Source organism: Chiloscyllium punctatum, chromosome 40 (genome assembly GCF_047496795.1).
Source record: "Chiloscyllium punctatum isolate Juve2018m chromosome 40, sChiPun1.3, whole genome shotgun sequence".
Taxonomy (NCBI): domain Eukaryota; kingdom Metazoa; phylum Chordata; class Chondrichthyes; order Orectolobiformes; family Hemiscylliidae; genus Chiloscyllium; species Chiloscyllium punctatum.
In genome coordinates this window covers 49,844,337-49,903,588 of record NC_092778.1, presented here as the reverse complement: position 1 = coordinate 49,903,588, position 59,252 = coordinate 49,844,337, and the positions used below count along the sequence as shown (strand labels likewise).

General features: G+C 44.2%; 1 protein-coding gene across 1 annotated transcript; it reads right to left on the bottom strand.

Moving 5' to 3' along the window:
• Positions 1-4,019: 4,019 nt before the first annotated feature.
• Positions 4,020-52,630, bottom strand: LOC140464741 (uncharacterized). The gene is made up of 18 exons (XM_072560237.1): positions 52,270-52,630; positions 51,625-51,787; positions 39,465-39,614; positions 37,472-37,632; positions 36,385-36,558; positions 35,543-35,684; positions 35,199-35,386; positions 34,399-34,540; positions 30,226-30,392; positions 26,107-26,343; positions 24,803-24,965; positions 22,373-22,522; positions 19,342-19,502; positions 11,853-12,026; positions 11,007-11,148; positions 10,661-10,848; positions 9,868-10,009; positions 4,020-4,283 (listed from the first exon to the last, which is right to left on the bottom strand). The coding sequence occupies exons 1-18, from the start codon at positions 52,468-52,470 to the stop codon at positions 4,105-4,107; spliced, it is 3,024 nt and encodes a 1,007-aa protein (XP_072416338.1). The 5' UTR covers positions 52,471-52,630; the 3' UTR covers positions 4,020-4,104.
• Positions 52,631-59,252: the final 6,622 nt, after the last annotated feature.

Below are 59,252 nucleotides of genomic sequence, written 5' to 3'. Positions count from 1 at the left end.
CCACCGTAATTATGTGGTAAGTCCAGTTGAATTTCTGCTCAATGGTAATCCCCTTGGTGTTGATGATAGCACCATTCCCTGACTGGAGATTGTCATGGCCTAGCATTTGTGTGGCGCAAATGTAACTTACCGCTTGTAAGCTCAAGCCTGGATATTATCCAGATCTTGTTGCATTTGAACATGGGCTGCTTCAGTATCTGAGGAGTCACAAATGGTGCTGAACATGCAGTAATCAGCAGAGAACATAGTCTCCCTACAGTGTGGCAACAGGCCATTCAGCCCATCAAGTCCATGCCAACCCTCCAAACAGAATCCCACCCAGATCAAACCTCTATCTTATAACCCTGCATTCCCCATGGTTAATCCACTAAACCTACACATCCTTAAACACAACAGGCAATTCAGCCTGGCCAATATACTTCACCTGCAAATTTTTTGACTATGGGAGGAAGCATTCGGAGAAAACCTATACAAACATGGGGAAAATGTGCAAGTTCCACACACAGTTGCCTCAGGGTGGAATCAAACTTGGGTGCCTGGTGCAGTGAGGTAGCAATACTCACCACTGAGCCACCGTGACCACCCCAAATCATTGACAAATATTCCCACTCCTGACCTTTTGACGGAGGGAAGGTCACAGATGAAGAAGTTAAAGATTGGTTGCCCGAGGACACTACCTTGAGGAACTCCTCCAATAAAGACATCTCGGAGATGATGACCAGACTACTCTGGCCCCTGGGCATTATAATAACCCACAAATCTTTCAACACACTGAAAGAGCTCTTGATTATCCAAAGACTTACAGGTTAGGTGAATTAGCCATGCTAAACTGCACACAACATTAGTCAGGGGAAAATATAGGGTAGGGCAATTGGTCTTGGTGAGTTACTCTTTGGAGGGTCAGTGTGGACTTATTGGATCGATGGTCCTGTTTCCATACTGTAGAGAATCTAATCTAAACTAATCTAATCCTGCAAAAATATCCTGGAACTGAGATGACTGAACTTCAACAATTACAACCACCTTCATTTCTGCCAGATTTGATGCCAACCAGTGAAGAGTTTGCCTCTGATACCCATTGATTCCAGTTTTGCTCGGGCTCCTTGATGTCACACATATTGAAATCTGGCCTTGATATCATGGATTGTCACTCTCACCTCACCTCACCTCTGGACCATGTTTGGACCAAGGCTGGAATGAGGTCTGGAGCTGAGTGGCCCTGACGGAACCCAAACTGGGCGTCACTGAGCAGGTTATTGCTGAGCTGGTGCTGCTTGATGACAATGATGATGACACCTTCCATCACTTTACTGATAATCGACTGGACATAACTGGACAATTTACCACATTGTCGGGTAGATGCCAACATTGTAACGGGTTATGGAAGTTATTCTGGAGTCATAGAGGCATACAGCAAGGAAACAGGCCCTTTAACCCAACTTGCCCATCCCACCCAGTTTCATAATTTGAACTCATCCCATTTGCCTGTTTTTGGTCCATATCCCTCCATACCTATCCCATCCATGTACCTGTCTAAATGTTTCTTAAATGATGAAATTGTACTCACTTCCATCATTCCCTCTGACAGGCTGTTCTATATATTCTCCATCATCTGTGTGAAAAAATTGCCCCTCTGGACTCTTCTGTATCCCTTCCCTCTTACCTTAAACCTTTGCCCTCTATTTTTAGATTCCCCTACCATGGGGAAAAGCTGATGGCTATCTACCTTCTCTACAGCTGCAACAAAATAGCACAGATCCTATACTCAGTGCACTGACTGGTGACAGCAAACAAGCTGAAAGCATTCTTCACCAACCTGTCTGTGACTCCATTTTCAAGAAGCCCCTCAGATCCCTTTGTTCAATAACACTCCCCAGGGCTCAAGCATTGACTGTGTCAGTCCTGTCCTGGTTTGCCTGACCAAAATTTACTAAATTCAACACCATCTGCCATTGCTCAGCCCATTGGCCCAGTTAATCAGGATCTCTTTGCATTCCCAGATAACTGACTTCACTGTCTACTATACCATCAATCTTGGTGTCATCGACAAACATTCTAATCACATCTCCAAAACGCTCATCCAAATCATTTATATTGAAGGGAGTCAGAAACATGGTGACATTACAGTCATTTGGGAAACAGTATTGAACAAACTGAAACTCTGAGCTAACAAGTCCCTGGGCCTTGGTAGGCTTAACTTTAAGGTCTTAAAAGATGTGGCTAATGAGGTAGCAGATGTATTAGTGTTCATTTTCGAAAGTACCCTAGATTCTGGAAAGGTTCCATTAGGCTGGAAAAGATTAAATAAAACTCTTCAATTGAAGAAGAGAAGGAGGCTGGGAACAAGAAACTAGAGGCCAGTTAGCTGGAGGTCTGCCCTTCAGAAAACGTCAGAATTTGAGCACTGAGATAATAGCTGAGCATGAAGGAAAGATAAAGATTACAAGGGTCAGCGTGGATTAGTGAAAGGGAAATCATGCTTAACCAATTTATTGAAGTTCCTTAAGGGAGCATCATGTACTGTGGATAAGTTGGAGCCTGGGAAGTGCTGAGTTTGAAACTACAAGAGATTTTATTAAGCAGATTTTCACTCTACCAGACAGCAAGCAAGTCTGTATTGCATTCCTCCAAACTGGCTGGTAAAATAAATCTGCTTCCAATGGCATCAGGATCATCAATTTAATTAACAAAATGTCCAAGGCAATTTAAGAAAAAAATTACACAGCGAGTTGTTAAGACTTCGATTTTGCTGCCTTACTCAGAACTTCCAAAAGTATAAATACCCAATTGGGATGAATTCCCCGGGCTAATCGTGGAAAGAGTATGGAAAGCTACATCAAAGAGTCAGAAAAAAGCACAATAAGCCTCCTTCCATACATTATTATTATGATTTAAATGTGTCCCAAAGACAAAACTGAAAAGCAGACTAAAATATATATAGTTGTAGAAAATAGAACAGTGCAGCATGGAACAGACCCTTCAACTCATGATGTTGTGTTGAACATGACACCAACTTGAACTAATCCCTTCTGCCTGCCAATGGCCCAAAGTCCTGGAGGGATATATTTATTCATGTGCTTATCTAAAATCCCTTTAAACACTCCTATCGTATCTGCCTTCAGCACTAACCCTGGCAGCATGTTTCAGGCACCTACCATTCTCTGTGTTAAAAACTTGCCCCTTCCATCTCTTTTGAACTTTGCCCCTTTTACCTGAGCTACAAATCTGTTAAAAACTTGCTCACATGATTTTTCTTTGAGAAGTTACTATTTATGTAAAGAAAAGATAATGGGGGAATAAAAGGCTGATTGTGAAGAATGATCAAACTGTGTAAGAAAGAGGCTGTTCAATAATTGGCTGGGCAGGACACAGGATGGTCAACTGATGGAAGTGACATTAGGCAGAGACTTGAGGTTAAATAATTAAACCTCCAGGAATATGTCCAGAGTTGACAACCTTCATGTTTACTTACAGGGTAATTTATTGACTGTACAAATGTCTGCTCACCTTTATGCATTAAACAAATAGGCATATTGGTGGGGTAGGTGGTTAACTTCATCTAGAGGTGCTATTTAAGAATGATTGATGGTAAATGCTCGGTGTAATGTGTTTATAAAATGCAATGAAATTATTTAATGAATTTTCACTCAAACTTGGGAATGATACAACGGATTTCATACTCTCCTATTACTTAATGTCAAACACCCAGCTCTTTAACATAAATTACTACATAGGTTAGGGTGAGAGGGATATTTTACACAATATATTCTTTGGACAATTCTTCAGGGAATCTGACAAATTGTGAAAAATAACTCAAGAATAAGGATTTGATGTCATTTATGTGATGAAAATTGGGGCATAAATCACTGGGCAACTTCAGGAAATTCACAATCATGTTTCTTAATTCACCGATCCTTCCGACTCCTTTGTGTTTTGTGACAGCTCGTTTGTACAATGAACATCACATTGTTAAAGTAAATATAATGATGATGACTCAGCCCAATTTGACAGGCACTGTGTGAAGAAATAAGGGAACACTTTTATTCAGATGATTAAATGTTTGTGCGAATGAAAATCAACTAAATGATGAATGAGGTGGTGACATCAGCGACGCACAGCACACACAGTTTGGTACTTTGGGAACGAAGTAAAACCCACTCCAGACTCGAGTTCCAGTTCACTGACATTCGGTGGGACATGAAACTTAAATTTTTGTATCAGTGTAGTAAAGAAGAGGAACAGCTCCATTTTAGCCAGGGTCTCACCGGCACAAATCCTTCGACCTGCAAATACACATTTGCAAAAAAAATGTGAAAGCGATTGTAATGAGGTCTGGAACTGGGTGGCCCTGACGGAACCGAAACTGGTCATCACTGACCAGGCTACTGCTGAACTGGTGCTGCTTAAGGACAATGTTGATGACACCTTCCATCACTTTACTGATAATCGACAGTGGACTGATGGAGTGGTAATTAGCCAAGTTGGATCTGTCCTGCTCAGGACATAACTGGGCAATTTATTGCATTATCGGGTAGATGTGAACATTGTAACAGTTACGTAACAGTTACTACGGAGTCATAGGAATGGTTGGTGCAGATTCTAGGATTTAGATGTTTCAGTAAGAACAGAGATCATGGTAAAAGAGGGGGTGAGCATGGCATTGTTAATCAAGGGTAGTATTACAGCAGCTGAGAGAACACTTGAGGACACATCCACTGAGGTAGTTTGGGCTGAGGTTAGAAACAGGAAAGGAGAGGTCACCTTGTTGGGAGATTTCTATAGGCCTCCAAATTGTTTCAGGATGTATGGGAAAGGATTCTCGATAGGAGCAAGAGTAACAGGGTAGTTGTTATGGGGGCTTTAACTTCCCCAATATTGACTGGAAATACTATAATTCAAGTAGTTTAGATTAGATTAGATTACTTACAGTATGGAAACAGGCTCTTCGGCCAAACAAGTCCACACCGACCCGCCGAAGCACACCCACCCAGACCCATTCCCCTACATTTGCCCCTGCACCTAACACTACGGGCAGATGAGTCAGTATTTGTTCAACGTGTGCAGGAGGGTTTTCTGACACAGTATGTAGACAGGCCAACAAGGGGCAATGCCATATTGAATTTGGTACTGGAGAATGAAACGGGTTAGACGTTAGATTTGGAGGTATGTGAGCACTTTGGCAATACTAAGCATAATTTGGTTACATTTACAATAGCAATGGCAAGGGGCAGGTATATACTACAAAGAAAGAGATATAACTGGGGGGAAAAGGCAATTATGATGAGATTAGGCAAGATCCGGTTAGGGTGAAAGGAAAGACTGGTGGGTATAGGGAATGCTGGATGACTAAAGAAATTGAGGGTTTGATTAAGGAAAAAAAGGAAGCATATGTCAGGTATAGATAGGATAGATCAATTGAATCTTTAGAAGAGTATCAAGGCAGTACGAGTATACTTAAGAGAGAAGTCAGGAGGGCAAAAAGGGGACATATAAGATAGCTTTGGCAAATAGAGTTAAGGAGAATCCAAAGGATTTCACAAATAAATTAATGACAAAAGGGTAACTAGGGAGAGAAGACGGCCCATCAAAAATCAGCAAAGCGACATTTGTGTGGAGCTGCAGGAGATGGGGGAGACATCAGCATTTAATGTGGAAAAGGACATGGAAGATATAAAATGGAGGGAAATACAGACTGACATTTTGAAAAATGTCCATATTACAGAGAAGGAAGTGCCGTAGACCTCCGTGGGCCTCTTACTGAGATATTTGTATCATCGATAGTCACATGTGAGGTGCCGGAAGACTGGAGGTTGGCTAATGCGGTGCCACTGTTTAAGAAGGGTGGTATGAACAACCAGGGAACTATAGACCAGTGAACCTGACATCGGTGGTAGGGAAGTTGTTGGAGGGAATTCTGAGGGACAGGCTGTACATGTATTTGCAAAGACAAGGACTGAACAGGGATGGTCAACATGGCTTTGCACATGGGAAATCATGTGTCACAAACTTGATTGAGTTTTTTGAAGACGTATCAAAGAGGATTGATGAGGGCAGAGTGGTAGACATGATCTATATGGACTTCGGTAAGGCGTTCGACAAGGTTCCACATGGGAGACTGGTTAGCAATGTTGGATTTCATGGAATACAGGGAGAACTAGCCATTTGGATACAGAACCGGCTCAAAGGTAGAAGGATGGTGGTGGAGGGTTGATTTTCAGACTGGAGGTCTGTGACCTGTGGAGTGCCACAAGGATCGGTGCTGAGTCCTCTACTTTTCATCATTTATATAAATGATTTGGATGTCAGCATAAGAGGTACAGTTAGTAAGCTTGCAGATGACACCAAAATTGGAGGTGCAGTGGTCATCGAAGAAGGCTACCTCAGATTTCAACAGGATCTTGATCAGATGGGCCAATGGGCCAAGGGGTGGCAGATGGAGTTTAATTTAAATAAATGTGAGTTGCTGCATTTTGGGAAAGCAAATCTTAGCAGGACTTATACACTTAACGTTAAGGTCTTGGGGAGTGTTGCTGAACAAAGAGACCTTGAAGACAGGTTAATTGTTTCTTGAAAGTGGAGTTGCAGGTAGATAGGATAGTGAAGAAGGCATTTGGTATGCTTTCTTTTATTGGTCAGACTAATGAGTACAGGAGTTGGGAGGTCATGTTGCGGCTGTACAGGACATTGGTTAGGCCACTAGCAGAATACTGCATGCAGTTCTGGTCTCCTTCCTATCGGAAACATGTTGTGAAACTTGAAAGGGTTCAGAAAAAATTTACAAGGATGTTGCCAGGGTTGGAGGATTTGAGCTATAGGGAGAAGTTGAACAGGTTGGGGCTGTTTTCCCTGGAGCGTCGGAGGCTGAGGGGTAATCTTATAGAGGATTACAAAATCATGAGGAGCATGGAGAGGATAAATAGACACAGTCTCTTCCCTGGGGTAGAGGGAGTCCAAAACTAGAGGGCATAGGTTTAGGGTGAGAGGGGAAAGATATAGAAAAGACCTAAGTGGCAACCTTTTCATGCAAAGGGTGGTACATGTTTAGAATGAGCTGCCAGAGGAAGTGGTGGAGGCTGGTACAATTACAACATTTAAAAGGCATCTGGATGGGTATATGAATAGGAAGGGTTTGGAGGGATATGGGCCGGGTGCTGGCAGGTGGGACAAGATTAGGTTGTGATATTAGGTTAGTGTGGACAAGTTGGACTGAAGAGTCTGTTTCCATGCTGTATATCTCTATGACTTTAAGTTGAAGCTCTTGTCAAAAATAAGGCAGCGGCTTATGTGAGGATGAGGCGTGAAATCTCAGATAGGGGGCTCGAGTGTTGTAGGTTAGCCAGAAAAGATCTAAAGAGATGGCTAAAAAGAGCCAGGAAGGGACATGAAATGTTGTTGGTGGATCGGATCAAGGCAAACCCCAAGGCCTTCTATAGGTACATCCGGAAAAAAAGAATAACGAGAGTAAGATTAGAGCTAATCAAGGATAGGAGTGGAAAGTGGTCTGTGGAATCTGAGGACATGGGGAAACGCGTGATGAATACTTTTTGTCAGTATTCACATTGGAAATGGGCAATGTTAGTCAGAATGTGGAGATCCAGGCTGCAAGATTAGTTGGGATTGAGGTTGACAAAGAGGAGGTTTCAGCAATTTTGGAAGATCTGAAAATAGATAAGACCCCTGGGACGGATGGGATTTATCCTCGGATTCTCGGGGAAACCAGGGAGGAGAATGCAGAGCATTTGGCTTCAATCTTTATGTCATCATTGTCAACAGGAATAGTGCCAGAAGACTGGAGGGTAGCAAATGATGTTTCTTTGTTATAGGAGGAGAGTTGGAACAACCTTGGTAAGTACGAGCCAGTGAGCCTTACTTCGGTTGTGGGTGAAGTGTTGGAAAAAGGTTAGAAGAGAAGGATTTATCGTTTGTAAGGAATTATTTGATTCGGGATAGTCACAGTTTTGTGAAGGATAGGTTGCGTTTCACTAACCTTACTGAGTTCTTCAAGAAGGTGCCAAAGCAGGTGGATGAAGGTAAAGTGGTTGCTGTGGTGCATATGGACTTCAGTAAGGCATTTGATAAGGTTCCATGCGGTAGGCTATTACACAAATACTGTGTTTCAGGATTGAAGGTGATTTAACGGTTTGGATCAGAAATTGTTTAGCTGAAACAAGACAGAGGGTGGCGGTTGATGGGAAATATTCATGCTGCAGCTCAGTTACCAGTGTTGTGCTGCAAGGATCTGTTTAGGGGACACTGCTGTTTGTCAATTTTATAAATGATCTGGATGTGGGCGTAGAAGGATGGGTTAGTAAATTTGCAGATGACACTAAAGTAGGCAGAGTTGTGGATAGTGCTGAAGGATGCTGTACATTACAGAGGGACATAAATAAGATGCAGAGCTGGGCTGATAAGTGGCAAATGGAGCTTAATGCAGAAATGTTTGAAGTAGTTCACTTAAAAAGAAATAACAGGAATGCAGAGTACTGGGGTAATGGTAAAATTCTTGGCAGCGTAGATGAACAGAGAGATCTTGGTGTCCAGGTACACAAATCCCTGAAAGTTGCCGCCCAGGTTGATAGATTTGTTAAGAAGGCATATGTTAAGAAGGTGAGTTGGCGTTTATTGGTAGGGGGATGGAGTTTCAGAGCCATGAGGTCCTGCTTCAGCTGTACAAGACACTGGTAAGGCCGCACCTGGAGTATTATGGAATAACACGAGGGGACAAAGCTTTAAATTTAGGGGTGGTAGATTTAGGACAGATATTAGGAGTAGTTTCTTTACTCAGAGTAGTAGGGGCATGGAATGGTCTGTTTGCCACAGTAGTAGACTCACCAACGTTAAGGGCATTTAGATTAGATTAGATTTAAATGGGCATACATATGGATAATAATGAAATGGTGCAGATTAGATGGGCAGCAGATTATTTTCAAGGGTTGGTGTAACATTGAGGGCCAAAGGGGCTGTGATGCGCTGTAACGGTCTGTGTTATATGATAGCACAAATCTTGAAGGTTGGAAGTTGAAGCATCACTCTAGAACCTGAGGCAGGAAATCGAGGCTGATGCTCTCACTGTGGGATTAAACAAGAGCTGCATTGTCATAGGGACGGGTTTCCAGTGGATGCGTTAAATTGCAGCCGTGTCTGCCATTGTGTATTGGTCACTGAGATTGCCGACATTTCAACAATGATCATAATTCTAGAATAATGACGACAGGCACTTTAAAATGCCCTACTGTTGGGAAAGATACAGCTTTAATCAAGAACGCTTATTCATTTCTGATGTGTCAGCAATTAATCTGCACCTTTGTGATGATGAATAAGCTTTTGCAGTCTTAGGGAAAAGACACATAACTGCAGATTCCCATTACTGATTGCTACTCAATCCTTCAGTTAACAACTATTGGACTCTGCTGGGACAGTAGCACCCCCACCAATGCCTTTCTCCCCAGCACAGAATCATAGAATCCCAACAGTGTGTGGGAGCAGGCCATTCAGCCCATCGAGTCCACAGCTCTGAAGAGCATCCCACTGTACCCATACCCCTACCTTGTCCCTGTAATTCTGCATTTCCCATGGCTAACCCATCTAACCTGCACATCCCTGGACACATGGGCAATTTAGCATGGTCAATCCACCTAACCTGCACAGCTTTGGACTGTGGGGGGAAACCAGGCACCCGGAGGAAATCCACTCTCATATGAGGAGGGTCACTGATGCTGGGAGGCAGCAGTGCTAACCACTGAGCCATTGTGCTGCCCTAGCAGGACTGAAGTGCCTTCGCTGATGCATCTCCTTGATCTTATTAGCCCCAGCCAGGGATGGATTATTTTACTCACGTATCACTAAAAAGTTAATCAGTGATGTTACCTGCAGAGAAGGGCATGAAGGCATCTCTCTTCACAAACTTGCCCTCAGCATTCAGAAAGTGAGATGGGTTGAACTCATTTGGCTTTTCCCATTGGGTTTTATCATACAGCACAGAGGACAGCAATGGGATTACATGGGTTCCCTACAAATATTAAAATATCATTTCTGTATTATGTCATTATTATAAAAATGCAAAGGCATGGTTCAAAACAATTGTACAGTTGCTCATTGATAAATGTATGTGAAATTTAGAAATAGCATTTACATTCTAACTGTAGTCCCCTGAGTATCCTGATTTGAACTGCTCCAGGACTGATGGCTGTGCCTCCAGTGGTCTGGGTCCTAAACTCTGGGAACCCCTCTCTATTTCTTTCTCCTCTTTTAACAAGTTCTTAAAACCTGCCTTTCGACTAAGCTTTTGGCTGCATGTCTACGTCTATCATTTTATGGCTTTTGGTGTTAATTGTTCTTCGATAACTCTGAAGATTCTTGGGTTGATTTACTACATTAGGAAGGGGCTCTGCAAATACAAAGTTGTGATCAAGCTGTATTTTTCAATTTTGTTCTCCACTCCACTCTTTTTTTCCTCCATTATATGTATATATTGCAACATTAATAAAATATACAAATGCAGTCAGACATTGCCATATTATTCTAAACAGAATGACAAACATAAGATTGAATCATTCACATTCTAATGATGCACACTGCAACCAGGTTTCAATGTTCCCTTTCTTCCTCCCTATTGTCTGTCTATCAGGCCCTGAATGCAGCCACCCTTTCCTGATAGTACCTTTGGAATGAAGTTTCCTCTGAAGTTTACGTCCACTGTTGTTTCATGTGTTATGCCCAGTGGTACGATGTCCCCAAACCTCTGGATTTCATGGATCACTGCATCAGTGTACGGCATGTCTTTCCGATCTTCAACTCTGGGATGTCGTTCCGATCCAATAACTCTGATAATTTCCTCATGAACCTTTTCTGCAATCCGAGCACATTTTAAAGTCATTGGAAGCACTTAATTGAAAATATTTTTGAACAACATCAAAATCTCAATCACAGTAAACAGAGAATATGAGACACTGAAAACCATCCAACAAGGTCAGCTCCAGAGTGGAATCAATCAGAGTACTTCTTACTCTGGATCTCTGGATATTTCATCATCAGAAGCATTCCCCAACGAAGTGTGGTTGAGGTGGTCTCCATCCCTGCAGCAAACAGGTTATTCGTCGAGGTCAGTAAGTTGTCTTCATGAAAGTATGAATTAGGGTTGTCCGATTCCTGAAAGCAAGATTGACAATGCAATACCTCAGAATTGAATTGAGACCTGTACTGTAAGTCCTATGATGTATACTTAATCTGACACATTGATTATTGGGCATTGCAGCTCAGAATAGGGGCCAGGAAAACAAGGCTTCTGTATGTTTACTCCAGTGTAGTACTGAGGAAGGCCAAACTGTCAGAGGTGCAGTCTTTCAGATAAGATGTTATTCTGAGGTGCTGTCTCCTCTCAGGTCAATGTATCACAAAGAAATCTATTCCATTCTGCTTTTCAAGATCTTAAAATGCCCCAAAGCACCTTAAAGTCAATTACAAGTGCTTTTTGTAGTGCAGCCAACAGTATGTTATAGGAAGTGCATAAGCAAGTTTAGCAGAGCAAATTCCCGCAAAGAGCCATGAGGTTCTGACCACATTTTATTGATCTTGGACAAATCTATATCAGAAAGTGACTACACTTCAAATCTACTTCATCAGCTGTAACATGCTTTGGGGCATCCTGGGGGTTATGAAAGACATAATGTAAATGCCAATTTTTCTAAAAAGAACAACATTTTTCACACTCTTTACCTCGAATCATATACATTTGCATCAAAAAAGGAGTCTATTCAGACTATCATGCCAATGCTGAACTGAACAAAGTTGACTTTTTTTTCTGAAATATGTAAGTTTAACTTGGGAAGGCAGCAAAACAATGGGGTTTTTACCTTCTGTTGTCTGATCATGAACACATCGATAAAACTCCTCAGGTCATTGCCATCTAGTTTATGACGATTTTCTTTGAAGAAGCCTTTGAGGAAGTTAATAGTCTGTTCTGTATTGGTAAACACTTTATTGTGTCTTCCTGGAAGGAATCTCAGGAGTGGAAATGCATTGTACAGCTACAGAATCAAAATAACACCATGTTATTAAGGTAGATATTGAAATGAACTAATGACCTGCTCACGTTGAAGTAATCGTAATTTCAAAATAAGTGATAGACAAATCTTTTAAACATTATGATGAATCTTCGATAAATACAGTGGTTTTTGAACATTTTGGATAATTATAACTTTTTCCTGTCTTTATCATCATACAATGCCTGAAACAGTTGTGCAAACAAATTCAATATTTTTCAAAAGGGAATTAGAATCATAGAGTCATAGAGATGTACAGCATGGAAACAGACCCTTCGGTCCAACCCGTCCATGCCGACCAGATATCCCAACCCAATCTAGTCTCACCTGCCAGCACCCAGCCCATATCTCTCCAAACCCTTCCTATTCATGTACCCATCCAAATGCCTCTTAAATGTTGCAATTGTACCAGCCTCCACCACATCCTCTGGCAGCTCATTCCATACACGTACCACCCTCTGCGTGAAAACATTGCCTCTTAGGTCTCTTTTATATCTTCCCCTCTCACCCTAAACCTATGCCCTCTAGTTCTGGACTCCCCGACCCAAGGAAAAAGACATTGCCTATTTATCCTATCCATGCCCCTCAATTTTGTAAACCTCTATAAGGTCACCCCTCAGCCTCCGACACTCCAGGGAAAACAGCCCCAGCCTGTTCAGCCTCTCCCTGTAGCTCAGATCCTCCAACCCTGGCAACATCTTTGTAAATCTTTTCTGAATCCTTTCATGTTTCACAACATCTTTCCGATAGGAAGGAGACCAGAACTGAATGCAATATTCCAACAGTGGCCTAACCAATGTCCTGTACAGCCGCAACATGACCTCCCAACTCCTGTACTCAATACTCTGACCAATAAAGGAAAGCATACCAAATGCCTTCTTCACTATCCTATCTACCTGCAACTCCACTTTCAAGGAGCTATGAACTTGCACTCCAAGGTCTCTTTGTTCAGCAACACTCCCTAGGACCTTACCATCAATTATATAAGTCCTGCTAAGATTTGCTTTCCCAAAATGCAGCCCCTCGTATTTATCTGAATTAAACTCCATCTGCCATTTCTCAGCCCGTTGGCCCATCTGGTCCAGATTCCATTGTAATCTGAGGTAACCCTCTGCGCTGTCCACTACACCTCCAATTTTGGTGTCATCTGCAAACATACTAACTGTACCTCTTATGCTCGCATCCAAATTATTTATGTAAATGACAAAAAGTAGAGGGCCCAGCACCGATCCTTTTGGCATTCCACTGGTCACAGGCCTCCAGTCTGAAAAACAACCCTCCACCACCACCCTCTGTCTTCTACCTTTGAGCCAGTTCTGTGTCCAAATGGCTAGTTCTCCCTGTATTCCATGAGATCTAACCTTGCTAATCAGTCTCCCATGGGAAACCTTGTCGAACACCTTACTGACATCCATATAGATCACATCTACTGCTCTGCCCTTATCAATCTGCTTTGTTACTTCTTCAAAAAACTCAATCAAGTTTGTGACATGATTTCCCATGCACAAAGCCATGTTGACTATCCCGAATCAGTCCTTGCCCTTCCAAATACATGTACATCCTGTCCCTCAGGATTCCCTCCAACAACTTGCCCACCACCGAGGTCAGGCTCACTGGTCTATAGTTCCCTGGCTTGTCCTTACCATCCTTCTTAAACAGTGGCACCATGTTTGATGAGGCCAACCAAACCGCCCCGTGGCCCAACATTTCAACTCCCCCTCCCACTCTGCCGAGGACATGGAGGTCCTGGGCCTCCTTCACCGCCGCTCCCTCACCACCAGATGCCTGGAGGAAGAACACCTCATCTTCCGCCTCGGAACACTTCAACCCCAGGACATCAATGTGAACTTCAACAGCTTCCTCATTTCCCCTTCCCCCACCTCATCCTAGTTTCAAACTTCCAGCTCAGCACCGTCTCCTTGACTTGTCCGGACTTGTCGAACCTGCCTATCTCCTTTTCCACCTATCCACTCCACCCTCTCCTCCTTGACCTATCACCTTCATCTCCTCCCCCACTCACCCATTGTACTCTATGCTACTTTCTCTCCACCCCCACCCTCCTCTAGCTTATCTCTCCATGCTTCAGGCTCACTGCCTTTATTCCTGATGAAGAGCTTTTGCCCGAAACGTCAATTTCGCTGCTTGTTGGATGCTGCCTGAACTGCTGTGCTCTTCCAGCACCACTAATACAGTTTTTGAATCTGTAGTCTGTACTGTTTGTCCTGTTCGGGTCCAAACTCTGCTGGTTTAAAGGTGGTCCGGAGTCCGTGTGGGATGAGTTGGTTATGGAGGCAGGCACTGAGGAAGCAAATGAGGCTGTGGTAGCGAGTTTGTTTCACGACATGGTTGAAGAGCTTCAGGGCAGAGGAAATGACCTGGGAGTTAGAGTGGGAGAGGGACTCCCTGAGATTCTTGTAGAGAGAGGAGGAAAACTTCTTCAAGGCAGGCATCCTTGCAAGAGGATTCGCAGTCGGGTTAAAATCAATGACTGCAGAGGCTGGAAAGCAAATACGGACTCCGGACCACCTTTAAACCAGCAGAGTTCGGACCCGAACAGGACAAACAGTACAGACTACAGATTCAAAAACACCAGCAACAGTTCTCCTTCAAGATCCTCCGCTCCACGCTTGCAGCAATGCGCCAGCACCTAACCTCTCTACAGTCAGCCCTGCCTCAGCTGAGGGCCACACTCTCTCAGAATTGCAAAGGACCCACTCTGTACTACATCCTCAGGAGAATTCATACTCTCATCATCCGACCCCACTCCCAGCTCCACACCCACACCAGATCCCAGCTCCCGGCCCTGCCGAGTTTTCACCATCCCTCCAGACCTCCCACTCACTGAGGACGAACGATCAGTCCTCAGCAAAGGACTCACCTTCATCCCCCTCCGTCCACGCATCAATGAATTTAATACACGCCGTGACATCGAACAATTCTTCCATCGCCTCCGCCTCCGAGCTTAGTTTCACAATCAGGACTCCCGCCCACCTTCCGAGGACCCCTTCACCCACCTCCAACACACTGCATCCACCTGGACACCCCGCGCTGGCCAATTACCTGCCCTCGACCTCTTCATTTCCAACTGCCGCCGGGACATTAACCGCCTCAACCTGTCGACCCCCCTCCCCCACTCCAACCTCTCACCCTCACAACGCGCAGCCCTCCAATCCCTCTGCTCCAAACCCAACCTCACCATTAAGCCAGCAGATAAAGGGGGCGCAGTGGTAGTCTGGTGCACTGACCTCTACACCGCTGAAGCCAAATGCCAACTCGAGGACACCTCTTCCTACTGCCCCCTCGACCATGACCGCACCCCCCATCACCAAACCATCATCTCCCAGACCATACAGAACCTCATCACCTCAGGAGATCTCCCACCCACAGCTTCCAACCTCATAGTCCGGGAACCCCGCACTGCCCGGTTCTACCTCCTTCCCAAGATCCACAAGCCTGACCACCCTGGCCGACCCATTGTCTCAGCATGCCTCTGCCCCACTGAACTCATCTCTACCTACCTCGACACTGTCCTATCCCCCTTAGTCCAGAAACTCCCCACATACGTTCGATACACCACCCACGCCCTCCACCTCCTCCAAGACTTCCGTTTCCCCGGCGCCCAATGCCTCATCTTCACCATGGATATCCAATCCCTCTACACCACCATCCGCCATGACCAGGGCCTCCAAGCCCTCCGTTTTTTTCCTCTCCAGACATCCCCAACAGTACCCTTCCACTGACACTCTCATTCGTTTGGCCGAACTGGTCCTCACCCTTAACAATTTCACCTTTGAATCCTCCCACTTCCTCCAGACCAAAGGCGTAGCCATGGGCACACGTATGGGCCCCAGCTATGCCTGTCTCTTTGTTGGCTATGTAGAACAGTTGATCTTCCGTAATTACACCGGCACCACTCCCCACCTCTTTCTCCGCTACATTGATGACTGCATTGGCGCCACCTCATGCTCCCGTGAGGAGGTTGAGCAATTCATCAACTTCACCAACACATTCCACCCTGACCTTAAAATTTACCTGGACCATCTCTGACACCTCGCTCCCCTTCCTGGACCTCTCCATCTCCATTAGTGACGACCGACTTGACACTGACATTTTTTACAAACCCACCAACTCCCATAGCTACCTGGATTACACTTCTTCCCACCCTACCTCTTGCAAAAATGCCAACCCGTATTCCCAATTTCTCCGCCTCCGCCGTATCTGTTCCCAGGAGGACCAGTTCCACCAGATGGCCTCCTTCTTTAGAGACCGCAATTTCCCTTCCCACGTGGTTAAAGATGCCCTCCAACACATCTCGTCCACATCCCGCACCTCTGCCCTCAAACCCCACCCCTCCAACTGTATAAAGGACAGAACGCCCCTGGTGCTCACCTTCCACCCTACAAACCTTTGCATAAACCAAATCATCCGCCGACATTTCTGCCACCTCCAAAAAGACCCCACCACCAGGGATATATTTCCCTCCCCACCCCTTTCCGCCTTCCGCAAAGACCGTTCCCTCCGCGACTACCTGGTCAGGTCCACACCCCCCTACGACCCACCCTCCCATTCTGGCACTTTCCCCTGCCACCACAGGAACTGTAAAACCTGCACCCACACCTCCTCCCTCACCTCTATCCAAGGCCCTAAAGGAGCCTTCCACATCCATCAAAGTTTTACCTGCACATCCACTAATATCATTTATTGTATCCGTTGCTCCCGGTGTGGTCTCCTCTACATTGGGGAGACTGGGCGCCTTCTAGCAGAGCGCTTTAGGGAACATCTCCGAGACACCCGCACCAATCAACCAAACCGCCCCGTGGCCCAACATTTCAACTCCCCCTCCCACTCTGCCGAGGACATGGGAGGTCCTGGGCCTCCTTCACCGCCGCTCCCTCACCACCAGACGCCTGGAGGAAGAACGCCTCATCTTCCGCCTCGGAACACTTCAACCCCAGGGCATCAATGTGGACTTCAACAGCTTCCTCGTTTCCCCTTCCCCCACCTCATCCTAGTTTCAAACTTCCAGCTCAGCACTGTCTCCTTGACTTGTCCGGACTTGTCCGACCTGCCTATCTCCTTTTCCACCTATCCACTCCACCCTCTCCTCCTTGACCTATCACCTTCATCTCCTCCCCCACCCACCCATTGTACTCTATGCTACTCTCTCCCCATCCCCACCCTCCTCTAGCTTATCTCTCCATGCTTCAGGCTCACTGCCTTTATTCCTGATGAAGGGCTTTTGCCCGAAACGTCGATTTCGCTGCTCCTTGGATGCTGCCTGAACTGCTGTGCTCTTCCAGCACCACTAATCCAGTATATGATCTTTGAGGGGCCCTATTCTCTCCCTAGTTACCCTTTTGTCCTTAATATATTTGTAAAACCCCTTTGGATACTCCTCAATTCTCTTTGCAAAGCTATCTCATGTTCCCGTTTTGCCCTCCTGATTTCCCTCTTAAATATACTCCTACTTTCTTTATACTCTTCTAAGGATTCATTCGATCTATCCTGTCTGTACCTGACGTATGCTTACTTCTTTTTCTTAACCAAACCCTCAATTTCTTTAGTCGTCCAGCATTCCCTATACCTACCAGCCTTCCCTTTCACCCTGACAGGAATATAATTTCTCTGGATTCTTGTTATCTCATTTCTGAAGGCATCCCATTTTCCAGCCGTCCCTTTATTTGCGAACATCTGCCTCCAATCAGCTTTCAAAAGTTCTTGCCTAATACCATCAAAAGTGGCCTTTCTCCAATTTAGAACTTCAACTTTTGGATCTGGTCTATCCTTTTCCATCACTATTTTAAAACAAATAGAATTATGGTTACTGGCCCCAAAGTGCTCCCCCACTGACACCTCAGTCACCTGCCCTGCTTTATTTCCCAAGAGTAGGTCAAGTTTTACACCTTCTCTAGTAGGTACATCCACATACTGAATCAGAAAATTATCTTGTACACACTTAAGAAATTCCTCTCCATCTAAACCTTTAACACTATGGCAGTCTTAGTTGATGTTTGGAAAGTTAAAATCCCCTACCATAACCACCTTACTATTCTTACAGATAGCTGAGATCTCCTTATAAATTAGTTACTCAATTTCCCTCTGACTATTGGGGGGGGTCTATAATACAATCCCAATAAGGTGATCATCCCTTTCTTATTTCTCAGTTCCACCTAAATAACTTCCCTGGACGTATTTCCGGGAATATCCTCCCTTAGCACAGCTATAATGCTATCCCTTCTCAAAAATGCCACTCCCCCTCCTCTCTTGCCTCCCTTTCTATCCTTCCTATAGCATTTGTATCCTGGAACATTCAGCTGCCAGTCCTGCCCATCCCTGAGCCATGTTTCTGTAATTGCTATGATATCCCCGTCCCATGTTCCTAATCATGCCCTGAGTTCATCTGCCTTCCTTGTTAGGCCCCTTGCATTGAAATAAATGCAGTTTAATTTATTAGTCCTACCTTGTCCCTGCCTGCCGTGACTGTTTGACTCACTTCTGTTCTCAGCTGTACCAGTGTCAGATCGATCTCTTTGCTCACTATCTCCCTGGGTCCCACATCCGCTACCCCCCCACCCCCCACCCCCACCATCTTACTAGTTTAAATTCTCCCAAGCAGTTCTAGCAAATTTGAATTGGATAAATACTTCAAAAAAATCAGATTGCTGAGTCATGGGATGAGAAAGGGACTTAGACCAATTGTGTGATTCTTTCAAAAGAGTTGGAGAAGGAATACTGGATCAAATAATCACCTTCTGTGTTGGACAGGCTGCTGTTTCAGTTTAAATGAATAAGAGGTATCTTCCAGAGACTCAAGATTTTGAGGCAGCTTGATGGGTATTGAGAGGATATTTTGACTTGTCAAAGTATTTAAAACAGAGACTATAAATTTGAAAGTAAGAAATTGTTTGAAAAACGCAGAGATGGGGACGGATTTGTTCTCTCAAAGTGTCATTTACCGTTGGAATCTACTCCCCAGGCCAGCATATATTGAAACTGTTCAAAGTGGAGTTGATGGGTATAGTTTCATGAGCAGGTTTATAGTCACAGGAGGCTGTAAACCTTTGTGGGTGACACTGGCACACACCTGCCCATCCCCAAACCCACCCACCATGTTATGTGTAGGAGGGGCAGGCCTAGTGCATCCTGCCTATCCTCACCAATTAAGGCCCTTAATTGGGCAATTAATGACCAGATATATTGCACCACAAATATACTGAGGCTCCACGTACAAACCCCTTCCATTTACTGCAAGTTGCAAATGATCTCTTCGAGAATATAATTCAAACGAAAGATGACTTACGTGGGCCACAGGTGAACCGACAAGTTGAATGTTCTCATTCACTCTCTTTATTAAACTGACAAACTTTTCATCCTCATAATCAAATCTGTCACCAAAAACTATAGAACAAATTATATTGGCCACAGCAGAGTTCAGTTGAATAGTTGGATTGAATGGTTGGCCTGCAAAAGAAATTTTAAAACATGACACCCAATCGAGTATTTATGGAGTGATTGTAATGAGGTTAGCCAGGTGGACCTCATAGAATATAAGTTCCCTGCCTGGGCTGTTAACTAGGTCCAAACAGGGAGTCCTGGTTGGCAGAAACAAACAGGTCCAGGCAGTGGGCCATGGAGGGGGTTGTTAGGGTCACTGCCTGCCCCTCTTCCGCGGTTATGTCAGAGCCTGGGTATCTCTGGAGAAGGAGCACACGGTGTTCACCGACACCCTGGAGTTGTTCAGGGAGAGGTGGATGCCGCAGGGAATGGAGTGTATTATTTCCCAGTTGAATTCTTTTTTGATTTAATCCCTTCCCTCCTCTTCACTGTTTGATCACACAGCATTGCCCTTTAACGTGAAGGGCACTGCTCGTCACCGGCCACTTGGGTGGCGTAAATTGAATAAAGTTTTGTGCACTTTGTGTCTTTCACTGTGTCTCACACCTGCACACACACAACATGGGTACTAGGGGAAAAATAAGCACTATCGCAGTCAGGAGGTAGTGTGGGGGTTATAAAAAAATTTTAAAAACAAAAAAAGGAAAAAAACAGGAACGTTTCCCAATGGAGGGCTCTCTACGCAGGAGTCCTCCCCCTTTCTCTCGGGGATCTGGGGTGGAGGGTGCTGCACGCAGTGGTCCCCTGCAACCGCAGATTGCGGTGGTTTATGGACTCCCAGCCCCACTGCTTGTTCTGTGGTGCTGTGGAGTCCATGGACCATGTACGTATGGGGTGTGGACGCTTGCACTCCCTTTTTGATTTCCTCAAAAACCTCCTTCTCTGTTATTGGTTGCACTTCAGTCCCACGCTCCTGATGTTCGGACACCCGCTGCGGAGGGGGGAGGGCAGGTCCGAGGACCTCCTCGTGGGTCTGCTCCTGGGCCTGGCCAAACTGGCCATAAACAGGTCCAGGCAGCGGGCCGTGGAGAGGGTCGTTAGGGCCGACTGCCTGCCCCTCTTCCACGGTTACGTTAGAGCCCGGGTGTCTCTGGAGAAGGAGCACACGGTCTCCACCAACACCCTGGAGCTGTTCAGGGAGAGGTGGGCACCGCAGGGAGTGGAGTGCATTATTTCCCCCTCCAACTCTATTTTGATTTAATCCCTACCCTCCCCTTCACTGTTTGATCACACAGCATTGCCCTTTGATGTGAGGGGCACTGCTTGTCACTGGCCACTTGGGTGTTTCCTTTCTTCCTGGTGGTGGAAAGTGAATAAAGATTTGTGCACCTTGTGTCTTTCACTGTGTCTCACACCTGCACACACACAACATGGGGGCTGGGGGAAAAATAAAAGCACTACCATAATTAGGCAGTAGTGCGGGTGTTTAAAAAAAAATTAACAGGAGTGTCAGAGGTTCTGTTCATGCAAAAAAAAACCCCAAAAATAAATAAACAGGAGTGTTTTAGGGCCAGAGAGTTGATGACCGGCCTTGAGGAAAGCAGACCAGGAGCAGCCTGTCAGTAGATGGGGCAGGTAGAGCCAGGCAACTGATAGTGTCCTCTCAGGAATCTACGATAGGGCAGACTGGTCAGTACGCAGGGAGACTGAGTCAGGCAACCAATGGCAGGCCATAGGAAGGCCAACCGGAGGAGGACCAGTTAGTACGCAAGGAGGCTGGGAGCCGGACAGTCATTGGCCGGTCTGTAGGAACGCTGGCCAGGAGAAAGACGGGGCAGTCAGGTGCTGGAAGGCCAACAGCAGGAAAGCAGGTCAGGGGGAGGTTTGATTAGTACGTGGGGTGACTGGGTGGCGATGTCCATCCCAGAGGAAAGTGGGCTGGGGAGGGTCAGTCAGTACACAATGCGGCCGGACGCCAGAAAGCCAACAACCAGCTCATTGGAAAGCGGCCTGGGGTAGGCCGGTTAGTACGTGGCGTGACTGGGAGCTGAGTGCACGATGACCAGCCTGGAGGAAAGTGGGCCTGGGGAGGGTCAGTCAGTACTCAGGGTGGTCAGAGACTGGAAGGCTGATGCTGTTCTGCAGTATGATCAGTATGTGGTACGGACACGTGTCAGGTGTCTTTTTTATTGCTATATTGGATCTGCGTTCTATGCACTGTTTCTGATTTGATTGCACTGTCTTGCCTGTGTTTGTTACTGTTATCTTTGTGAAGAACAGAAGTGGGATTTGAGGTTTGTCCTCATCTCCATGAAAACTGGTTGAACGGTGGGGTTTGGGGTTTTGCTTTACTACTCTTTCCTCTGTATATTGTGTCTTTTTTTGTGAACTGCTGCTTTCTGTTTATTGTTCACTGTATTTTGTACAGTTTAATAAACTATATATTAAAAAAAACAGGAGTGTCAGAGATTCTGTCTGTTCTGGTTAAGTACTATGCATGTGAAAATAAAGGGTGAATTTGTGATGGGATACCAACTTCTATGGTTGTTTTTTCAATTTACAAGAAATCACAATTACATTGCTCTTCAGGTAAGACCCTGAAGCTTGTTCCCTTGCCTATAGAAATAAGATAGATAGGAGATAGCTGACACTCTCACCAGAATCTTTAAGACTCCTTCAATGTCCAATTTGAGCTAGGGAATTGCAGAACAGATCATGAATTGAGGGATGGATGAACTGGAAATCTATGAACTTGTTCTTCTATTCAATCAGATGTGATCTGTTTGAATACACATCGGGGGGGGGAGCATACCGCAATAATTGCAACTAGTTTTGGATTATTCTTACATAGAGCTAGCAGAAACACAATGGCCTGAATGGTCCCTTTCTGTGGTATAGATTTCTGTGATTCTTTAATGTACATTGGCATTCATAAATAATGCATACAGAGAAAAGGAACTACGGTAATTCTATTCAGTAACCTTACACAAACTCACCTTGATAAGCATCAATCATTTTTACCAGAAAATCTGACTCCTCAATTATTTTGTCTTCGATGGTTTTCTTTCCCATTCCAAAATCTCGTAATGTGCTGAGGGCAAATCTTCGCATTTGTTTCCATGACTCCCCATGACCAAAAATAATACCTTAAATTAGATCCATCAAAAAGAAGCAAATACCGTGACTCTTGTAATCCTCACTTAAACTAACAACATTCCTCATAGAATCAAGGGCCAGACTAATGAGAGAAATAGAACACAATGAAGTGAGAAAGGTTTGCATTTTTGTTGTGAAATATTACAATGCAGAACATTTCTAGAGATAACATCCAGGCATCCCAAATGCTTCAGTCGCTGAGTTACTTTTCAGGTGTACTCACTGTTAGAATATAGTAAATACACTAACCAATTTACACACACTATGAGCTTCCACAAACTATTAATTTTGGAGATATTGATGGAGGGACAAATAGGAACATAGCAACATAGGAACAGGAGTAAGCCATTACACCCCTCAAGGCTATGTCATGATTCAATGAGCTCCTGGGTGACCTGTGACCAAACTCCATTGCTTAACAAATCACCAGCCTCAGATTTAAAATTAACAACTGATCCAGCATCCAATGTCATTTGTGGAAGAAAGTCCCAAACAACTGCAATCCTCTTGGTGTACAAGTGCTTCCTACCATTTTGCCTGCTTGGTCTGGCCCTGCTTCTCAGACTCTGCTGCCCCTCATACTAGAATTCCCAACCAATGAAAATAGTCTTTCTTTATCTATTGTTTTTCCTGTTTATACCCCTTTTCTTTTCCAGTTTATTTTCTTGTTTATAATTTTCCTGTTACTATCTCAAAGACTTCAATCAGATCATCCTTTAAGAGTAAATCAGCATAATTTGTATAATCTTTCCTCATAAATTCACGTAATAACTAGGACATCAGGAAAAACGTTCTCTGCTCTACTTTAAATAATATTATGAGGCATTTTATTCCCACTGGAGAGAGAAGATAGGAAGAATTCCAAGAAATGTACCTCTGAGAATCCAATATTCCTCCACTACCTGGGAATATTAACCTGGATTATATGTTCAAGTCTCTGATGTGGAACCTGAACCCACACTATCTGAGTCAGAGATAAGAATGCAACTGCCTGTGACATCGCTGAGCATAGATTGTATGCCAATGCAGTAGGCTCTCTCCACTACTTCAGGCTGTCTTACACTCAACATGGGATTGATGAATTAACAATTGAACAGGAGAATGTTTCATTTCACAGCATCATTATGTGTTCAAACGCTTTTAAAAGCATTTTTGTTTGAAAAGTCAAAAAACTGCCAAACAAAAATATCTGCAATTAACAGATCAAGTTAATGTTCCTCAGTTGATAAATAATTTGAAGAGAAGTGTTAGAAGCCTCAGAATTATTATCAGAGATATTAAGATTATATAAATAAGCATTAGATTGTCTACAACTAGAGGTCTATGTTGAATATACAGCACAGAAACATGTTATTTGAACCAAATAGTCTGTCAGCATTTGTGCTCTATACAAGCCTCCTCCTACCCATGCCGACCAGATATTCTAACCTAATCTAGTCCCATCTACCAGCACTTGGCCCATATCCATCTAAACCCTTCCTATTCATGCACCCATCCAGATGTCTTTTAAATGTTGTGATTGTACTTGCCTCCACCACTTCCTCTGGCAGCTCACTCCATACACGCACCATGTTCTGTGTGAAAAAGTTGCCCCTTTTGTCCCTTTCATATCTTTGCCCTCTCACCCGAAACCTATGCCCTCTAGTTCTGGACTCCCCCACCCCAGGTAAAAGAGTTTGCCTATATACCTTATCCATGCCCCTCATGATTTTATAAACCTCTATAAGGTCACCCCTCAGCCTCTGATGCTGTAGCCTGTTACAAAAATCTTAGTTGATGCTAGATCAACTATTAATTTAAGATTAGAGATCAATCAGCTTCTGTTAACCAAAGATATTCGGAAACTTAAGGTAAAAGTGAGCTACTTCACAGATGAGCTAAGGTCTTACTCAGTGTCAGAACAATTTATGTTCCCAACCCTCCAGTATAACCCTCGTGTATTGCTGAATATATTATCAATGTCATTTTGAAAATCAAGGAAAACATGGTGCTGAATGAAGTTACTAAACAGCCCCACACTAACATCACCAATTATCACATAACGGTTATAACTATTGGATATTGTGCAATTAAATATAACCAAGTTTTAGAAATTACAAGGAATTAGTTACTATCAGATACTTTTTTTTAATCTTTCTAAGTTCTTAAAAACATAATACTTTAAGAAATACTAACCTTTGTCAAACACTGAAAAATATTCATTATCTGAACAGGGACAGAATACAGTCTGATTTTAACTGATGTTTTACAACAGTGAAGATGCAAATTACCGTGTCCTTTTGAAACTGCTTCAAATATTGGGATGTGTGCTCTCTCTCCAAATTCATCTGCATTGTTGACGAGAGCATCCTTCACTGCTTCATAACCGGTCAGCACCACTGCAGTTGTGGGCCCCAGCTTGATGCTAAATACTTCGCCATATTTCTCAGATAGCTTCAAGAAAAGGTTTACATGACAAATTATTACAAGTTTTTCCGTGACACGTCCATTTGTTGTTCATTACACCAGTGACCTTTCAGTCTGTTCCATGATCCACACATCGATCTCTCACTCAGCAGCACTCCCCAGCTCTCAGGATCTACACTGGACATTCACATCAGCTCCTTGCTCACCCTCAGACAACTTTCAAAGGCATCAGCTTCAAATCCATTTCACACATCCTCAACATGTCTTTAGCTTTATGCAGCTCTGTCAGTACGTCACTCAAATACAATGTAAAACACTCACTGACATCCTGTTCACTCTCTCTACTATACCATCTCAAGGTATAATGATACAGCTAGACTCAATCATCATGAGATTGGCCAGTACATAAGCCAAATCCCTGATTACATCAGCCATGTGTTCCTGGTATTGGTTTCAGAAACTACTTGTACCTCTGTGATGGAATGGAAGGTTAGAGACTGAATCCCCAATAAATCTGTTACCTTGTCGTTTAACACATGAAGAATTAAGTGTGTGAGGGACAGGGCGCAAATTTAAAGGGTAAGGATGCAGGATGTTACAGTCCAGCGTATAATCTGGCTTCAATGCTGGAAGACATTTACTGGTCTAAAGTCAGTGAGTCTTTCTTAAGTTGATATCTCCTATTCACCACACCAGTGACCTTTCAGACTTTTCAATGGGCCACACACCCAGGCTGCACACCACTGTCCCTGGGGATGGAAAATGTCATGCTGACTGGTACCTGAGAGAATTCTGCACCTGGTGGACACTGGAGAGGCGGAAGAACACAGCCTCCCCTCGCCCCCCCCCCACCCCCACCCCACAGGATATTTTTATTAGAAATTCTTTCTTTCTTCATCTTTTCATCCCTGACTAACATTAAACACTCAGACACTCCCTCTGATGTCGGTGGTCAGGTTACAGGGGACGAATATACTCCGTTACCTGGCCAACATGATGTCAATTTCGGGGTAATATCAGCTGGATTCTGGTTGGTTTGCATTGGTGACAATAACTCACACTGAGATTACACCTTCAGAGCAGAAATTCACACCCCCAAGCGCTGAACACAAATGGGAAAGAGCAAACCAGGCCTCTGATTCACTCTCCGAGTCTAACTCCCTCTTACCTTCATCAAAGATTTGTTCAGCTTCTTCAGATCCAACATGTGCAGGTTCCCGATCACTGGGAGAGAAGGGGGTCCCGGGGGGAAGTTGATGACCCCAGGATTTTTCAAGCCGCTGTTGAAATACAGCAGGAGGATAATGGTCAGAGCCCCCAGCAACACCAGGGTGACGGCATCCACAGGGAAAACACTTACAATCGACATCCCGGGATCGAAACTGGCAACAGGAGGGGCCGCAGTTTATATTCGAGCTCAGCTCCTGCACTGAAAAGATTCAAAAGGGAAATCTCTCCCTGATCGATGTGGTTTTAAACTCTCGGATTATCTGAACTTTCCCTTGTCGAAGCCTTATTGTGTAATGAACTACAGTGGGTGGCAATGACCTTCAAACCAACTGGAAGGCAGGAAAGAAAACTCCGTCCCTCGCAAAAATCTAACACCGCAATTGCAAACAGTCACTAAAATTCCCCCTCACCTCTCACCTAGAGACACCCGTGAGCGATGCTGGTATTACTGAATCTGTTGGGAAAATGAGGCAAAGTCAGAAAAAAAGGAAATTTACAATGCAGAGAGAAACTAAAGTCCCATTCTCCAAACATGGTGTGAATAGCAAGGCAATTCTCGCTAGCCAGAAAGAAGAGGTTTGTTAATATCGATTTTCACGCTTTTTAAACAAAACAAAATCCCCCTGTGGGACGTGGGTGCTGCTGGCTGACCAGCATTGATTACCCCTTCCCATTTGCCCTTGAGAAGGTGGTGGTGAGCTGCCTTTTGGAACCACTGCAGTCCAGGTGCTGTAGATAGGCCCACAATGCCCTTAGGGAGGGTTTTGACCCAGCCTTGGTAGGCTTAACCTTAAGGTCTTAAAAGTGGTGGCTAATGAGGTAGCAGGTGCATTGGTATTCATTTTCCAAAGTTCCCTAGATTCTGGAAAGGTTCCATTAGATTGGAAAGGAGTAAATAAAACTCTTAAATTCAGGAAGGGAGGAAGGATACAAACAAGAAACTACAGGCTGGTTAGCTTGAGGTCTGCCCTTCAGGCAATGCCAGAATTCGAGCACAGAGGAGGTTATACCTGAGCGTAAAGGAAACACAAAGGTTACAAGGGTCAGCATGGATTAGTGAAAGGGAAATCATGCTTAACCAATTTATTGAAGTTCCTTGAAGGAGCATCATGTACTGTAGATAAGTTGGAGCCTGGAGACATGAATTTCCAGAAGATGTTTGACAGGAAGCCACATAAAGGGTTATTGTGCAGAGTAGGAGCTCATGATGCAGGAGGTAACAGAGGATGTGTATGACCAGAGGATGGGCTGGCTGACAGCATAGAGTTTCTTTTCTGTCTAACAGGATGTCATGAATGGAGACTGACAGAATACTCTCATGGACCTCTGTTTTTTACAACTTATATCAATGATTTATATAAGAGAAATAAAGACATGTTAGCTAAATTTGCAGATGACAGAAAGACAGCTAAGAACATAAATTCTGAAAATGTCACAGGGAGCTTACTAATTGGGAACTACAGACAGATATAAATAAGTTGAGTGAGTAGCCAAAAAATCTGGCAGAAAGAGTACAGTATGACAAAATGTGAAGGCACCTTAAACCTCAATCTATCTCTGACAGCATCACTTGTCTCTGAAATAGCAGGATTCTGCTGATGCCCTTAAAATTGCTATGAATTCCTTGTTGCAGGTTTCTTCCTGTTTTAGATTTCAAGAAGGACGAGGGAACTGTAGTATTTGAAACTACAAGAGATTTTATTAAGCAGATGTTCACTCTACCAGATAGCAAACAAGTCTGTATTGTATTCCTCCAAACTGGCTGGTAACATCATTATCACATTGTGTAAATCAGACTGTTAAAGTGGCAGTCCAACATTCTGATATAAGTACACATCAAGGACATTTTACTAGAACTGTCCGGGGCACTGGTTAGACCACATATGGAATATTCTGGTTTGAACTCTTGCTGAAGTAGAGATTCACTTACATCGGAAGCAGTTCAGTGAAGGCTCACTAGGCTGGTTCCTGAAAATAAAGGGATTGTCTTATTCAGAATGTTTGATTCTGAGGTCTCGATGGCACAACTTAATGAGTGAGGAAGAGATGTTCATACTGGGGCCAAATAGTTTGAGCTTCAACCTGCAAATCTTTCCAAATTGTGGACAGTTGGTCTCCCACTCAGAGATTTCTGGTCAAATATGTTGAGGAAAATATTTCAATCTTCTACCACCACTGTCCTTCGCTACAGTCTGCAAAATGGGGGTGAAGGTCCAAGGTGCCACTCTAACCCCTACTGCACGAGTGAACAGTATGACACCTCAACCTCAAAAAAACCTTATTTAAAATAGATCTCCAGCCAATGTTTCAGGGTAGTCCTGACCTACAATGCAGCATTTCCAGCTTCTCAGCATTTGCTGATTGTTAAAACCAACCAACCCCTGTGATCAAATGAAACTAAACAATAGACTTCAATGTTAACACCTGAACTTACTAAAAGGAGACAGTGATACAAGGATAAAATTGACATTCAAGGCTTGGATGATAAAGAAAGTAAATGATACACAATGAACATTGCAACATCTAATTTATTAAGAGCACAGCAACAAGAGTTCATCAACTACTGAACCATATTTTGGGACAACAAAGTTATTTAGCATGGAAACGATTTGATAGTTTACAAAATCATGAAATATTTAATCACAGATAAAGAAAATCTGCTTCCAATGGCATCAGGATCATCAATTTAATTAACAAAATGTCCAAGGCTTTCTGAGAAAAAAATTACACAGCAAGTTATTAGGAGTTGGATTTTGCTGCCTTAGTCAGAACCTCCACAAGTATAAATACCCAACTGGGATAAATTCCCCGGGCTAATCATGGAAAGAGTATGGATAGCTGCATCAAAGAGTCAGCAATAAACACAATAAGCCTCCTTCCATACATTATTATTATTATTATTATTATGATTTAAATGTGTCCCAAAGACAAAACTGAAAAGCAGACTAAAATAAATATAGTTGTAGAAAATAGAACAGTACAGCATGGAATACACTCTTCAGCCCACAGTGTTGTATCGTACATGACACCAAGTTAAACTAATCCCTTCTGCTGCCAATGGTCCATAATCCTAGAGGGATATATTTATTGACGTGCTTATCTATAAACCTTTTAAACACTCCTATTGTATCTGCCATCAGGACTATCCCCAGCAGTACGTTCCAGGCACCTACCTCTCTCTGTGTTAATACCTTGCCCCTCTTACCTGAGCTACAAGTCTTTTCAAAACTCGCTGGTGTGATGTTTTTTGAAAAGTTAGTATTTATGTAAAGAAAAGATAATGGGGGAATAAAAGGCTGACAGTACAGAATAATCAAACTGTGCAAGAAAGAGGCTGTTCAATACTTGGTTGGCCAGGACACAGGATGGTCAACTGATGGAAGTGACATAGGCAGGGCTAGAGGTTAGGGCACGCAGAGGTTAGAGGTCAAATAATTAAATCTCCAAAAATATGTCTAGAGTTGATAACCTTCATGTTTACTTACAGGGTAACTTATTGACTGTACAAATGTCTGTTCACCATTATACATTAAACAAATAGGCATTAGCGAGTTTTGAGAAGATTTGTAGCTCAAGTTGGGGTTTAGAATGTTTTGTTCACTGAGCTGGAAGGTTCATTTCCAGACATTTCATTACCCCACTAGGTAACATCTTCAGTGGGCCTCTGTCAAAACAATACTGAAAAATTCCTACTTTATATTTATATGTTTGGGTTTCTTTGGGTTGCTGATGTCATTTCCTGTGGTGATGTCACTTCCTGTTTATTATCTCAGGAGGTGGTGCTATCAATAAACACATCAAGTTAGACCCCATCTATCACCCCCTGAAAAAAGGAACAGGAAGTGACTGATCCTTCTAACTCCTTTGTGTTTTGTGACAAAGCTAGTTTGTACAGTGAATGTCACATCATAAAAGTAAACATAATGATGTTGACTCAGCCCAATTTGACAGGCACTGTGTGAAGAAACAAAGGAACACTTTTATTCAGATGATTAAATGTTTGTGCAAATGAAAATCACGTTAAATCATGAATGAGGTGGCTACATCAGCGACGCACAGCACACACAGTTTGGTACTTTGGGAACGAAGTAAAACCCACTCCAGACTCGAGTTCCAGTTCACTAACATTCGGTGGGACATGAAACTTAAATTTTTGTATCAGTGTAGTAAAGAAGAGGAACAGCTCCATTTTAGCCAGGGTCTCACCAGCACAAATCCTTCGACCTGCAAAAACACATTTGCAGAAACAGAAGTGTCAAAGCAACTCTTCATCACACAATGGTGTTCACAATTTTTTTATATAATAAACAGGATCTTGCTGTTTTATGCTGCCTTTCTGAAACAATATCTCTTAATCACTTAGATGCCAATGTTTTCAGGATTGTGAAATTTATCGATGAGGTACGTTGCTGACTATAGCTTGTTGCTCCAGCAGCAGGAAGTACAGGAGCATCGAGCAGGAGGCTGCTCACAAGGTTACACATTTGGGCGGTTGCTTTACCCAAAACACAAATCGGGTATTGTCTCCCACCCATCCTCCTCCTCTAACCCAAAAAAATAGTTCTGTACATCGGTTGGTAAGGTGGTATTTGTTTTCTTTTGTGTTTCATTTTTTCAGTGGTCTATTTGAGAAATTAGAATAGTGGGAATGGCAGTTAGGGAAGTTGAATGTTCCTCCTGCAGTATGTGGCAGGTAAGGATCACCTCCAGTGTCCCTGCTGACTTCATTTGTGGGAAGTGCACCCAATTCCAGCTCCGAGAACTGTGTTAGGGAACTGGAGTTGGATGAACTTCGGATCATTCAGCAGTCCAAGGAGGTTATTGAGTGGAGTTGCAGGGAGGTAGTTACTGCACAGCCACGTGAAGAAGATAGATCCATTACCATCAGGGATAGGAAAGGGAACTGGCAGGCAGTGTAGGGATCCCCTGTGGTGTTCCCTCAACAACAAGTGTATTGTTTTGCTTACTGTTAGGTGGGAGTTGGGGTGGGAATTACCTACTAGGGGTAAGCAATGGGGCACAGGTCTCTGGCACAGAGTCTGTCCCTGCTGCTCAGAAGGGAAGGGGGAAAGAGGAGCAGAGCTTTAGTCTCTGGGGCCTCTATAGTTTGGGGGACAGATAGGAGGTTTTGTGGGAACGAGTGAGACTCACTGTTGGTGTTTTGCCTCCCAAGTGCTAGGGTTTGTGATGTCTCTGATCATGTTTTCGGGATCCTTGAGGGGAGAGGAAGCAGCCCCAAGTTGTGGTCCACATAGGCACCGACAACACAGGCAAGGAGAAAGATGGGGATCTAAGGCAGAAAGTCAGGGAGCTTGGTTGGATGCTTAGAACTAGAACAGTTGTTATCTCTGGTTTGTCGCCCATGCCACGTACGACTGAAGCAAGGAACAGGGAGAAAGTGGAGTGAACACGTGGCTGCAGGGATGGTGCAGGAGGGAGGGTTTTGGATTCTTGGATATTTGGAGCTCTTTCTGGAGATGATGGGACCTCTACAAACAGGATGGTCTTCACCTGAATCAGAGGGGTACCAATATCCTGGGTGGGGAGGAATTTGCTAATGCTCTTCAGGGGGGTCTAAACTAATGTAACAGGGTTGTGGGAACCTGAATTGTAGTTCCTGTACACAGGAGGTTGAGGGTACTGTGGTTCGGGATAGGTTTACAAGGTCATGATGAGGAAGTTAAATGTCACAGAGGGATCAGTTCCATGCTTTACTTCTCTTCCAGGGCACATAGGGTTACAAATCCCACTACCAAACAAAAAACTTACTGCAACAGCAACTGATAGCCTGTACTCTTTCAATTCACACATGCAAATTTTCCCCATTCCATGCAGGTAAGCCTAGGCAAGACCTTTGTCCTTTCCAGACAGGACCAATAGCCCTGGCGTCAAAATAATTTTATGAATAAAGTATATTTTTGAAATTTAAAAAACTGTCTCCCTCTCCCATTGTGTTACTTCGACACCATATTAGCATAGGTATGTGAATCCCCATTCCTGAAGAAGGGCTCATACCCAAAACATTGATTCTCCTGCTCCTTGGATGCTGCCTGACCTGCTGCGCTTTTCCAGCAACACATTTTCAGCTCTGATCTCCAGGATCTGCAGTCCTCACTTTCTCCTTTGTGAAAGGTAGGTCATGCCTCATTAACAGTTTGAGTTCTCCAAGATGGTGACAAAACAGGTGGATGAAGGTAAGGCAGTTGATGTGGTAGATATGGACTTCAGTAAGGTGTTTGATAAGGTTCCATGTGGTAGGCTATTGCACAAAATACGGAGTTTCGGGATTAAGGTGATTTAGTGGTTTGGATCAGAAATTGGCTAGCTGAAAGAAGACAGAGAATGGTGGTTGATGGGAAATGTTCATCCTGGAACTCAATTACCAGTGTTGTGCCACAACGATCTGTTTAGGGGCCTCTGCTATTTGTCATTTTAATAAATGATCTGGATGTGGGCCTAGAAGGATGGGTTAGTAAATTTGCAGATGACACTAAGGTTGGCAGAGTTGTGGATAGTGCTGAAGGATGTTGTAGGTTACAGAGGGACATAGATAAGATGCAGAGCTGGGCTGAGAAGTGGCAAATGGAGTTTAATGCAGAAAAGTGTGAGGTCGTTCACTTTGGAAGAAATAACAGGAATGCAGAGTACTTGGCTAATGGTAAAATTCTTGGCAGTGTAGATGAATAGAGAGATCTCGATGCCCAGGTGCACAAATCCCTGAAAGTTGCCACCCAGATTGATAGGTTTGTTAAGAAGGCATATGATGTTTTGGTGTTTATTGGTAGGGGGATTGAGTTTCGGAGCCACGAGGTCATGCTTCAGCTGTACAAAAGACACTGATAAGGCCACACCTGGAGTATTGCATGCAGTTCTGGTCACATTATGGGAAATGGTTCTGAAGACGTTTACTAGGATGCTGCCTGATATGGAAGGGAGGTCTTACGAGAAAAGGCTAGGGGATCTGAGGCTGTTTTCATTGGAGAGAAGAAGGTTGAGAGGTGACTTATCAAGTCATATAAGATAATCACAGGTTTAGATAAGGTGGATAGTGAGAGCCTTTTTCCTCAGATGGTGAAGGCTAACACAAGGGGACACAGCTTTAAATTGAGAGGTGGTAGATTTACAACAGATATTAGGGGTAGTTTCTTTACTCAGTGTAGTAGGGGCGTAGAACAGTCTGCCTGCAACAATAGTAGACTCGCCGACGTTAAGAACATTTAAATGGGCATTAGACATACATGTGGATAATAATGGAATGGTGTAGGTTAGATGGGTATCGGGTCAGCACAACATTGAGGGCCAAAGAGCCTGTACTGCGCTGTAACATTCTGTGTTGTATGAGTAGTACTCTCATCTTGAAGGCTGGAAGTTGAAGCGCCACACCAGAACCTGAGGCACAAATTTGAGGCTGGTGCTCTCACTGTGGTACTAATCAAGAGCTGCATTGTCATAGGGGCTAGTTTCCAGTGGACATGTTAAATTGCAGTCATGTCTGCCATTGTGTATTGGCCGCAGAGATTCCCAACATTTCAACAGTGATCATAATTCTAGAATAATGATGACAGGCATTTTAAACAGCCCTACAGTTGGAAAAGGTACATGTTTAACCAAGAAAACTTGTTCATTTCCGGTGTGCCAGCAATTAATCTCACCTTTATAGAGACAAATAAGTTTTTGCAGTCTTAGGGAAAAGACAGATTACCCCAGATTCCCATTCCTGATTGCGACTCAATACTCCAGTTAAAAACTATGTGCACAGATATTGCATCGGACTCTGTTTGGACAGTGGCGCACTCAGCAATGTCTTTCTCCCCAAAACAGAATCATTACAGTGTGTGGGAGCAGGCCATTCAGCCCATCGAGTCCACAGCTCTAAAGAGCATCCCACCCTACTCATCGCCCTACCACTATCCTTGTAATTCTGCTTTTCCCATGGCTAACCCATCTAACCTGCACATCCCTGGACACTATGGGCAATTTAGCATGGCCAATCCACTTAACCTGCACACCTTTGGACTGTGGATGGAAACCAAGCACACGGAGGAAACCCACAAACACACACGGGGAGGGTCAGTGGCATTGGGAGATAGCAGTGCTAACCACTGAGCTATTGTGCCACCCTAACAGAACTAAAATTCACTCAATGATGCATCTCCTAGACCTAATTCTCCCCAGCCAGGGATGGATTATTTCACTCACATATCATTCAAAAATTAATAAGAGATGTTACCTGCAGAGAAGGGCATGAAGGCATCTCTCTTCACAAACTTGCCCTCAGCATTCAGAAAGTGAGATGGGTTGAACTCATTTGGTTTTTCCCATTGGGTTTTATCAAACAGCACAGAGGACAGCAATGGGATTACATGGGTTCCCTACAAATATTAAAATATCATTTCTGGATTATGTTTTTATTATTAAAATACAAAGGTACTGTTGAAAATAATCGCACAGTTGCTCATTGATAAATGTATTTGAAATTTAGAAATATCATTTCCATTCTAATTGTAGTCCCCTGAGTTTCCTGATTTGAATTGCTCCAGGATTGGTGGCTGTACCTGCAGCAGTCTGGGTCCTAATCTCTGGGATCCCCTATTTCTTTCTCCTCCTTTAACAAGTTCCTTAAAACCTGCCTTTCAACTAAGCTTTTGGCTGCATATCTATGTATATAGTTTTATAGCTTTTGGTGTTAATTATTCTTCAATAACTCCTGTAGATATGCTTGGGTTGCTTTACTACATTAAGAGGAGCTGTGCAAATAGCAAATTTTGTACTCAAGCCAATTCTTTTCAATTTAGTTCTCCACTCCTCCTCTTTTTCTCCACTACCTGCACATATTGCAACATTAATAAACTACCCAAATGCAGTCAGACATTGCCATATTATTCTAAATAACATGGTGCGTGTAAGTTGATGAGCTTGAATCATTCAGGTACTCATGGTGCACAGTGCACCAGGTTTCAATGTACCCTTTCTTCCTCCCTATTGTCTGTCTATCAGGCCCTGAATGCAGCCAGCCTTTCCTAAGGGTACCTTTGGAATGAAGTATCCTCTGAAATTTACATCCACTGTTGTTTCATGTGTTAAGCCCAGTGGTACGATGTCCCCAAACCTCTGGATTTCATGGATCACTGCATCAGTGTACGGCATGTCTTTCCGATCTTCAACTCTGGGATGTCGTTCCGATCCAATAACTCTGATAATTTCCTCATGAACCTTTTCTGCAATCCGAGCACATTTTAAAGTCATTGGAAATACTGCCACGATATTTTTGAACAACATCAAAATCTCAAATCACAATAAACAGAGAATAGGAGACACTGAAAACCATCTAACAAGGTCAGCTCCAGAGTGGAATCAATCAGAGTACTTCTTACTCTGGATCTCTGGATATTTCATCATCAGAAGCATTCCCCAACGAAGTGTGGTTGAGGTGGTCTCCATCCCTGCAGCAAACAGGTTATTCGTCGAGGTCAGTAAGTTGTCTTCATGAAAGTATGAATTATGGTTCACTGATCCCTGAAAGCAAGATTAACAATGCAACAGCTCAGAATTGAATTGAGACCTGTACTGTAAGTCCTATGATGCATACTTAATCTGACACATTGATTATTGGGCATTGCAGCTCAGAATAGGGGCCAGGAAAACAAGGCTTCTGTATGTTTACTCCAGTGTAGTACTGAGGAAGGCCAAACTGTCAGAGGTGCAGTCTTTCAGATAAGATGTTATTCTGAGGTGCTGTCTCCTCTCAGGTCAATGTATCACAAAGAAATCTATTCCACTGTGCTTTTCAAGACTTTAACATGCCCCAAAGCAACTTAAAGTCAATAACAAGTGCTTTTTGTAGTGCAGCCACTAGTATAATGTAGGAAGTGTATGAGCAATTTTAGCAGGGCAAACTCTCACAAACAGCCATGAGGTTCTGACCAGATTTATTGATCTTTGGTGACAACATTTCCAAACTGCTTCATCAGCTGTAACATGCTTTGGGGCATCCTGGTGTGATGAAAGACATAGTGTAGATGCCAATTCTCTTTCTAAAAAGAACAACATTTTTCACACCCTTTATCGAGAATCATATACATTTGCAAAAAAAAAGGAGTTCTATTCAGCCCACCAGGCCAATGCTGAACTGAATCAAGTTGACTTTTTTTTCCTGAAGTACATAAATATAACTTTAGGAAGGCGGCAAAACTCTGAAAAACAAAGGGGTGTTTACCTTCTGTTGTCTGATCATGAACACATCGATAAAACTCCTCAGGTCATTGTCATCTAGTTTCTGACGATTTTCTTTGAAGAAGCCTTTGAGGAAATTCATAGTCTGTTCTGTATTGGTAAACACTTTATTGTGTGATCCTGGAAGGAATCTCAGGAGTGGAAATGCATTGTACAGCTACAGAATCAAAATAGCATCATGTTATTAAGGTAGACATTGAAAACAACCAATTACTTGCTCACATCAAAGTAATCGCAATTTCAAAATAAGTAATAGATAAATCTTTTAAACATTATCAATCTTTGATAAATACAGTGGTTTGTGAACATTGAATAATTATAGCTTTTTACTATAGTTTTCATCATACAATGCCTGTAACAGTTGTGTAAACAAATTCAATAACTTTCAAAAGGGAATTGGATAAATATTTCAAAAAAATCAGTTTGTTGAATTATGGGAATGAGAAAGGGTCTTGGACCAATTGCATAATTCTTTCAAAGATATTGGAGAAGGATCACTGGTCCAAATGATCACATTCTATGTTGGTCAGGCCTCTGTTTCAGTTTCAATAAATAAGAGGTCACTTCCAAAGACTCAAGAGTTTGAGGCCGCTTGATGGGTAGTTGAGAGGATATTTTCACTTGTCAAAGTATTTAATACTGAGACTATAAATTTGAAAGTAAGACACTGTTTGAAAAACACAGAGATGGGGACGGATTTGTTCTCTCAAAGTGTCATTAACTGTTGGAATCTACTCCCCAGGCCAGCATATATTGAATCTATTCAAAGTGGAGTTGATGGGTATAGTTTCATGAGCAGGTTTACAGTCACAGGAGGCTGTAAACCTTTGTGGGTGACACTGGCACACACCTGCCCATCCCCAAACCCACCCACCCTGTTATGTGTAGGAGGGGCAGCCCTAGTGCATCCTGCCTATCTTCACGCCAGTTAAAGGCCTTAATTGGGCAATTAATGGCCAATTATATTGCACCACAAATTTAATGAGGCTCCACGTACAGACCCCTTCCATTTACTACAAGTTGCAAATGATCTCTTCTGGAATGTAATTCAAATGAAAGATGAAACTTACGTAGGCCACAGGTGAACCGACAAGTTGAATGTTCTCATTCACTCTCTTTACTAAACTGACAAACTTTTCGTCCTCATAATCAAATCTGTCACCAAAAACGATAGAACAAATTATATTGGCCACAGCAGAGTTCAGCTGGATAGTTGGATTAAACGGTTGGCCTGCAAAAGAAATTTTAAATATTACACCCAATCGAATATTGACCCTTTATATAGTGATTGTAATGAGGTTAGCCAGGTGGACCTCAGAATAGGAGCTCCCTGACTGGGCTGTTAATTAGGTCCTGATTGGCAGATGTAAACAGGAGTGTGCTGTGGAATCCCATCCAATTCTATTTTGATTGAATCCTTGCCCTCCCCTTCACTGTTTGATCACACAGCATAGCCCTTTGATGTCAAGGGCACTGCTTGTCACTGGCCACTTGGATGTTTCTTTTCTTCCTGATGGTGGAAAGTGAATAAAGATTCATGCACCTTGTGTCTTTCACCGTGTCTCACACCTGCACACACACAACATAGGTGCGGGGGAATAAATAAGCACTACTGCAGTTAGGCGGTAGTGTGTGGATAATATTAAAAAAAGAAAAATAAATAAACAGGAGTGTCACTGCAGGAGAGGAGTGTATTATTTCCCCCTCCAACTCTATTTTGATTTAATCCCTGCCCTCCCTTCACTGTTTGATCACGCAGCATTGCCTTTTGAGAAGGGCACTGCTTGTCACTGGCCAATTGAGTGTTTCCTTTCTTCCTGGTGGTGGAAATTGTCAAAACGATGAAAGAAATAAACAGGCGTGTCAGAGACTCTATCCGTTCTGGGAGCTGGCTGTGAGGAAGCTGGACAACAGTCAAGTACTATGCAAGTTTAAATAAAAGGTTCAAAGTTTGGGAGAAGATTTGTAGTTCGGGTGCTTGTTATTGTGGTTCTGTTCGCCAAGCTGGGAATTTGTGTTGCAGACGTTTCGTCCCCTGTCTAACAGCAGACAAACCAACAGCCACGCTCAGGCAACAACTCACCAGGATGAAGGACCCGACACCCAGCATGAGCAAAACCAATGTAGTGTACAAAATCCCATGCAAGGACTGCACAAAACACTACATAGGACAAACAGGAAGACAGCTAACGGTCCGCATCCATGAACACCAACTAGCCACGAAACGACACAACCAGCTATCCTTAGTAGCCACACACTCAGGTGACAAGCAACATGAGTTCGACTGGGACAACACTACTATTATAGGACAAGCCAAACAGAGAACAGCCAGGGAATTCCTAGAGGCATGGCAATCATCCACAGATACAATCATTAAGCACATTGACCTGGACCCAATATACCGGCCACTGCAGCAGACAGCTGGAACTGACAACCGGAAGCGGCAGAGACAAACCACTACAAATGCCGGAGGAAAGATCACAGAAGCTCTTCACAGGAGGCTCCCAAGCACTGAGGATGTCACCTAGACAGGGGACAAAGTCTGCAACACAAATTCCCAGCTCGGCGAACAGAACCACAACATTAAATAAAAGGTGAATTGGTGATGGGATACCGATTTCTATGGTCGTATTTCACTTTACAAGAAACCACAATTGCAGGTAAGACCCTGAAGCTTATTCCCTTGGCTATAGAATGAAGATAGATAGGAGATAGCTGACACTCACCAGAATTTTAAGAAACCTTCAACATCCAAATTGAGCTAGAGAATTGCAGAACAGTTCACAAATTGAGAGATGGATGAACTTGAAATTTATGAACTAGCTGTTCTATTCCATCAGATGTGATTTATATGCATACATTTGGAGTAGAGGGAGCATACCACAAGAATTGCAATTAGTTTTGGATTGCTCTTGCATAGAGCTAGCAGAAACAGTGGCCTGAATGGTCCCTTTCTGTGATATAGATTTCTGTGATTCTTTAATGTACATTGGCATTCATAAATAATGCATACAGAGAAAAAAAACAATGGTAATTCTGTTTGGTAACCTTACACAAACTCACCTTTATAAGCCTCAATGATTTTTACCAGAAAATCTAACTCCTCAATTATTTTGTCTTCAATGGTTTTCTTTCCCATTCCAAAATCTCGTAATGTGGTGAGGGCAAATCTTCGCATTTGCTTCCATGACTCCCCGTGACCAAAAGTAATACCTGAAATTAAATCCATCAGAAAGAAGCAAACACTGTGACTCTTGTGATCCTCACTTAAACTGACAATTTTCCTCATAGAATCAAGGGCCTGACTAATGAAAGAAATAGGACACAATGAAGTGAGAAAGGTTTGCATTTTTGTCGTAAATATTTCTATACAGAACTCTTCTAGAGATAACATCCAGGCATCCCAAATGTTTCAGTCACTGAGTTACTTTTCAGGTGTACTCACTGTTAGAATATAGTAAATGCGCTAACCAAGTTACACACAATGAGCTTCCACTAACTATTTATTTTAGAGGATATTGATGAAGGGACGAATAGGAACATAGGAAGAGGAGACCCCTCAAGACTATCTCACGATTCAATGAGATCCTGGGTGACCTGTGACCAAACTCCATTGCTTAACAAAAATCACCGACCTCAGATTTAAAATTAGCAACTGATCCAGCATCCACTGTCGTTTGTGGAAGAGAGTCCCAAACAACTGCAATCCTCTTGGTGTACAAGTGCTTCCTACCATTTTGCCTGCTTGGTCTGGCCCTGCTTCTCAGACTCTGCTGCCCCTTGTTCTAGAATCCCCAACCAATGGAAACAGTTTATCTGTACCTACTGTTTTTCCTGTTTATACCCCATTTCTTTTCCAGTTTCTTTTCTTGTTTATAATTTTCCTGTTAATATCACAAAGACTTCGATCAGATCATCCTTTAAGAGTAAACAGGCATAATTTGTATAAGCTTTCCTCATAACTTACCATAATAATAGCTAGGACATCAGGAAAAAAAGTATTCTACTGTACTTTAAGTAATACCATGAGACATTTTACTCCCACTGGAGAGAGAAGATGGGAAGAATTCCAAGAAGCGTACCTCTGACAATATAGCATTCCTACACTACCTGGGAGTATTAACCTGGATTATACGTTCAAGTCTGGAATGAAACTTTAGCCCACACTATCTGACTCAGAGACAAAAATGCAACTGATTATGACATCACTGAGTGTAGATTGTATGGCAATGCAATGGGCTCCCTCCACAACTTCAAAAGCTGTGTTACACTCAACACAGGATTGATGAATTGATGGTCGAACATGGGAATGTTTCATTCCACAGCACCATCATATGCTCATACACCTTTAAAAGCTTTTTTATTTAAACAGTCAAAAAACTGTCACAAAGTTAGTCTCTTTTTTCTATAGCTGTTCAGTGGCTCAAGGAGACTCTGTCCTTGATTTTTTTCAGAGGTGCAATAAAGCAGGCCAGGCTCCAATCAGTCTGGTTTCATAGAGATGAAAAGGATTTTGAGAGGCCTTTTGTTTATTTGTAAACAGATGAGACTTCAGGCCAAAGTGGTCAGGCTTTAGAAGTGACCTGTATAAAGAAAGAGGAGTGGTCAGCTTTCTGAGCTGAGCAGTTTAGTTCAGTCTGACCTGGTGAGAAGTTCAACAGGGAGCTGTGTAGGAACTCTCTCTCTCTTTCTGCCCTTCAACTTCAACCTGTAAGCATGTGTTCCATTTATACTGGGTTATAAAGGGAGTTTGCTTATTGGGACTGTTGTGTATATTTGGAATAGTATATTTAAATCTAGTTTGGATAGATTGCATTCTGTAGGCATTTTTTATTCTGTTCTTTGTGTTTCATTTTAATTGTGTGAGTAAAATTTTGTCTGTTTTAAAATCTAGTAGCTATCGAGCTATCTTACGCTGGGTAATTTTCACTGTACACTTCCAAAACAAACTGCAAAGTTATGGTCTGGGGCTGCCTGTTTAAGAATATTTTGAGTCATCTGGCCTTTTCCATAACAGTTTGGGGGCTCTTTGCGGGATTTAAAACAGCGAGTGTTCGGTGCTAGTGTCTTTATTTCGAGTGTTGGTTTTGTTGGGTAGACAAAACTTGGGTTAGTAATGGCTCTTTCAGATGCCAAAAGCTTTCTGGATGTGGATGCGCTGACTTTGGAAGTTTTGCAAAAAATGAATAAGACCAAGTTGCAAGAATTAGCAGATAAACTGGAATTGGAACTGCCTGCTTGTGTGAGGAGAAGAGAGATAATTACAGCAGCAGCTCAGCATTTAAACCCGCTGGAGAAACCATCAGAATCTGTAGAGATGGCAAGAATTCAATTGCAAATGAAGCAGCTAGAGTTAGAGGCAAGAGATAAGGAAAGGGCAGCAGAAATGAAACAGTTTGACTTACAATTAAAAGCAGAAGAGGGAAAAAGAGAGAGCACTAGAAGAGATAGAGAAAAGAGTGAGCTTTTGAACTTCAAAGACTAGCGCTTAAAAAGGAAAGTCAGCTTAAAAGGCTGGAGATAAAGGCTGAGGGTAGGCTTAGTGAGGATGAGCAAGCCCCTGGTAATCAGAAAGGTAAAAACAATAACTGCAGATGCTGGAAACCAAATTCTGGAGTAGTGGTGCTGGAAGAGCACAGCAGTTCAGGCAGCATCCAACGAGCAGCGGAATCAACGTTTCGGGCAAGAGCCCTTCATCAGGAATAAAAAGCTTTCCTGATGAAGGGCTCTTGCCTGAAACGTCAATTTCGCTGCTCGTTGGATGCTGCCTGAACTGCTGTGCTCTTCCAGCACCACTAATCCAGACCCTGGTAATCAGAAGCCTCGTGAGAAACTGTTTGTTTAAGTATGTTCAAGCATTGGCTGAATTTGACGAGAAGGATGCGGAAGCCTTTTTCGTCTCATTTGAAAAGGTGGCTTAACAAATGCAGTGGCCAATGGCAATGTGGGTTTTGTAGGTAGGGCTAGTGAGGTATTTGCATCCCTCTCAGAGGAGTTATCTGGAGAGTATGCAAAGGTGAAAAAAGCCATTTTACGTGCACATGAGCTTGTACCAGAAGCCTATAGACAACGTTTCAGGGCTCTAAGGAGGGACCCTGGTCAAACCTATATTGAGTTTGAAAGGGTCAAACAGTCATTTCAATAGATGGATAAGAGCTATAAAAATCAAGCAAACCTATGATGCCCTTAGAGAGGTAATTATTTTGGAGGAATTCAAAAATTCACTGCCTGAAGTAGTGCAAACTCATGTGGAAGAGCAGAGAGTTAATACAGCAAGGTTCGCAGCTGAAGGGGCTGATGATTATGAGCTGGTCCATAAAACTCGGTTTGGCTTCGAGGATCAATTTCAGTCCATGAGGGATAGAAACTGGGGCATAGAGAAATCCTCATGTGGAAAGGGAAGGGTAGATCTCAGTGAAGATCATGAGGATAATGTACCACAGAGTTAAAAAAGAGACTCTTGAGGGGGACAAAGAAATTAAAAAGATCTGGTGTCTTCATTGTAGTAAAGTGGGCACATGAAATCAGTGTTTAGATCCTCCTCTTCCTCACTCGCTCCACCCTGCAGGCACCCTGCCTCTACTCCTGATAAAGGGTTTTTGACAGAAACTTCGATTTTCCTGCTCCTTGGATGCTGCCTGACCTGCTGTGCTTTTCCAGCACCACTCTGATCTAAACTCTGGTTTCCAGCATCTGCAGTCCTCACGTTTGCCGACATAAAATCAGTGCTGGTGGGCTAGGAGAAAGCCAGATGTAGGAAAACCAGACAAGCCTGGAGGTTTTATTGGGCTAGTAACAAAAAGCACAAGGCAACTTAGACAACTGCCTCAGAGTGTACAAGATGAACAGAAGTTGATTAAGAAGTAAATGCCAGATCTGCTTAAAACATAAGCATGCAAGGGTAAAGTGTATTCACGTAGGCCAGGAGTAGTAGGTAAGGAGGTTACAATATTATTCAGTCTGTAATGCTGAAGGATGAGGCGATATGTACTCCTGAGGGTCTATTGCCAAAAAAGGTACTGGTAACATGAAGTCATGGTAAGACAAAAAGTGCCCAGTTATGTAAAGTGAGGCTAGAGAGTCCAGAGAAGAGTGGAGAATTTGTGGTAGGAGTAGTGGACAAGCTCTCAATTCCAGGAATACAATTTGTCCTTGCAAATGATATAGCTGATTCACCGGTAGGCGTGCTGCCTACTCCAGTTGAGAAGCCAGTGGAGATACAGGCAACTGAAGACATATAGAATGTTTATCCAGGAATTTTCCCTGATTGTGTGATCATAAGATCACTGAGGCATAAGCTGAAGCAGGAGAGATCAAAAGGCACCGATAAGAAAGCTGACATAGTGTTATCTGAAACTTTCTTTGATCAGATAAATGGAACAGGGAAGGAGCAAGTAGGTAAATATGCCAGTATCTGTAGCTCTACTAAGCTGATTGAATTACAGCAGAAAGATGAGGAGTTAAAACAGTTATAGCAAAAGGCATTTACTGAGAAAGAAAGTGAATACATTCCTGTGTGTTATTAATTAACAAATGATGTCTTAATGAGGAAATAGAGACCATCACACATTCAAGCAGATGAGAAATGGACAGAGATTCATCAAATTGTTTTGCTGGTAGGCTGTAGAAAGGAGATGCTGCGAGTGGTGCATGAGCTACCACTTGGAGGTGTTTTAGCAGTGCGGAAAACACAGGCTAAAATACAAAGACATTTTAGTGGCATGGACTACGTAAATATATAGTTGTATTTTGCCAGAAATTTCATATATGTCAGCTAATCGGAAAACCACAGACAGTAATAAGACCTGCACCTTTAGTACCCATTCCAGTGTTTAAGGAACCTTTCACAAGAGTCTTGATTGATTGCGTAGGTGCCCTACCTCAAACTAAAAGGGGGCATAAGTGTTTACTAACAATAATGGATGTGTCGACTGGATTTCAAGAGGCAATCCCATTATGCAACATCACAGCTAAACAGATTGTAGAATTATTACTTAATTTTTTAAAAAACTAGATATAGACTACCAGTAGAGATCCAGTCAGATCAAGGATCAAACTAGACATGCAAACTATTCGAGTTTATGGGTAAGTTGGGAAGAAAACAATTCAAATCTACTGCGTACTATCTGGAATCACAGGGAGCACTGAAGGCCATGTTGGGAGCTTATGATCAGGATTATCCAGGTGATTGGGATAAGGGAATTCCACTTGTACTTTTTGTGATCAGAAATGCACGAATGAATCGACAAAATTCAGTCCATTTGAATTAATTTTTGGGCATGAAGTAAGAGGACATTTGAAATTGATTAAGGAGAAATTAATAAGTTAGAATTCAGAGACTACCCATTTGGACCATGTGTCAAATTTTAGGGAACGGTTAAATAGAGTTGGAGAGTTGGCTAGACAGCCTTTAACAGTATCACAGCATACAGTGAAACAGGAAGTGTATAAGAAATCACAAATTCGCAATGTTGAATTGCAGATAAGGTATTGGTGTTACTTCCAGGTAACAGGTCAGCTTATAAAAGTAAGGTTTAGTGGACCTTATCAAATTGAGAAGAAATTGAGTGAGGTGAACTACTTGATAAGGACTCCAGACTGGAAGAAATCTCACAGAGTGTGTCATGTAAATATGCTCAAAAAGGAATTTTGATAGGGAAGGAAAGCAAGAGGAGAAGGTGTGAATGATTACAGCAGAGAAGGAAGAACCAAGTTCAGAAGATTCTGAATTGGACATTCCTCAAATCAAATTAGACAATGAGGAAGTTGTCAAAAATCGGGATAAGTTATTAAGTTACTTTCCACTAGAAAATCAAAATGACCTGAAAGAGTTATTACTATCACATGGGCAGCTATGTAAAAATTAATTGGGTAGTACTAACCTAATTGTGCATGATGTAGATATAGGAGATGCTGTTCCGGTTAAGCAACATCCTTATAGGCGTAACCCTGTAACACTGTCACAGATCCAGGAGGAGTGCATGCTCCAAGATGGCATAAACAAAGTGAGTTACAGTGACTGGAGCTCACCCATAGTCTTGGTTCCAAAGCCAGATGGGACCTAATGTTTATGTGTGGACTATTGCAAAGTCAACGCCGTTACAAAGACTGATGCATATCCAATTCCACAGTTGGAGGGGCTATTTCAAAAAAGTGGGACAAGCAACTTACACTTCGAAGTTGGAGTTGCTGAGAGGCTCCTGGCAAGTACCTCTGTCAGAGAGGGCAAAGGCGATTTTGGCTTTCGTAATGCGAAATGGACTATATCCATTCAAATACTGGATTAGTGGTGCTGGAAGAGCACAGCAGTTCAGGCAGCATCCAACGAGCAGCGAAATCGACGTTTCGGGCAAAAGCCCTTCATCAGGAATAAAGGCAGTGAGCCTAAAGCATGGAGAGATAAGCTAGAGGAGGGTGGGGGTGGGGAGAGAGTAGCATACAGTACAATGGGTGAGTGGGGGAGGAGATGAAGGTGATAGGTCAAGGAGGAGAGGGTGGAGTGGATAGGTGGAAAAGAGGATAGGCAGGTCGGACAAGTCAAGGAGTCAGTAACTGAGCTGGAAGTTTGAAACTAGGATGAGGTGGGGGAAGGGGAAATGAGGAAGCTGTTGAAGTCCACATTGATGCCCTGGGGTTGAAGTGTTCCAAGGCAGAAGATGAGGCGTTCTTCCTCCAGGCGTCTGGTGGTGAGGGAGCGGCGGTGAAGGAGGCCCAGGACCTCCATGTCCTCGGCAGAGTGGGAGGGGGAGTTGAAATGTTGGGCCACGGGGCGGTTTGGTTGATAGGTGCGGGTGTCTCGGAGATGTTCCCTAAAGCGCTCTGCTAGGAGGCGCCCAGTCTCCCCAATGTAGAGGAGACCACATCGGGAGCAACGGATACAATAAATGATATTGGTGGATGTGCAGGTGAAACTTTGATGGATGTGGAAGGTTCCTTTAGGGCCTTGGATAGAGGTGAGGGAGGAGGTGTGGGCACAGGTTTTACAGTTCCTGCGGTGGCAGGGGAAAGTGCCAGAATGGAAGGGTGGGTTGTAGGGGGGTGTGGACCTGACCAGGTAGTCGCGGAGGGAACGGTCTTTGCGGAAGGCGGAAAGGGGTGGGGAGGGAAATATATCCCTGGTGGTGGGGTCTTTTTGGAGGTGGCGGAAATGTCGGTGGATGATTTGGTTGATGCGAAGGTTTGTAGGGTGGAAGGTGAGCACCAGGGGCGTTCTGTCCTTGTTACGGTTGGAGGGGTGGGGTCTGAGGGCGGAGGTGCGGGATGTGGACGAGATGCGTTGGAGGGCATCTTTAACCACATGGGAAGGGAAATTGCGGTCTCTAAAGAAGGAGGCCATCTGGTGTGTCCTATGGTGGAACTGGTCCTCCTGGGAGCAGATACGGCGGAGGCGGAGAAATTGGGAATACGGGATGGCATTTTTGCAAGAGATAGGGTGGGAAGAGGTGTAATCCAGGTAGCTATGGGAGTCAGTGGGTTTGTAAAAAATGTCAGTGTCAAGTCGGTCGTCACTAATGGAGATACAGAGGTCCAGGAAGGGGAGCGAGGTGTCAGAGATAGTCCAGGTAAATTTAAGGTCAGGGTGGAATGTGTTGGTGAAGTTGATGAATTGCTCAACCTCCTCGCGGGAGCACAAGGTGGTGCCAATGCAGTCATCAATGTAGCGGAGGAAGAGGTGGGGAGTGGTGCCGGTGTAATTACAGAAGATCAACTGTTCTACATAGCCAACAAAGAGACAGGCATAGCTGGGGCCCATACGTGTACCCATGGCTACGCCTTTGGTCTGGAGGAAGTGGGAGGATTCAAAGGAGAAATTGTTAAGGGTGAGGACCAGTTCGGAGGTCCTGGGCCTCCTTCACCGCCGCTCCCTCACCACCAGACGCCTGGAGGAAGAACGCCTCATCTTCCGCCTCGGAACACTTCAACCCCAGGGCATCAATGTGGACTTCAACAGCTTCCTCATTTCCCCTTCCCCCACCTGATCCTAGTTTCAAACTTCCAGCTCAGTTACTGTCTCCTTGACTTGTCCGACCTGCCTATCTTCTTTTCCACCTATCCACTCCACCCTCTCCTCCTTGACCTATCGCCTTCATCTCCTCCCCCACTTACCCATTGTACTCTATGCTACTCTCTTCCCCCCCCCCCCCCCCCCAACCCTCCTCTAGCTTATCTCTCCATGCTTTAGGCTCACTGCCTTTATTCCTGATGAAGGGCTTTTGCCCGAAACGTCGATTTCGCTGCTCGTTGGATGCTGCCTGAACTGCTGTGCTCTTCCAGCACCACTAATCCAGTATTTGGTTTTCAGCATCTGCAGTCATTGTTTTTACCTTATATCCATTCAAAGTCATGCCATTTGGTATGAAAAATGCTCCAGCCACATTTCAGAGACTGTCCAATAAGGTCATTGCCAGATTACCCAACAGTGTGGTGTATATTAATGATTTGGTGATTTCTAGTCACTCATGGAAGGAACATTTACAGCATTTATCGGACTTGTTCGATCAACTTTCAGAAGACAGACTGGTGATTAACTTAGCTAAAAGTGAATTTGCCAAAGCCCAAGTCATCTTCCTGGGCCATGTTATTGGACATGGACAAATGGCCCCATCAGACACAAAAACAAAAGTAATTGGGGAATTTCCCAACTGTCGACAAAAAAATTGATGCTATGGTTCCTGGGGTTGAGTGGATTTTACCGAAAGTTTGTGCCGTGGCTATGTGGTAAGAAAGGAGGGTTGCATCCAATGCTGCCTGCTGACTGGAGTGGCAGCTGTGCCCATGTAATGCTGCTACACAAGGTTGTTATATTGCTTTATGTACAGCTTGATGCTAGTCAGTCAGCTCTACACTGAACTAAGCGATGGTATCTCCCTGATCCAATGGTTTGGACTGATAGCATAGGACAGCAGAGATGTATGTCTAATGAGTTTAAGGCCCGCAATGAGAACTATACTGTCAACGCCCTTGTAGCCTTAGGGGAGAAATTGGACGCTACCACCAAAATATCATGGCAAAACAGACAGGCCTTAGACTGGATACTGGCAGAAAAAGGCAGGGTTTGTGTGACGTTTGGGTAACATTGCTGTACCTTTATACCTAACAACACTAGCCCTGGGAGATCTTTTACTAAAGCAATGGAGAAATTAAAGAATCTAAGCCAGGAGCTAAAAGCCAATGTGGAGTTTGGTCATCAGGCTTTTGATTGGCTGAATAATATATTGGGGTCTTGGGGAGAATGGTTTGTCAAGATTGGTCTTATTGTAGGTGCAGTTTTACTTGTTGTCACCGTCGTCTTTTGTTGTGCCTTACCTTTTATCAAGTCTTTCTTAGTTCTCGTCACCTAACGGCAGCTTGTGGTCATTTCAGCTAACCCTGGAAGTGTATCCTCCTCTGACGGAGTCTCACCGCTTTACTATTACAACCTGACAACTGCCATGGTGCACGGGACATGTCCACATGAGAACCCTGATGCTACTTCTGATGAACTCACAGGTCCTAGAGTGTAAGGGGTCTTGGGTCTTTTTTCCTGTTCTAGTTATTGGAGGACAGGGTTTTGGCCCAAGGGACTCCAGGAATGGAGGAAGAACCCTTTAAGACTCAGACTCCAAAAATTATTCAGTTCATGTTGGGACATAAACTGTTTGTATTGGACATCAGAGGGTCTGAGCTTATTGGCTTCTTTCTCTAGGTGAGACCAGTAGGTCCCAAAGGGGGAATATGGAAAATAAAGAGCATGAAAAGCATGGGAAGGGTTAAAGAATTAGACCACTGGTGATCTGTTACAAGCAGTCTGTGGAATATTACACTAGTCAAAAGGTCACTGTGACAGGATGGGGCCACTGTGACAGAATGAGATAAGAATAGTGGATTGCTGCTAGCAGAGTCAGATTGGGGCTGAAAGGTCACTATGGCAGGCTGAGATAACAACAATTAGTAAAGTCAGTCTTGTCTGCTAAATACCATCATGGCAGTTTGTGACAGGTCGGGACAATAAGTATTTAGGACATGACGATAAATATCTAATCAGTAGTTAGCAGGGTCAGCCTATGAGAGAAGACCATTGTGGTAGGTGGGTGGTAAAATATCTAATCATGACATTAGAATGATATTAAGTAGGGCCTGGGATGGAAGACCATTGTGGCAGAAGTGGTCATAAAATATCATAATATTAAGTAGAATGTTGGAAAAGTGGCAGAGGTAGAGAGATAGCAGGAACTAACATCACTGGTTTATGATATATCTGGAGAGAGATAACTCTGACTAACACAGTTAGGCATGCTGATAAGCTAACAAAACATGATAACAAAAGGATATAAAGAGCCACAGACCCTTAGGTTCGTGGGCAATCAAGAATTTGTGATTTTCTGTTTGCAAACAAAAGACCGACTTCTTGAAGAACTCTCCACTTCTCCTGGTGAATCTCTACATTTTCTCTACAACAAACTTTAGCACTGTGGCTGCTCCGCGCACTGAATTGTTCAAAAAGGGCAAGAGGTTTCAGTGTTCAGTGGACTGTCAAAAGACATTTGACAGCCTAAAAACTGTATTACCCACTGTCCCAGTATTAGCCACACCAGATTACATAAAGTCTTATGGTGACTATCAATGCCAGTGATGTGGGTGTCGGGGCGATGCTCCTGCAGGCGGACGATGAAGAGATAGAAAGACTCACTGGGTATGTTTCCAGGACTTTGAACGTACATCAACAGAAATATTCAACGGTGGAGAAAGTCTTTAAGCTTGGTGTTGGCCTTACAACATTTCAGTGTTTATATTACCAGCAATGCATCTGAGACAATCGCACACACTGATCACAATCCATTAACATTTCTGGAAAAGTTTAAGGACAAAAATGCCAGGCTGTTTAAATGGAGCTTGTTGTTGCAGCCATTCAGTTTGACAATTGTGCACGTGGTAGGTCGTGAAAATGTGATTGCTGATGCGTTATCGAAACTCAAATGAGATTTGGGGGCGTTCGGTGTTGGGTGTACCACGGCCTGAATTTGCATGGGGTTGTGCATGTTTCTAGTTAGTAGAGTGTATCTGTGTTTAGACTACTAACTGGGTTTTGAAGGGTTTAAATGGAGCCATCTTTTGAGATTAGATTAGATTACATACAGTGTGGAAACAGGCCCTTCGGCCCAACAAGTCCACACCGCCCCGCCGAAGCGCAACTCACCCATACCCCTACATCTACCCCTTACCTAACACTACAGACAATTTGGCCTGGCCAATTCACCTGACATGCACATCTTTGGACTGTGGGAGGAAACCGGAGCACCCAGAGGAAACCCACGCAGACACGGGGAGAATGTGCAAACACCACACAGTCAGTCGCCTGAGGCGGGAATTGAACCCAGGTCTCTGGCGCTGTGAGGCAGCAGTGCTAACCACTGTGCCACCGTGCCGCCCACGGTGTTAATGTTGGTGTTGATGGTTCATTTTTTAAGCGGGGAGGGTGAGGTGTCACAAAGCTAGTCTCTTTTTTCTAAAAGCTGTTCCTTGGCTCAAGGAGATTCTGTCCTTGATTTTTTTCAGAGGGGTAATAAACCAGGCCGGGCTCCAATCAGTCTGGTTTGTTACAGAGATGAAAAGGATTTTGAGAGGCCTTTTGTTTATATGTAAACAGATGAGAGTTCAGGCCGAAGTGGTCATGTTTGAGAAGTGTTTTAGAAGCATTGGTGCTCTACACAAGCCTCCTCCTACCCATCTTCATGAAACTTCAATCTCAGTAGATGCTAGGTCAAATATTAATTTGAGATTGGTGTTCAATCAGCTTCTGTTAACCAAAGATATTCAGAAATTCGAGGTGAAAAGTGAGCTATTTCACAGATGAGCTAAAGTGTCACACAGTGTCTGAACAATTTATGTTCCCAACCATCCAGTATAACCCTCGTGTATTGCTGAAAATATTATCAGTGTCATTTTGAAAATAAAGGAGAATAGGGTGCCGAGTGCAGTTTCTAAACATCCCCATGCTAACATCCCCAATTGTCATATAACGGTTATAATTATTGGACATTATGTGATTAAGCATAACAATACGTTTTAGAAATTACACAGAATTAGTTACAATCTTTCTAAGTTTTATCTTTCTAAGTTCTTAAAAACATAATACTTTAAAAAAAACTTTGCCAAACACTGAAAGATATTCATTATCCAAACAGGGACGGAATACAGTCTGATTTTAACTGATAGGTTTTACAACAGTGAAGATGCAAATTACCGTGTCCTTTTGAAACCGCTTCAAATATTGGGATGTGTGCTCTTTCTCCAAATTCATCTGCATTGTTGACGAGAGCATCCTTCACTGCTTCATAACCGGTCAGCACCACTGCAGTTGTGGGTCCCAGCTTGATGCTAATTACCTCGCCATATTTCTCAGATAGCTTCAAGAAAAGGTTTACATGACAAATCATTACAAGTTTTTCCATGACACGTCCATTTGTTGTTCATTACACCAGTGACCTTTCAGACTGTTCCATGAACCACACATCGATCTCTCACTCAGCAGCACTCCCCAGCTCTCAGGATCTACACTGGACATTCACATCAGCTCCAGCTCACCCTCAGACAACTTTCAAAGGCATCAGCTTCAAATCCATTTCTCACATCCGCTTCTGTTTTTTCTTGTTGCAATATATTCGCCTTTTCATTCCTGAGTAACTTTAAACACTCAATTCCATTACCTGGCCAACTTGGTGTCAATTTCGGGGTAATATCAGCTGGATTCTGGTTGGTTTGCATTGGTGACAATAACTCACTGAGATTACACCTTCAGTGTAGAAATTCACATTCCCAAGCGCTGAACACAAATGGGAAAGAGCAAACCAGGCCTCTGATTCACTGTCCGAGTCAAACTCCCTCTTACATTCATCAAAGATTTGTTCAGCTTCTTCAGATCCAACATGTGCAGGTTCCCGATCACTGGGAGAGAAGGGGGTCCCGGGGGGAAGTTGATGACTCCAGGATTTTTCAAGCCGCTGTTGAAATACAGCAGGAGGATAATGGTCAGAGCCCCCAGCAACACCAGGGTGACGGCATCCACAGGGAAAACACTTACAATCGACATCCCGGGATCGAAACTGGCAACAGGAGGGGCCGCAGTTTATATTCGAGCTCAGCTCCTGCACTGAAAAGATTCCAAAGGGAAATCTGTCACTGATCGATGTGGTTTTAAACTCTCGGATTATCTGAACTTTCCCTTGTCGAAGCCCTGTTATGTAATGAACTACAGTGGGTGGCAATGACCTTCAAACCAATTGGAAGGCAGGAAAGAAAACTCTGTCCCTCACAAAAATCCAATTTGTTAATTGCAAACAATCACTAAAATTCCCCCTCACCTCTCACCTAGAGACACCCGTGAGCGATGCTGGTATTGCTGAATCTGTTGGGAAAATGAGGCAAAGTCAGCAAAAAGGAAATTTACAATGCAGAGAGAAACTAAAGTCCCATTCTCCAAACATGGTGTGAATAGCAAGGCAATTCTCGCTAGTCAGAAAGAAGAGGTTTGTTAATATCGATTTTAACGATTTTTAAACAAAAAAAAATCCCCCTGTGGGACGTGGGTGCTGCTGGCTGACCAGCATTGATTACCTCTTTCCATTTGGCCTTGAGAAGGTGGTGGTGAGCTGCGTTTTGGAACCACTGCAATCCAGGTGCTGTAGATAGGCCCACAATGCCCTTAGGGAGGGAATTCAGGATTTTGTCCCAGCCACAGTGAAGGAACAGCAATGTATTTCCAAGTGAGTGGCTTGCAAGGAACTTGCAGGTGTTAATGTTCCAATGTACCTGCTGTCCTTATCTTTTGGAATGGAACTGACAATGTGTTTGGAAGGTGCTATGTGAGGATCTTTGGTGAATTTCTGCAGTGCATCTGGTAGACTGTGCACACTACTGCTACTGACTGTCAGTGGTGGAGAGTCTGGGTGATTGTGGATGTGTTGCCAATCAAGCAGACTGCTTTTTCAAGGATGGAATCAAGCTTCTAGAGTGTTGTTGGAGCTGCACACATCCAGACTAGTGGGGAGTATTCCAACACACTCCTAACTTGTGCGTTATGGACAGTGGACAGGCTTTGGGAGTCAGGAGGCAAGTTAATTCTGGCAGTATTCCAGGTCTCTGACCTGCTCTTGTAGCCACTGTACTTATGTGGTAAGTCCAGTTGAATTTCTGCTCAGTGGTAACCCCCAGGATGTTCATTATAACCCCATTCTCTTATTGAAGATGGAGATGGTCATTGCCTAGCATTTGTGTGGAACAAATTTTACCCACCACTTATCAGCCAAAGACTGGACACTTCACCCCAGGGCATCAATGTGGAGAACGCCTCATCTTCCGCGTTGGAACACTTCAACCCCAGGGCATCAATGTGGACCTCAACAGCTTCCTCATTTCCCCTTCCCCCACCTCATCCTAGTTTCAAACTTCCAGCTCAGTAACTGTCTCCTTGACTTGTCCGACCTGCCTATCTTCTTTTCCACCTATCCACTCCACCCTCTCCTCCTTGACCTATCACCTTCATCTCCTCCCCCACTCACCCATTGTACTCTATGCTACTCTCTCCCCACCCCCACCCTCCTCTAGCTTATCTCTCCATGCTTCAGGCTCACTGCCTTTATTCCTGATGAAGTGCTTTTGCCCGAAACGTCGATTTCGCTGCTCGTTGGATGCTGCCTGAACTGCTGTGCTCTTCCAGCACCACTAATCCAGTATTTGGTTTTCAGCATCTGCAGTCATTGTTTTTACCTTGTTGATTTTAACCCTACTGCGAATCCTCTTGCAAGGATGCCTGCCTTGAAGAAGTTTTCCTCCTCTCTCTACAAGAATCTCAGGGAGTCCCTCTCCCACTGCAACTCCCAGGTCATTTCCTCTGCTCTGAAGCTCTTCAACCATGTTGTGAAACAAACTCGGTACCACAGCCACATTTGCTTCCTCAGTGCATGCCTCCGTAACCAACTCATCCCACACGGACTCCAGACCACCTTTAAACCAGCAGAGTTCAGACCTGAACAGGACAAACAGTACAGACTACAGATTCAAAAACACCAGCAACAGTTCTCCTTCAAGATCCTCCGCTCCACGCTTGCAGCACTGCGCCGTCACCTAACCTCTCTACAGTCAGCCCTGCGTCAGCTGAGGGCCACACTCTCTCAGAATTGCAAAGGACCCACTCTGTACTACATCCTCAGGAGAATTCATACTCTCAACAAACAGTATTTCAATTCCATCTCAAACATTAAAAACTGTAAGTACAACAAACTTTTATCCACCCACCTCCATAACCAGCGCTCCTCAAACATTCCAGAAGATTCCCCTGGCCTCGGAAACACCATTAGCCATGCAGCTGATGCAGCTACCACCCCCACGCTGAGTGATGATGTCACTTCCGCCCACATCATGGCCACTCCCACAGCCACTTCCGGCCCTCACATCATCACTGATGCCACATGCTCAGTGACTTCCGCCACCCCTACTGCCATGATCACCACCACTTCTGCCTCCACCTGCGCCACTCACCTGCATTCTGCTGACATGCCCCCCATAGACCCCACTGTCACTATCCCCACACCCCAGAGCCCAGAGGGGAACATTACCCCTGTTCCTGCCTCCACCCCTATTCCCCACACCATCACACCCACTCCAGGTACTGGCTCCGACCCCACTCCCAGCTCCACACCCACACCAGATCCCAGCTCCCGGCCCTGCCGAGTTTTCACCATCCCTCCAGACCTCCCACTCACTGAGGACGAACGATCAGTCCTCAGCAAAGGACTCACCTTCATCCCCCTCCGTCCACGCATCAATGAATTTAATACACGACGTGACATCGAACAATTCTTCCGTCGCCTCCGCCTCCGAGCTTACTTTCCCAATCAGGACTCCCGCCCACCTTCCGAGGACCCCTTCGCCCACCTCCAACACACTGCATCCACCTGGACACCCCGCGCTGGCCTATTACCTGCCCTCGACCTCTTCATTTCCAACTGCCACCGGGACATTAACCGCCTCAACCTGTCGTCCCCCCTCCCCCACTCCAACCTCTCACCCTCACAATGCGCAACCCTCCAATCCCTCTGCTCCAATCCCAACCTCACCATTAAGCCAGCTGATAAAGGGGGCGCAGTGGTAGTCTGGCGCACTGACCTCTACACCGCTGAAGCCAAACGCCAACTCGAGGACACCTCTTCCTACTGCTCCCTCGACCATGACTGCACCCCCCATCACCAAACCATCATCTCCCAGACCATACAGAACCTCATCACCTCAGGAGATCTCCCACCCACAGCTTCCAACCTCATAGTCCGGGAACCCCTCACTGCCCAGTTCTACCTCCTTCCCAAGATCCACAAGCCTGACCACCCTGGCCGACCCATTGTCTCAGCATGCTCCTGCCCCACTGAACTCATCTCTACCTACCTTGACACTGTCCTATTCCCCCTAGTCCAGGAACTCCCCACATACGTTCGAGACACCACCCACGCCCTCCACCTCCTCCAAGACTTCCGTTTCCCCGGCCCCCAACGCCTTATCTTCGCCATGGATATCCAATCCCTCTACACCTCCATTCGCCATGACCAGGGCCTCCAAGCCCTCCGTTTTTTCCTCTCCAGACGTCCCCAACAGTACCCTTCCACTGACACTCGCATTCGTTTGGCCGAACTGGTCCTCACCCTTAACAATTTCTCCTTTGAATCCTCCCACTTCCTCCAGACCAAAGGCGTAGCCATGGGCACATGTATGGGCCCCAGCTATGCCTGTCTCTTTGTTGGCTATGTAGAACAGTTGATCTTCCGTAATTACACCGGCACCACTCCCCACCTCTTCCTCCGCTACATTGATGACTGCATTGGCGCCACCTTGTGCTCCCGCGAGGAGGTTGAGCAATTAATCAACTTCACCAACACATTCCACCCTGACCTTAAATTTACCTGGACCATCTCTGACACCTCGCTCCCCTTCCTGGACCTCTCCATCTCCATTAGTGACGACCGACTAGACACTGACATTTTTTACAAACCCACCGACTCCCATAGCTACCTGGATTACACCTCTTCCCACCCTGTCTCTTGCAAAAATGCCATCCCGTATTCCCAATTTCTCCGCCTCCGCCGTATCTGCTCCCAGGAGGACCAGTTCCACCATAGGACACACCAGATGGCCTCCTTCTTTAGAGACCGCAATTTCCCTTCCCACATGGTTAAAGATGCCCTCCAACGCATCTCGTCCACATCCCGCACCTCCGCCCTCAGACTCCACCCCTCCAACCGTAACAAGGACAGAACGCCCCTGGTGCTCACCTTCCACCCTACAAACCTTCGCATCAACCAAATCATCCACCGACATTTCCGCCACCTCCAAAAAGACCCCACCACCAGGGATATATTTCCCTCCCCACCCCTTTCCGCCTTCCACAAAGACCGTTCCCTCCGTGACTACCTGGTCAGGTCCACACCCGCCTACGACCCACCCTCCCATTCTGGCACTTTCCCCTGCCACCGCAGGAACTGTAAAACCTGTGCCCACACCTCCTCCCTCACCTCTATCCAAGGCCCTAAAGGAGCCTTCCACATCCATCAAAGTTTCACCTGCACATCCACCAATATCATTTATTGTATCTGTTGCTCCCGATGTGGTCTCCTCTACATTGGGGAGATTGGGCGCCTCCTAGCAGAGCACTTTAGGGAACATCTCCGAGACACCCGCACCAATCAACCAAACCGCCCTGTGGCTGAACATTTCAACTCCCCCTCCCACTCTGCCGAAGACATGGAGGTCCTGGGCCTCCTTCATCGCCGCTCCCTCACCACCAGACGCCTGGAGGAAGAACGCCTCATCTTCCGCGTTGGAACACTTCAACCCCAGGGCATCAATGTGGACCTCAACAGCTTCCTCATTTCCCCTTCCCCCACCTCATCCTAGTTTCAAACTTCCAGCTCAGTAACTGTCTCCTTGACTTGTCCGACCTGCCTATCTTCTTTTCCACCTATCCACTCCACCCTCTCCTCCTTGACCTATCACCTTCATCTCCTCCCCCACTCACCCATTGTACTCTATGCTACTCTCTCCCCACCCCCACCCTCCTCTAGCTTATCTCTCCATGCTTCAGGCTCACTGCCTTTATTCCTGATGAAGTGCTTTTGCCCGAAACGTCGATTTCGCTGCTCGTTGGATGCTGCCTGAACTGCTGTGCTCTTCCAGCACCACTAATCCAGTATTATCTAGATCTTGTTGTATTTGAACATGGGCTGCTTCAGTATCTGAGGAGTCACAAATGCTGCCGAACATTGTGCAATCAACATAGAACATAGATTCTCTAAGGTGTGGAAGCAGGAGAGAAAATGCAAACACCACACCAACAGTTTCCCAAAGGTGGAATCGAACCCGGGTGCCTGGTGCAGTGAGGTAGCAGTACTAACCACTGAGCCACCATGACACCCCAAATCATTCACAAATATTCCCACTCCTGACCTTATGATGGATGGAAGGTCATTGATGAAGACATTGAAGATTGGTTGCTTTGGATGGGATGAAGACAGTACTTTGAGGAACTCCTCCAGGAATGCCCTGGAGCTGGGAAGACTGATCTCCAATAACCACAACCACAACCAGTGAAGAGTTTGCCACTGATACCTATTGATGCCAGTTTTGCTCGGGCTCCTTGATGTCACACTCATTGAAATCTGGCCTTGATGTCACGGATTGTCACTCTCACCTCACCTCTGGAATTCAGCTCTTTTGTCCATGTTTGGACCAAGGCTGTAAATGAGGTCTGGAGCTGAGTAGCCCTGACGGGCCCCGAACTGGGCGTCACTGAGCAGGTTATTGCTGAGCTGGTGCTGCTTGATGACACCTTCCATCACTTTACTGATAATCAACAGTGGACTGATGGAGTGGTAATTAACCAAGTTGGGTTTGTCCTGCTCAGGACACAACTGTGCAATTCATCACATTGTCAGGTAGATGCCAATGCTGAAACTGTACTGGAACAGTTATTCTGGAGTCATAGAGGTGTACAGCAAGGAAACCCAATTTGCCCAGTTTCATTATTTGAACTCGTCCCATTTGTCTGTTTTTGTCCATATCCCTCCATCAATCTCCCATCCATGTACCTGTCTAATTGTTTCTTAAATGATGAAATTGTACTCACTTCCAGAATTACCTCTGGCAGGCCATTCAACACAATCACCATTATCTGTTTGAAATAATTGCCCCACTTTCCCCTCTCGCCATAAACCTTCGCCCTCTATTTTTAGATTCTCCTACCATGGGGAAAAGCTGATGGCTATCTACCTTCTCTACAATTGCAACAAAATAGCACGGATCCTATACTCAGTGCGCTGACTGATGACAGGTAACATACTGAACGCCTTCTTCACCAACCTGTCTATCTGTGACTCCATTCTCAAGGATCCCTTCAATCTCTTTGCTCTCTAACACTCCCCAGGGCTCCAGCTTTGACTGTGTAAGTCCTGCCCTGGTTTGCCTTATCAAAATACTACACCTTGCACTTATTTAAATTAACCTCCATCTGCCATTGCTCAGCCCACTGGCCCAGTTAATCGAGATCTCACTGCATTCCCAGATAACTGACTTCACTGTCTACTATACCATCAATCTTCATGTCATTCACAAACATACCAGCCATATCTCCTAAACTCTCATCCAAATCATTTATATTGAAGAGAGTCAGAAACATGGTGACATTACAGTCATTTGGGAAACAGTACTGAACAAACTGAAACTCTGAGCTAACAAGTCCCTGGGCCTTGGTAGGCTTAACTTTAAGGTCTTAAAAGAGGTGGCTAATGAGGTAGCAGACGCATTAGTGTTCATTTTCCAAAGTACCCTAGA

Excerpts from the sequence above, each read along its gene's own strand:
- LOC140464741 (XM_072560237.1), bottom strand. The coding sequence starts at position 52,470 with ATGTCGATTGTAAGTGTTTTCCCTGTGGATGCCGTCACCCTGGTGTTG. Across the intron at positions 12,027-19,341 it reads TCGGTTCACCTGTGGCCCAC|CTGTACAATGCATTTCCACT; the intron begins GTAAGTCATCTT and ends TTGATTCTGTAG. Across the intron at positions 10,849-11,006 it reads GAAATATCCAGAGATCCAGA|AAAAGGTTCATGAGGAAATT; the intron begins GTAAGAAGTACT and ends CTCGGATTGCAG.